This window comes from Hibiscus syriacus, unplaced genomic scaffold, assembly GCF_006381635.1.
Source record: "Hibiscus syriacus cultivar Baekdansim isolate YM2019G1 unplaced genomic scaffold, ASM638163v2 tig00111129_pilon, whole genome shotgun sequence".
Classification (NCBI taxonomy): domain Eukaryota; kingdom Viridiplantae; phylum Streptophyta; class Magnoliopsida; order Malvales; family Malvaceae; genus Hibiscus; species Hibiscus syriacus.
In genome coordinates, this window is record NW_024062990.1 from 354,114 (window position 1) to 424,883 (window position 70,770).

A 70,770-nucleotide genomic window follows, 5' to 3' on the forward strand; every position below is an offset into this window, starting at 1 on the left:
GAATGTGGTTGTGTATTCTGATAATGTAGATATGACGTAGTCAAGGAAATAAGGATTTATATGTTTGAAGGGAGCTTTAAGGAAACAGAACAAGTATTTTCATAGATTAAGTGATTATTTGGATTTGGTACTTGATGAATTAAGTAGAGGAAATACAAGTAAAAGAGATGACAAAGAATGAGGTTCTGTATAAGTAAAGTTGACTATTAGAGTTATGAAAATATGATAAAGATTGGTAATTAGGGATAAGTATACTTGATATGAAAAGAGTGTGAGAGCATGAAGAAAAAGATATGATCTATGATACAAGGAGATTTTGATTTGTGGAGGAATAAATAGATAAGGAATTAAATGAAAGAGGGAATTTAAAAGATCAAGTATGACAAGGGTTATATGGAAGTGTAGATTATAAATTTGATATAGAAGTAAGAAAAGTGTGTAAAGTGATGTGGAAAGATTGCTTGATTTCGTAAAGTATATGCCTTGATCATATTTAATAGTTGTGTTTCTTGGTCAAATAAACGTAGTCAGAGAGATAAGGATTTAGTTATATGTATTAAAAAAGTTCAAGATACAGTCGAATGATTTTATTCTTTTTGATCAAGTTGTCAAGGACAAGTATGTTATTTTTTAATGATAATATGAGAAAGGTTTGGTTTATGGAACAAAACAATTAGAGAATGATGAAAGAAATCAATTGACTCATGATCATGAATGGTAAGGATTATAATTACCGTCTATATGATAGGTGATATTATATGGACCTATAAGCACGAATGTAGATGAAGAAATGAGTGAGTAAAAAAGATAAGTCTACTAGCGGTAAACGGGAGAGATTAAGTAAAGGAAGCAATATGAGAACATTAAAAAATATGTGTAGGCAGTGTTCTTATCGATTTGTGCAGTGAAAATTCGAGGACAAATTTTCTTAAAGGATGGGAGATTTATAACATCCCAAAAGTCGGGTTAGTGACCAAAATGAAAGTTTTTGAAACTTAATGATCAATTCAAAAAAGAAAAAAAGTTCAGGGACTTAATTGGAGAATTTTAGTGTTGGAGTTAATAACAAAGTTTGAAAGTAGAAAGGGTATAATTGTTATTTGATAAGAAATATTTTTTTATCTCCCCTTTATAAGGATATAACCACGAGGAGAATGGGGGAAAAGGAAAAGAAAAGTCTGGAGAGCTTGGTTCAGCTAGCTTTCTCTTCTTCCCGTGAGCTCAGTTAAAAGGTGAGTTTCTTACAAGTTGATTGTTCCTTAATTTTATGACGGGTTTTGATTCTTGGAGGGTTAAGAAAGCTTAAGGAATGCTTAAAGTGGCTTAAAACTCAAAGATGGATGAGTTATGAGAAATTAAGTAAAATGAGTTTTTAAGTGAATTGTTGAAATAGAAGGAGTAAATGGATTCTGAAGTTGAATTTGACTTGTCAAATGTCTAATTAAGAAGTTAGAAGTAATAGAAGTGAATTAAAAACATGTTGGAAATTTTGTAAAATTCTTGGTTTTAAGAATTATGATGAAATATTTAAGATGAGGATGAGGATGTGTTATATGAATATAAGATAGGTTAAGTAAGTTGAGTTAAGTTTAGTAGCATGAAAGGAGTTAAAAATGGAAGGTATATATAAGTATAGGTGAATTTTCGAGGTAAAAGATAAATTATGGGCATGGAGTATCGGTATTGTTCATCCAGTATCGATACTTCAAAGAGAAAAAGGGGGTTAAAATTTGAGAGAGGGTATCGATACTATATGAATGAGTATCGATACCAAAAGCAAAAATTTTACAAGTCATTCAAGGGGTATCGATACCTAAGGGGTAATATCGATACTAAGGGTACCGATACCATTTTGCCAGTATCGGTATCATTTTGGAAACAAGGATCACACAATCGAAAATGGGTATTGATACCCAGGCTTGGTATCGATACCACAGCTAGGGAAGTATCAGTACCATACATAGGGTATCGATATTATTCAAAGCAAAAATTTTATTAAGCCTTTCTTTTAGCATTGAGTTATTAAGGATCGAACTATCGTACTTAGAATTCTGATATGCATATCAAATGTATGATTATGTAGATATCGATCGAGAGCAAAGTTCGGACAAGTTGACCAAGTAATAATCATCGAGAAAGAGATAAGAGATCGGTATTGACTAGTGAGGTCAGGTGAGTGCATCCTAGTTGGTTTATGACGTTTAATAAAAATAAGACTTGCGACGAGTCTATTTCCTATATTAGAATGCATGAATTCGTGAATATAATCATGTGTTTGATATGAGTGCATATGATATATGTTAATGTATATGTGATATGATTTGTATGAATATATGCTATGTGATGATGATATAAACCATATGATAATGAATTATGAGACTATGTGTGAAAGATTATGATCTATGTGATAATAAGTTATATGATTATATGAGCATAAGAGATTTATGAATATGAGATCATAAGAGAACAAAGTATATGTTATATGATACAAGCTATATGATATCTATAAGACAATGAGTTATGAGGCTACATGAGAATGTTACATGATCTATGTGAAAAGAAGATATAAGATTACAAGTACAAGGATAAGTATGTGATGATTTGTGTGATTATATGAATATGTGAAAATGTGATGAACATAAATGATAATGCCCATGTTATGTGATATGAGACCTATATGTATAGTTGGCATGCCAAGAGTGGAGGGTTACATAGGTCCTTCGGGACATATACATAGGTCTTTCGAGACATACATGAGGTCTTTTGGGACAAATTTCATATGCCACTAAGTGGGAATTATACGAGATGTGGTGACAGCATATGTGCACAACCTCAAAGTACTCACATACCTTAAGTTCTCAGAATTATACATGGGCTAATAAAGAGATAATATAAATAAACTTTGTATGATTGTTATATGTGGTTGAATACTTGAATATGAGTATGTAGGGTACATGTATTGCATATGTGATATTATTTATGTGAAAATATATTTGTATGATATATAAATATAAGAGAATAAAGTGTAAGTTACATGATATGGTATAAGTGATTACATGAGAAATGTTATGAACTTTATAAGTATATATATATGTAATGAGGTGGTTGATTGTATGATTGTATGAATAAAATGATTTAAATGATAACAGGAAAATGTGATATAAGCTATGTGGTGTAGATATAAATGATTATAGGAACATGAAATAGTATACGATTATATATGATATGATGATATGAAATGAGGCTAAGCATGTAAATGATGATCTATGTGTATGTATGTATTTGTTGCATGAAAGGGTATATGAGGTTGTATGACATGATTTTGTAGGATACGATAAAATTAAATGTTCATGCATTGTTAGGGATTTTAGTTACATTATATGTTTTATATTCCTCACTAAGTCATAGACTTAGCGTGTGAATGTTTCACACGTAGGTTTCGAGAAGATTAAGGAGAAAAGAGGAGCAAGATAGGTCAGCCTCTTATTTCTGAAGATCATATCAGAAAAGAGTTTTGAAACGTATGTATGTTGTTTTATTGAAAGTAGTTGGCATGTAATTAATGTTTTGAATTATATATGCTCTGATATGTTTTGTAAAACCAATTGATTTTAATTAATGTAAAATATTCATTTTCTTGAAATGTGAAGTTAAATTTTAGCTAATTTGTAAAGAAAAACGCTTGAAAAGTTAATGTGACACCTCAGACTCGGGTCTGGGTCTTATACAGGTTGGGGGTGTTACACAACACATATAGTTGTCGCTAACCTTCAAAACAATGAAAACCCATATAACAATACGAAAGGAAAAGGAATCCAAAGAAAACCCAGTCAATTTCCCTCAAAACCCAAAAGAAACTTACCATAAAGCATATTGTTCTCTCCACTTTGTCGTAGTCTCCATGTAAGAACTATTTTCACTTCAAACCGTGAGTTTTTCACTCAAGAGAAGTATTTTTTTTTATTTCTCTTAATCACTCAAATCGTAAAATAATTTCTTGGGTTCCCTATTTTTCCTCACGATTCTCCTTTTTCTCTTAAACCTTAAAAGCATTCTCTCAAACCCTCTTTGAGATTAATTTGTTTGATAGACGAATGGAAGAAGAAAAGGTTTAGAACTCTCACTTTTGGTGAGAAATAAGACTGAACGACAACACCCATCATTTTCTCTATTTAATTGATTTAATAATTAAATATTCATTAAATATTTATTATTTTCAAAATTTTATTATAATACTAGATAAAAGTCAGTCAAAGGTATTTCAATGGTTGTCCGCCATGTCAGTCAACGATCAAGTCAGCATAAAACGATCCATCTGTGATTTTCGTTACGGTTATTAACGGCTATTAACGTGGAGTGGCCGATTTGAAACACACGGAAACGTTAGTGATCGATTATGATTTTTAAAACATCAGTGGTAAAAACGATTACTAACCCAAACACTAGTGACCATTGGCGTAGTTTACCCTAATTTCAATTATAAAAGTTAACCACTTAGGAAACAGAGAATTTCTACATAAAAACTTACTTTATTGTCGAGCATACACAATTCTTTAGAAAGACCCTAATTTGATTTTCATCGTGAATTCAAGGCTTAAACAAGTTAATTCATTTAACTATTTTAAATATATATATAAAATATCAGCAAAAATTAATCTAAGATCTTATTTGAATGACATAAAATTTTTTACAACTCGAGTTAAGAGGAATTAAAGAGACATCTTTAATTCTATACTTAATTCTGGATAATTATAGAGTAAAATAATTAATTTAAGATAAAAATTACTCAAAAAGTTATAAAATTTCTTAATTTATTACAATTTTGATATGAATATTGTATAATTAAAAATTAATTAAAATGACACGAATCAAATTAACTCAATAGTTAAAAGAATAGTTATTATTCCTAAAAGTCTTAGATTCAAGCACAAAATGTTATAAGTTGTTTAAAACATTTTGAGTAATTTTTACCTTAAATTAAACACCTTTCCTAGTAATTTCCCCTTGATTTCTTCATAAATAATTATTCCTTTCTTAATCTCCCTCTCTTCCAATTTAATCGGGTATTGGGTTCCATTCCCACTTTTAGCATCGAAGTAACAACGTTAATGAGAGCAACAAAGTCTCCTCTTACAGTGGTGAAAGAAGGGTCCCTTAAATGGGGCACCCTAACCCCCCACTATTACCAAATTAAAGCTCAAGTTTATCAATAGCCAGGTTCAATCAGGCCATTTTAATGGAGATGGTTATAGAATTTTTTCCATTGTCAAGATACTCATCATCTTAGTAGCGTGGGTCTAACAAGATGAATCAGTTGGCAGTTGAAAAGGGTTTAAATTGTGTTTGAAACATGTTATATGTTTCCTTTTCCCGGATAGGTGATGGAACTTCATATGTAAGAAACACAGATGCAAATTCAGATAATATAAATGCCCCATTCTCCTTCCGAATTTTATTCTGATATATAGATTATAACATGCGGAGCGGCCAAGTTTCCTTTTTCCTGGTTCCTATAGCTGTTTTATCTGTTTATCGATTGTCGTCGTTACATGTTCCATTAACTGAAGCAAAAGCCGAGAGAAAATGGAAATGTAGGTTACAATAAAGCTATGTCAGACCTATTCATCTGCAGTGTCCTCTGCAGATTTTTTATACTCCGGCTTAAGCTCGTAGGTTCCTTGATTGGCACCTCTCTTATTGTACACGCAGAGCTCGTTCAATATCTCTTTCAGGAATTGCTGCAAAGAAAGTAAAGAAAATTTTTAAAACACATAAAATACATGATAACCGCTAAAAAGGCACAAAAACAACAAACTACAGAATACTTATTTTTTGTGCCTTCGGTGATGTTTTTATTTTCATTTAAGAAGCAAATTGCAATTTCTACGATATGGGCAGAGTTACATATTACAGCAAAGAAAACACAAATTATTGTTATAAACCATAAGACAAATCCAATGGTACAAAGACCAAGACATGTAAGGGCTTACAGCAGGCTGATCAGTCTCTTGGACAAGTTGCTTTAAAGTCCAATTTGATTGTCTTTCAAACAGCTTGAACATAATATCTTCCAGTTCCCCACGATCCCTCCGGGTTCTCTTCACCTCTGGCTGTTTAACTGGCATTGTTTTTTTCTTATCCTGCTCAGAGACAATGGACAATAGGAAATTTGAAAGTATAATTCCAACTTCAAACTTGTTTACGTTTAAGAGCAAATAAATTGTATATACTACTCTCTAGAGACCATGTATCCAAGTACCTTGGGGTTGGATGAAATCAGGCCAATCATTCCAGGCATTGGCCTCATGTGCACTCCACGATCGTTATCAATAACCTTGAAAATGCATCAAAAACACATAAGATGATAGGCACCATAGTAACATCAAAGGAAAAAAATGTATTTTCCCGAAGCCAATGCATACTCATTGACCTACCTGTATTTGCCTGTTCTTGATCATGGACTTATTTGTCCTTTCTCGACACAATCTCCCATATTCCTCAATGTTTTCTTCATGTGGCTTCATGTCAAATTTATGCTCAACATTTCCTTCCATAGCAACCGCTCCTATAACAAAATCAGGTCAAAAAAAAAAAAAAAACTTAAGCAAGAGAAACGACAAAAGGGTTCTTATAAGAAAATCATCATGCGATAAATTGTCCCTTCAAGTCACCGTAAGCATCAGATAATTTTGAACACAATATAACTACATGCTTAAGGATATTCGTGTTTTAAGTAAAAGAAAAAAAAAAGAGACTGGAACATGACACATACAAACCAGGTCTAACCAAGCCAGAACAGGAAAAAAGGAATAAACTTTATGTTAATAAATTTAAAAAAAAACAATTGATGAAAACACAAACTTGAATAACTGAGAAGCAATAGAAGCAAAGAACCAAAACTCTGACCTTGACTTGTTTCAGAGAAGACACACATAGGAACAAAGTCTTTGAACATGTTCAGAGTGTAGCTTTTCGGTATTCTTTCGGTCTCCGATCCAATCATCTCCATAGTAAACTGTAAATATCAATTCATAAACTCCTAATAAGCAATGTTTAACTCATAACAAGCATGTCATCAAATGTTTGCCTCGTTAGATTACACGGCGAATAAAAAAGGAACTTTCACTGCAATTTTCACTCGAAAAAAACACACGGCCAATTCATGAAAATTAAAGAAGCCGGCATACATCAAAACCCACAACCATCTGCTAAATTGAAGCAATTGTTGTCAAGTATTTAGTGTTACCTGACGCTCATCGGGTTTGAGAGGGTCGAGAGAGAAGACGACCTTGGCGACAGGCTGAGAATCAGAAGAAGAAGAAGATGCTTGGTTCTTCCATGACTTGGCCACCACGACGGGGCACTTCATTAACCATACCGATTTATCAGCTTTTCCCATGTCTAGAAACCCGTCGTTACCTTGATCTTCATCCATCTTCAAAATTGTTGTTTCCTTCAGCCTCAACTGTACGGATATTTCTTATTCACGTTTTGTCTGTGGCGAAGGAAGATTTGGGGAAAGCTTCTAATTTCTTCACTCGGTTGACTTGGTAGTTTCTCAGTGAATTGGACCCTGACGAATCGGAGGGAATGAATTTAGAAAAGGGTATTGAGTAAACCTAAATTTTATTTTGGAAAGTACCACATTCTCTAAATTGAATACTAAACTCGTCACTTCTTAAATATTAAAAAAATTAGCTAACCATTATTTTCATATGTAATAGAGTAAGGGGAGGTAGTATAGTAGGTTGTCCCCAACACCAGGTTGAGAGTAGCTTCCATAGAAACCTCCGAATTATGAATTGCCCACCGTGAGACTCGATCTCACGACCCCAAGATTAATAGCCTTGTGTTCTACCAACTAAGCTGGACAGACAATTCTCACTTCTTAAATATATTATTTTTAATTTGTTCAAGTGAAATGAACTTCACATGAATTATTATTTTATTATCATTAAAATGACTTGTCACTTTGATATAACGAGTCCGTTTAAAAAATATTTTTTTCAATTACAAAAATAAAATAAAATAAAAAGTATGAATTAGAAAATTAAGTAAAATTTATCACGTCGAGGTAACGAGTTTTTTCAAATTAAAAAAAAGTAGTTGTTGGGTCAACAATTATATAGGTAATAATCACTTGGAACACGTCATCTCTAGATGACGAGTTCGACCAAGTATTTTTCTCAATAGCCGTTTATAACTGTTGGATGTAAGATTATAAATAAGGTTTGGATTTTTGGTTTTTCACTAAACCCTAAATCCAAAAAAAATATAAAAAACATACATTCTGTCAAAATCTCAAAAAATAGCAACCCGATAATATATGTTGCGTATGGATAACATCCATGTTTCTTCGATCGTATGCCGGCCGGATGATGAATGGAATATTCAAAGCGCGATATGACATACGGAGAGCCACATCAGCATATCGTGATATATTGTAGCAATCTGGTCCATTTTCGTCCATATTTTTATGTGACTTCAAGTTGTACCTGACGTTGATTGAAGCTCTGGTCGAACGTTGGCGGCCCGAGACGCACACGTTCCACTTCTCGAGTGGTGAAGCGACGATTACTTTGGAAGATATCGCTTACCAACTCAACGCTCCTGTGAATGAAGCCTCCGATGTGAGTCATAACATGTACGACCCCACATCGTTGGTCTACCAAGTTTTGGGAAAATGGCCACCATCCGATGTCATCAACGGCTTTCAAGTACATATAACATAGTTGGAATTGGAATTGCAAGTGACAGGCGAGTCTACCGAGGAAGATATTATTTTCATGTCTTGAGCATATCTTCTTCAACTGATCGGAGGTGTATTATTACCAGATAAATCCGATAATTTGGTGCACACTCAGTATCTGCGATATTTGGAAGACTTTGTTGTGTGTCGTAATACCAGTTGAGGCTCGGAGATTTTTGTCTTTATGTATTAGGAGCTTTGTAAGGGCTGCAATTGTCCAGCCGGGTCAAAAATAGATGTCGTCGGCTATCTGATATTGTTACGGTCGTGGGCTTAGTATCGATTCCCGTTTATGACTCCAATTACAACAGCTCCTATCGAGTTTCCTATGGCTGCAAGGTGATTATTTTGTTATGATTTTTTTTTTAATTTTATAAATTTCAGCGACTTTTTTATTTGTTTATAATATATATATATATATATATTTAAAAAAAAATTAGATGACATCATAAAATATTCAAGACGAAGTTGGCGGGTGTCACTGCACAAAATATACGGATGATGATCGACATCGCCGGTCGATATGTTGTATGACATGAGATTTTTTATTTTTTATTTTTTTGAAAATTTTTAACTTTATATATACTAATTTTGATATTTAATATTTACAGTTCTTTTAGCTTCCCTATGTTGACAAGGAGATCAACCAGTTAATGCCAAGGGATTTTTTTAGGGGTCCCATTTATGGTGTACCCGTGACGCCGTTATTGCATTATGCAATTGTTGAGTGAGACGCTGCTGATAGAGTGATGCGACAGTTTGTGTCGTATCAGTCGATTCCTACATAGATGGTTGATATGGACGCAATACATAGAATTGGTACGCGTGGGAAACATACAAAAAATCGATCGGTGAAACACGCTATATACATCGACGCGAGGAATCAGCGTGAACAATCTCTCCCTTCGCGTCTCGACATTACACCGTTAGACCTAAATTTTGACTATTCTTCATATCTTCATAATTACGAAGCAAATGAGAAACTATATCTCACGACACCGGAAGAGAGGGGAGAATGTAAACATCATGAGGCCACATGCGCCAAGTCCAAGAAAAAAACATCGACACTGTTTTCTTCGCTTCAGCATCTACAACTGAAAAGTACTATTATGCATCTCATGTTAGTTTCGGTTTCTATCATCCATTTCATACTTCAGCCGAGACTCGATCGAATTGGGTTAGAGGTTCATGGGATGCATCGCGATACACTCAAGCATCTTCGACAGAATATGCGGTTGCGGGTGAGTGAGACCATATCATATATGATCAACAAAGTAGAAGCCAAGTCGAAGCAGTTATGACATGATGGCTTCAAATGTCATAAATCCATTACCGCATTTTGAATGTGGATCACAGAGTGTGTTAAGTACACCTTCTTGATAAGACAACGACGACGATAATGACGGCGGCTATCAAAGCCTACGACCCTTATGTACTCGACAAGCCCCGCGACATTATCATTGACCACTCCGCGACATCATCAAGAACTTAAGAAATATAAATAAATTTTTATTGTAAATATTTATTTTTTTCCAATTATTTAATTACTTTGTATTTTTTTAAATTTTATCCGACTGAACTAGTCACCCAAGTGACGGTTGCCCATATAGCCGTTGACCAACAACTATTTTTTAATTTGAAGGAACTCGTCAACTCGACGTGATGAGTTCACTTAATTTTTTTAATATATATATTTTATTTTTGTAATTTAAAAAATATTTTTAAACGGACTTGTCACGATGATGTGATAAGTCATTTTAATGATAATAAAATAATGGTTCACGTGATGCTCACATCACAAGGACAATTTAAAAATAACATCTTCAAAACTCGTCACGTCGAGGTGACGTGTTCAATGTAGGAGTACCGTAATTTTTAAAATAAAGTCCATGTTGACTTAATATCTTAAATAATTAACCCGATTGGGATATTGAAAAAAAAAACCTGCAAAGTGACCCACTTCCTGGGCCTGCTTAGGTATTCAATCCAATCCCATGTCTCTTTTCTAAAGAATAAAGGTTAAGGTAAATTAAGCAACAAGTAATTTTTTATTCTGAGATGCTCTTTGCTCTATATATTAATTAAAGATCCATGATCATGAAAAAAGTAAATATTTTTCACTTTATAAAGAAGACGAAAATGGCAGAAAGTGAGAACCTCATTAAGAGATAATACATCATGTACTATGCATGTTTGTAAGCTTGCTTCTTATTTGATTGTTGGTGTAAGGAGCATAGTAGTTAGTATTATATCAATATTTGTTTTAAATTGGTATCAAGTATTTTAAGTAAAAATTCGATTAAAATTTTAAGGAACATAAAACTATATTATTAATAAAAATAATATTTAAAATACATGATAATATAAATTTTTTAGGGCTCTTTCGACCTATCCCTAGATCATCAATGAGTTTATAACATTACTTGTTTGATATCAAACTTAATGTGGCAATGAAATGATGTATGGAGGTGAGCGCAGTTGGTTTGTAATGATAAACCCATTTGACCCATAAACAAATGATTACTACTACAGGTGGAGTTGACAAATCATTTCCTTACAACCTTTTTTCTCTTATCAACAAATGATGGCTAACATGAGTACCCATTTGCTCTAACCATCACCCTAATTCCATAATATTATCCATATCTTTAATGCTGGAATTTTGCTATTCCCATTGTGGAACTGACTTGGGTTGTGGTCCTGGAATTGATATCTATACAACCCACGAACAATAATGCATGTATCCATCCAATATTGCCTGGTTCTCGCCAGCTTCTATTATTTTTTCATATGAACAAAATCATTATTTCATATAAAAACACTGGTAATTTTGTACGGGGAACAGATGAACTTTGGGTAGTGATTTAAGCATCATATAGAACAAGTTAAAACGACGATGATGATGATGTTCTATTCATTATTTTGAAAATCGGATCGAATCGGTCGGTTTAACCGGTTCAATCGGGAATGTGTGTTAGTCCGGTTCAATCTAAACCGATTAAACCACTACTAGTGAACTGGTCAGAACTACTGAACCGTTCGAACCGGACCGGCTGAAAACCGGAAAAAACCGGAATTTTTAAAAAAAAATTAAACCAAACAACGTCGTTTGTTAAACGAGCCAAGTCGAACTCAAGTATTGATGAGCTCGACTCGAACTTGAAAACTTTAAAAGTAAGCTCAACTCGACTCAAACTCACAAGCTAAAAATTATCAAGTTCAACTCAAACTCGAAATATAATATTAAAACTTGAACTCAAAAAGGCTTGAACTAAAAAAAATTTAGAAGCTCGATTGAAGCCTAAAACTCGAGCTTGATTAAAATGAAAGAATAATTCACTCAATGCTCACCAAAAGGCTCCATGATTTTGAATGTCAAATTATCTCTATTATTTATAGAAGTTAGTTGTGATGCTCTTCTATGTTTCTTAGCAATTTGAGATTGTTTTGTTCTCATATTTTTACTCTTTAGACTTTTGGGATGCTCTTCTATGTTTCTTAGCCATGTGGGATTGTTTTTAAAAAAAAATTAAACCAAACAATATCATTTTGTTATGATTTTTTAACCCCAAATTTATTTTTTAATTATAGTTATATAATTATATTTATTATTTAATATGTTTTACCTTAAATATTATGTTGTAGTTAATTTGAATCATTTTGTTTCACTTGATTTTATGAACTTATATATTATGACTTACTTTGAATATGACTTGTAATATAAAAAATTATTTTTATTAAATATTTTTGGTATTTTTATTTAATTTTTTAAATAATATGACGTCGTCCGGTTCTTCCAACCGGTCGGACGTTCGACCGGTTGAACCAGTGAACCGGTAGCATGGCCATTGCTAAATTGCCTGTTGAAATACCTTTCTTTTTAGCAGAAAATACTAATGGTTAAATTTAAATTCAGTTTCATAGATTTCATACAAGTCCCCCCCCCTAAAAAGAACAAACGAAAAGAAAAACAGGACCCCAAATCCTTTCTGTTATTTTCCAGTGATCTTACACACAACTACAAATGTAATTTCAAATTTAATTATTAAATCAGATTTAAATATAAATCTAATCATTTTTTATGTAAAATTTAGTTTGTTGTTGTACAATAAGATGATGGTTTACGACAATTAATACAGTGAGAATTGGGGGGTAATAAGATCAACAATTTATCATTCACCCTTCTAATTTAAACATGAAGTCATTGATTATTCATGATCTAGATTGACGGGTCAAGTGGGTTTTGAGAGCCAAAGAAGGAAAAGTCCTTTTTTATCCTGAAGAAGCTATATTCTATACTTTAAATGTTCGATAATCACGTGAGCATTCATTCGTAGGACAAGATATAGTGTTTAAAAGATGAGGTCGATATGTGGGCTCATCGAACTACATGTATTTTTAGTTGTTGGATAATGAAAGAGTGATATGATATATATATATCATGGGTAGCCTTGTGGAAACCTTTTAGAATGACGGAAGGTATAACATGTTTTCCCTATTTAATTTAAGAAATGTTATGCAGTGATATAATTTAAAATGTAATGTTGTTTGTCTAACGATCTTTATTTTAGTAATAATAACTTTTGTTTAATAATTTATGTACAAAAATTTTTCACTCTCAAGAAACCAATTGAACACCTTGGACCTTTGATTTTTCTATTTTCCATTATTGATTATTCTATACAGGTAGAGTGTGTGATTTAGATTTTGTTTGTACATGAATCTTCCTAGTTTTACTTTTGGTTTTTATTTATCTCTCCTCTTTCGTTTGTGGTGTGAGACATATCTCATATATTCATGCATGTTTCTCTCAAAGACTTGATAAGGGATCTCTCGTATACTCGTGAAAGGGTTTATAATCATCTTTAGGTTGTCAATAACATAGTGATCAATCCATTATGATTCAGATAGAAAGTCACATAAAAAACCTACCTTGTAGGTTAAGAGCTTTGATCGGGGAGCTTCTCATGTTATAGGGACATCTCGAGATTCTCATATACTTTATTTCTTGCAAATGATTCAATATTTCATTTTATGCAATAATTACTTCATAAGTAAGTGATTTGTATATTCATAATAATTCGAATTTTTAATATGATTGTAATTATCATATTTTATATATGTTAGATTTAGAATTGGGTGGTTGATAATTATCTAACTGATGTTTTTAGTTATGGATGCATCATCTATTAAGTTAATTTTATGTGATCGGACGACTTTAATTATACGATCCGAATCTACCAATAATCTTAGAATAGAACTCGTTGATTATGATCTATGACAAATTCGAAATTGAATTTTTCATGCTATCTAAAATCATTTAAATAAAATATTGGAATTTCAATCCAATTGTTTATTGGCTTGAATAGTAATTGATGGTAATGAAACAATAAAGGCAACACGCCAATCAGATGGGCTGACTTTGTCTTCCCCCTCGTGAAAGACAGCAATCGAGTTAATTATGCTCCCTTGCCAATTAACATTTTCATATTTTTTTCTTTATCATTTCTTGGCGCGACATATACGGCGTCGTTTCTTTGTGTCAGTCCCTGCTTAAACGCGCTCCCTCTGTACCTCCGCCATCCCTCCTACGTTTCCAAAACCATTTCGTTTTTTCCCCATCTCTTCTATATGGAAATAACGGCTATTATGTTTCTTCTTTTACTTACCCTCTCCGTCTTCAACGGCGTCGTTCCATCTTCTTACGCCCAACAACACAATGCCGTTACTCTGACAGAGATCCGGGCGCTTACGTCCTTCAAACGCAGCGTTTTCCGCGACCCACTTGGCGCTCTTGACGGCTGGGATGAGTCCACGCCATCAGCTCCCTGCGACTGGCGTGGCATTGTCTGTTACAACAATCGAGTCCGCGAGCTCCGCTTGCCTCGCCTCCAACTCGGTGGCCAAGTCAGCAATCAGCTATCCAACTTACGCGAGCTCCGCAAATTAAGCCTCCATTCTAACAACTTTAACGGCTCCATCCCTGACGCGCTCTCCCAATGTGCTCTCTTACGCGCCGTTTACTTGCACAATAACTCATTCTCCGGCAACCTCCCGCCTTCCATTTTTAACCTCACCAATTTACAAGTCCTCAATGTAGCTCATAATTATCTCTCCGGCAAAATCGCCGCCGGTATTCAGTACTCCCTCCGGTACCTCGATTTATCCTCAAACGATTTATCCGGGAACTTCCGTCGAATTTCCCGGCACAGTCTCAGCTCCAGCTTATCAACTTCTCATACAACCGGTTTTCCGGTGAGATTCCGGCGAGTATAGGGAAGCTCCAACAACTACAGTACCTATGGCTCGACTCGAACCAGTTGTATGGAACATTACCGTCGGCAATAGCGAACTGTTTTTCGCTGGTACATTTAAGCGCAGAGGATAATTTACTTAAGGACTGCTTCCGGGAAGTATCGGAGCGGCTCCGAATCTTCAAGTGCTGGCTTTATCGCGTAATAGACTTTCCGGTGCTATACCGGAAAGCATTTTTTGTAAATCGTCAGGGAATGTTACGACGTCGTTGAGGATCCTCCAGTTAGGATTTAATGAGTTCACGGAAGTTGTTAAGCCGCAAAGTAATGGAAGTTGCGTGGCGGCTTTAGAGGTTTTGAACCTTCACGTGAACCAAATCCATGGCGTTTTCCCTTCTTGGTTGACCAGTTTGACCACGTTGAGAATATTGGATATTTCTGGAAACTTCTTTACAGGTTCATTACCGGTTGAAATAGGCAACCTGTTTAACTTGGAAGATCTTATAGTGGCGAACAATTCGTTAACAGGTTCAGTTCCGAGTCAGCTCCTACAATGTGGTTCGTTAAAGATCGTCGATTTTGAAGGAAACCGGTTATCCGGGGAAATACCGGTTTTTTTCAGCCAAATGAAGCGCTTGAATAGTATATCGCTGGGGAGAAATCTGTTTTCTGGGTCAATCCCGTACGGATTCGGGAACATTTCTGGGCTTGAAACGTTGAATTTGAGTGGAAACAATTTGACCGGAAAGTTACCGGAAGATATAGTGGGGTTGAGTAATTTAACCACTTTAAACCTCGGCAATAACAAATTTTCTGGAGAAATTCCTGATGGTTTAGGGGATTTATTTGAGTTTGGAGATTTTAAATTTAAGTTCATGCGGATTTACTGGGGGAATTCCAAGGAGTATTGGGAATTTGATGAAAATAACTTATCTTGATTTGAGTACGCAGCAGATTTCTGGAGAGTTGCCAATCGAGCTTTTTGGGTTACCAAATTTGCAGGTTGTTGCTCTACAAGAAAACAGGTTGTCTGGTAAGGTTCCTGAAGGTTTCAGCAACTTGGTTGATTTGCAGTACTTGAATCTCAGTTCCAATGGATTCACTGGTCGGATTCCGAGTAACTATGGTTTACTGCAGTCATTAATTGTGCTTTCAGTAAGCTTCAATCGAGTTTCAGGCATAATTCCAGCAGAGCTTGGTAGCTGTTCTAATCTTGAAGTGCTTCAGCTTCGTTCGAATCATCTGAGGGGCAATATCCCAGGTGATATCTCTCGGTTATCTCATTTGAAAGAGCTTGATTTGGGTTTGAATAATTTAGAGGGAGAAATCCCAGAGGAATTCTCCAGATTTTCATCTATGACTACTCTTTTTATTAGATGGAAATCAGCTATCGGGTAACATACCAGATTCATTGTCAAAACTATCCAATCTAGCAGCTTTGAATTTTTCGTCAAATAACTTGAGTGGATCCATTCCATCAAGTCTTTCAAACATGTTTAGGTTGAGGTACTTGAATTTATCAAGAAACAATCTCGAAGGTGAGATTCCGAATGCACTCGGTTCTCGGTTCAATAATCCTTCTGTGTTTTCGATGAATAAAGAACTCTGTGGAAAGCCATTGAACAGAGAATGTGCTAATGTAAGAAATAGGAAACGTAGGAAGCTGATCCTATTAATTGTTGTAGCTGCTGGTGGAGCATGCCTTGTTGCGTTGTTCTGTTGTGGATATATCTACGGCCTTTTACGTTGGCGTAAGAGGCTCGGAGAATGGGCTGCAGGGGAGAAGAAAAGAAGTCCATCCGGTGCGAGTTCGGGAGCAGACAAGGGTAACGGAAGTGGCGAAAATGGAGGTCCAAAATTAGTCATGTTTAATAACAAGATAACGCTGGCAGAGACACTAGAAGCGACGAGGCAATTTGATGAGGAAAATGTCATGAGCAGGGGAAGGTATGGACTTGTGTTCAAAGCAACCTATCAAGACGGAACAGTCCTGTCCATCCGTCGCCTTGTTGATGGATCTATCGATGAAGGTATCTTCCGAGAAGAAGCCGAATCGCTAGGCAAGGTAAAGCATCGAAACATAACAGTCCTACGAGGCTATTACGCTGGACCACCGGATTTAAGACTCCTTGTGTATGACTACATGCCTAATGGAAACTTAGGCACTCTCCTCCAAGAGGCAAGTCACCAAGATGGCCATATGCTCAACTGGCCTATGCGTCATCTCATTGCACTTGGTATTGCTCGTGGCCTAGCCTTTTTGCACTCGTTGTCAATGGTTCACGGTGATATCAAACCACAGAACGTACTCTTCGATGCCGATTTCGAAGCTCACTTGTCCGAATTCGGACTAGAGCGGTTGACCATCGCCACCCCAGCAGAAGCTTCCTCATCTTCAACCCCGGTTGGTTCACTAGGCTACATAGCACCAGAATCTTCATTAACAGGTCAACCGTCGAAAGAAGCCGATGTGTACAGTTTCGGAATCGTGGTATTAGAAATTCTGACGGGAAGAAAGCCGGTGATGTTTACACAGGATGAAGACATCGTGAAATGGGTGAAAAAGCAATTACAAAAGGGTCAAATTTCGGAGTTGTTGGAGCCGGGGCTTGTTGAGTTAGACCCTGAATCATCGGAGTGGGAGGAATTCTTGTTGGGGGTTAAAGTGGGACTCCTTTGCACGGCAACGGATCCGATTGATAGACCGTCAATGGCAGATATTGTTTTCATGTTGGAAGGTTGTAGGGTAGGACCCGAAATCCCATCCTCAGCTGATCCAACCTCTCTACCTTCCCCCATTTGATATTTTTCCACTTGTCTTTTCAGAAATTTATTTGCACCAAAAGTCCAAAGATGCCATTCTTGATCATTATATTGTTTTTTTTTTCAATTTCATAATGTGTCTCTTGCATTTTTCTTGATAATATTCTGGTGAAACTGTACTATCGTTCCTTTATTCGAAACTGGATGAATGTTGAATATACTAAATATATATTTGACATATGAATTTTTTTTATAGAAAATTGAGTGAGGAAGATAATCCAGGGACGGGGACAAATAGCCGTTAAGTGTGTCGTTGGTGTAGAATAAAATAAAAAGAAATTAAAGAAAACGAAGTCCTTGAAACTGTGGGAGTTTAGAGTTTTTTATTGGAAAAATAGACTTGCTAATATTTAGAAGCATTGTCGGCCACGTCGGATTTTCGTATGGAATGTTGAGAGGCACGTGGAGCCCCTCTTTATGTCACTTTCTCACTTGATGTGAATGTAATAAACAAAAACTGCCACAAATGCAGATAATAGATGTGGCACGGAGTTTGCATGGTTTCGAGTTTCAGGGTCCCACCTTCGGTATCAGCCAAGGAGCAGGATACGTATTAATAAAGATCCAATCCATATAAAAAAACAATGGAGTGCTGAGTGTAGTAACTGTAGACGACGACGTGTCTCGTGAGTTCAGCATTCGGGGACAAGGGGGTTATTATATCTCCAAAGCCCACATTCAATCCGATCATGACATTGAACCTGCTGCTAAGTGTCACTGTCTATTTGCCTTGAAACAATCACCATAATTCACATACAACCAAAGTATTCTAGTCGATTGTGAGAGCCTCAACCGCACTCTTGATGACACCATCTACTCAAGACTCCACTTTTATAATGCTATATCAATTACAATGGCAATTTAAACATTATTTGCTGATGTGTCAATTATATGTTGCAATCAGTTTTCAAACAAAATTTATTCATCTTTTTACATCCTTTTAGTCCCATCAATCAGTAAGGAAATTAAAGATACAACCCAAAACAATATATATGTCTGTGGGGACAAAACTATAATCAAAATTAAATACAAGAATTAGGGACAAGACTTGGTTTGATAAATATTCAAACTGTCCTAGACCTGAAATGTCTTTACAAGCCAAACCCTTCATCGTTCGTCACTGTGTGTGTATATTGACCAAAAGAATGTTACAAACAATGGAACCCTATGATCAGGTACTATACGACAAGCGTGTAAGGAAATTTCTATGCTAATTACAAGCCTTCGGGTAAGGGATGAGTAGCAGGGTGAGGTGAGACAAATCTCCTACAAGCATACGCCATGGCTGAATGGAATCCATCTCTATTTTCAAGGAACACGAAATGGCCAGCCTGTACATGATAGAGATGCAAACAAGATAAGGAGTCTGAGAGGACAAATAGCTATCAGGTCCTAAGATAATAGCTTTCATGGCAAAATAAAATGTCTTTAGCAGGTAATGATCCCGAGTTTATTTCTTGTATATGGCAGAAGTGAACAAACGTTAGGAACCCTGATAATTTCACATGGGACCACCATTCTTTTGCGAGCCTCTTGAGCTCCTTCGTAGTTCATCCAATCTTCAGTCCCGTATATAAATGTCGTCAGCACTTTCCATTCAGATGCACTATTCACAGGAGAGAAAAAAAACAATACCGTCTTCCCAGAATCTGAAACCATGTCTTCTTAGTAGATTGCATACCTGCTCTAAACTCTAGCTAGGGGTTCATATGGTATACTCTTAGATCAGCCAGCTTAAAAAATCTTGAATGTGTGCTATAGTTTTGATTAGATGTTATGCACTTTTGCATTAACCTATCATATCAATCAAGTCAAAATCTTTTAGGCTCCCCTAATCCTCTTCTTGTTGGCACTTGAGACCGGAGTGAAGCTTTATGATCATTACTAGGGCATTACTCTTTCTTCCCTTGTACGGAATCAATGTTTTCAAATCAGAACATACTTGCATTCTAAGAAATGTTTTCAATTCAAATGCGAGATATTGTACAAATAAGATTCCCAAAAGTCTAAACAGAATCTTGATGAATATAAATTTGCAGGTATTAGCCACTGCAATGAACCCAATCAATAAGTAAATAAACACTTCTACAGCACCAATAGCAATTCGGCAGGGTAACAGAACCTGTTTAAAAGGGGCTTCCGAGTCATTGCTCCAAAAGAAAATATATATTTTAAGCACAGCTCTCCACTTGCTTTGGCAGCTGACGTATGATATGCATAATCTTCAACCGCGAAGAAGGAAAAAAATAGCTATTAGATTAGAAATCTATTATTTACATATACATAAGCTACATACTGAACCTAAAAATCACATCATACCTGTTAGAAGTCTATTCTGCTCCTCTGTCAGTACAATCTCAGGTGAATATCTAGGACAAAACCTACCAGTCGTATACTTGCGTACAAGATTCGGACCCCAAGGACCTAAACCTCTACACACACAATCATCCAGAAAATGCAAAGCCATTAATTAAACTACTTGATTCCAGATTCAATCCATGACAAGCAAACGAATGAAATAAATCAAATCAAAGTAACAGGAATTTAACATCAATACAGAAAAAGGAAACGTAAAAATTATTCCAACAACAGTTTAAGGTATAAGTAACCAACATAAGAGGTGTATCGGAGAAATAACCTAAATAAGAGCCGATGAAGAGCAAACATATTAGTTCACTACAACAATGGATTACCAAGGATCAAGTTGGAACCCCTTTTGTCCCTAATAATGAATAAGCTTACTAAATGCATTTAGAGCGTAGCTCTGTAATGATATAGTTTTAGCAGATCACCCCAGAGTAATGGTTAATGTTAGAATCAGCCGTGTAGAAGTCTTGTTTGTTTAGGAGTCTTTTATTTAAACTACCGTATTCTCCTAAATTCAATGATCATATTTATCTTCCATTACCTCTTTTATTCTTTCTCTCTCCTTCGGTTTATTTCCTTAGATTATAACAGTTAATACATGAGCTTGATATCTGTTTGTGGGCGTAGAAAACAGAATAGCATAATTACAAACCTTACAAGTTTCTGAGGAGTAAAATTTGACTCCCACAAATGATACATGATTGATCCTTTCCATGTTTCTCTGATGCGGGCGAACCACTTAAATCTGATATCTGTCTGATTCTGACGAAAATCCAGCAGGTCCCAATAAAATTAAGTGTTGAACATGTTCAGGATGCTACAAAACACCTTGAGAGCATACTTAGAAGCAATATATCCTCCTAAAGAATGTCCAAGTAATATAAGGATACTGATATTTTTTGCTTTACGCCATTCCTCAAAAGAATCAACAAACCAATCCTCAGTCTTTGCATCATCCGTACAAGAAAAGGTGAGAAACACATGTGATTGCTCTAGGAACTTCTAGAAAACGAAAAGGTTCAAAAGGATTCTTTGCATTCCACTTACAAACCTTCAGTGCTTTTGCATTTGAAGTCAGGCCTGCTTAATCCACCCCAACTGGAGAGAAAGTTGAAGAAAAAGTAAGGAACTATAATGACATATTGATAACAAGCTCAAAATGCAGAATGCATGCCTTTGGCAGTTGAAATTAGAAACATCTGCCGCTTAAATAACATAAGCCTTTAAGAAACAGCTGATTCTTTAATAACACTTTATAAGTATTCCGTTTCCTAAAGCATAGATGAAACTGAAAACTGATGAGTTGAAGTTCATAAGGGAGCTCACTGCTTACCCAAGCAGGTCAATGGCAATGACCTGGAAATGATTGGCAAGATAATCGAAATTCTTAAAAAAGAAACCCTGAGAAGCAGCATATCCATGTATCATAACAAGTGTAGGAGAACCTTCTTTGCTATCAAAGGTAACTGTATTTTCTTTTGGTTACGGTGATTGATGCCGAGATCGAAACGGGGGTTTGTTAATTTCTTGGTCAACGGTGGAGAAAGTGGTATAGCTCTTCTAACGATGGGGAAATCCACGCATATTGCTTGCGTTTTATATCGGATAGCTTTGATGTTGAGTCGATGAGAATTGAGATGTAGATGGCCCTGGGGAATCTAATTAATTGATTATTCGCGCTGAATTTCCATAGTCGGTAGTTTTAAAATGAAAACCACTTGGTCAACCACCGCCTTTAACCACCAACAAAGCCAATTGTCGCATAAATTCAACAATACTAAAATTCTATAATTTAAGTGAAAAACATTAAGATAGAAAATGAAAGTTATAGAGACAAAGAATGTTTTATTGACCACAAAGAATCGTACAAAACAATGGAACCCTGTAGTTATGTATTATACAAGTGTGTAAAGAAATTACAACATATTTTGCTTCTAAGCTGATTCCAAGCCTTGAGGTAAGGGTTGAGTATCAGGGTGAGGCGAAAGAAATCGCCTACAAGCATACGACATGGCTGAATGGAATCCATCTGGATTTTCAAGGAACACGAAATGTCCAGCCTGCATATGACAAAAATGCAAACAAAATGAGTCCGAGACGACGATATAGCATTCGGGTTCTAAAATAATAAAGCTTTCATAGAAGAATAAAATCTCTTTGGCTGGTAATCAAGCCCAAGTTAACTTCTTAGATATGGTACAAGTGAACAAACCTGAGGAACCCTGATAATTTCACATGGGACCTTCATCTTTTTGCGAGCTTCTTGAGCTCCTTTATAGTCCATCCAATCTTCACTCCCATATATAAACGTCGTCGGAACTTTCCACTCGGATGCACTATTCAAAGAAAAAGAAGAAGAAACTCAATCCTGTCTTCTGAAAACCTGAAATCATCTCTTGTCATACTGCTCTATACTCTACCTAATGCTTTATATGGCTGGTCAGGTTAAAATCTTGAATTTGTGTTCTAGTTTTTATTAGATGTTATTCACTCATGTATAAACCCCTTATATCAGACAAAATATTTAAGTTTCCATAATCCTCTGCTTGAAGTGAAGACATGCACTAGCATTATCATCTCCTCGTATGACACTTCAGATCAGAGTGAAACTTCATGATCATTACAAGGGCATTACTCTTTCTTTTTTTTATCATCCTATGAACAGAATGTTTTCATGGAGGATACATAATTGCATTCTAGAGAATGTTTTCAAGTCAAATGTGGGAAATTGTGCAAATAAGATTCCCAAATATCAAAACGGAATCTTGATTTATATAAAAAAATATAGGTGTTAGCCAATGCAACGAACCCAATAAATAAGTAAATAAATGTTTTTACAGGGAAACCAAACCTGTTTAAAAGGGGCATTCGAGCAAATGCTCCAAAAGCAAATATATATTTTAAGCACAGCTCTCCACTTGCTTTGGCAGCTGAAGTAGGTACATATATCTTCATCCATGAAGAAGAGGGGAAAAATAGCTGTCAGTTTTTATTATTGCATACACGAGCAATACACACTGTTTTTACAGGGAAACCAAACCTGTTTAAAAGGGGCATTCGAGCAAATGCTCCAAAAGCAAATATATATTTTAAGCACAGCTCTCCACTTGCTTTGGCAGCTGAAGTATGGTACATATAATCTTCATCCATGAAGAAGAGGGGAAAATAGCTGTCAGTTTTCTATTATTGCATACACGAGCAATACACACAAAAGTTATAAATCTTATCATACCTGATAGAAGTCTATCCTGCTCCTCTGTCAGTACACCCTCAGCTGCATATTTAGGACTAAACCTAGCGGCCGTATACTTGCGTACAAGATTTGGACCCCAAGGACCTAAACCCCTGAATACAGAATCATCAAGAAAACGCAAAGCAATTACTTACACAATTTGATTCCAGATGCAATCCATGACAAGAAAACAAATGAAAAAAAAATCAAATCGGAACAAGAGGTCTTTGACAGCAATATAAACAAAGGAGACCTATAATTTTTTTCCAACAACAGTTTAAGGCATAAGTAACCAGCAGAAGAAGTAAATTGGAGAAATAACCTAAATAAGAGCCCATGAAGAGCTGACAGATTAGTTTTCTAAAGCAATGGATTACAAAGGATCAAGTTGGAACCCCTTTTTCCCTAATAATGAATAAGCTTACTCGATGCATTTCCTGGATAGCTCAGTAATGATATGGTTTTTGCAGATCAACCCAGAGGCCAGAGCAATGATTAATGCATGAGCTTGATTTCTGGTTGGGGGATTACAAACCTTATGAGCTTCTGAGGAGTAAAGTTAGACTCCCACAAATGATTCAAAATTGCCCCTTTCCACGTTGCTCTGAACCGGGTTACCAACTCGGCTTTGCTATCTGATTCTGCTGTTGAAAATCCAGCAGGGCCAACTAAAATTAAGTGTTGAACATGTTCGGGATGCTACAGAAGAAATGTAAGGGGCATTAGAAGAAAAATGTACTATCAAAATACTTGTTTCATTGAAACATTTAAAATGTAAAAGCAAAAACCTTGAGAGCATATTTAGAAGCAACATATCCTCCAAAAGAATGTCCAAGTAATATAAGGTTACTGAGATTTTTTGCTTTACGCCATTCCTCAAAGGAATCAACAAACCATGCCTCAGTCTCTGCATCATCAATACAAGAAAATGTGAAATGCATGCAAATGCTTTAGGAACTTCTAGAAAATGAACAGGTTTGAAAGGATTCTTAGCATTCCTCTCACTAACCTTCAGTGCTTTTGCATGTAAAGTCAGGCCTGCTAGATCCGCCCCAACTGGAGAGAAAGGTGAAGAAAGAGTAAGAAACTATAATGGAACAGAAATATCAAACTCAAAATACAGAATGTGTGCCTTTAGAAATTGAAATAAGCACCATCTGCTTCTTAATAACACATCATAAGAATTTCGTTTCATGAACTACAAATGAACCCAGATAACGATTGGATTGAAGTTATCACAATTGCAATTTAGCTTGGTCATGCCAAGAGCATAATCTTTAAAGAAGGAAGGAGCTCACTACTTACCCAAGCTGATCGATGGCAACGACCTGGAAATTATTGGCGAGATAATCGAAATTCTTAAAAAAGAAACCCTGAGAAGCAGCATATCCGTGTATCAAAACAAGTGTGGGGGAACTTTCCTTGCTATCAAAGGTAACAGTATTGATGAACCTCGGCTCATTGCTCGAAGAACGAAACCATCTAACTTTAGAATCAGGGGGACCTGAACCTATATTCACTTGTTCTTGGACATATGGAGTCCTGAAAATTTCAACAATCCACCCATAATTATCGAATTCCTATACAAGTTTTCGCCAAAAGTAATGAAATTAAAATGATATACCCAATTACCCACTGATAATCCAAATTAAAAAGAACAAAGGAATTATATGAAATATGAGAATTCAAGTAACGTGCAATCGAAATTTCCAACTTTTTAAAGCGTAAGCTTAGGGAATCCAAAAGTAATTTGATAAGCAAACGGGATTGAAGGTTTACATACTTGACGAGGGAGAGAAGGCGTTTCTCGGCGGCGATGATGTGATCGGTAGATGTCGGAATCCAACGGAGAACGGACGGCCATGAGGATTTTCGTTTGACTACGGTGGTTGATGAGGAGGATTGAAATTCGGGTTTGTTAGTTTCTTCCACCATTTTTATCGAAATCAAGCTGGAGGAACAATGGAGAGAGCGGTTCGTACAATGTATGGGTTGTTTCTTTGCTTAGAGGATGGGAAAACACGAGCATTTTTCTTCGTTTTTATATTCAAAAGATTTGATTTTGAGTACGTCTAGAAGGGGAATATTATAATTCAAAAGAAGGTGGCGTTGAATCAGAACGCGTTTGCTGAAGCACTCCATGATCACTGCTCGGTATTGGAATTTTTATTTTTGACTTTTTTTACTGTATTTTTTTTATTGATTTGTCTTATTTTCATTTTACTATCACATTATTTTTTTAGTATTATTGTTTAGATTAACCAGCATAATTTAATCACTTCCGTTTAATATTTATATATTTTTTTATCAAATTTAAAAAATATAATTTTTAGTCAATTGTATTATTATTTTATTAAGTTTTGATCACCCAGACGTTGTGGTTAGTTTGATGATATGGCTAAAAGGGTTTAATTTTTAATTTAACCCCTGAATTTTAAATAAGATAAAAATTAGGAACCTTTTTATAAATTCAAAATAGTTTAGGGGTAAACTTCTAATTTACCATTTTTCAATATAATTTTCTTCTCAAGCCCTCCTAGCTTGCGCTGCACGCCCCTCCTTGGTTTCATCTTCTCCGTCGAACGGAGCAAGGTGTATGAAACCTCTATTGTTCATTAATCCCTAGATTTGTAGGTTATTGTTAAAAATCTGGAACAAGTGGTTTTTATGTTCTTGAATTCCATTTATGATTCCCCCCTTGTATGAGAGTAATTCATCTTGCTGCATACGCATGACGTCTCTCTGGATCTTATAATCAACATAAAAACAAAAATATAATGGGCATATCAAACTGGGAAAAACAAAAGCATGCATTAGATTGCTAAAAGATTTGGTGTTGCAGTGGAGTTGGATCTTATTTGTCGCTAACATTCCTTGATATGGTCTTCTTATGCATCAATTCTCCGCTCTTTCCACCTTGTTTACATTGTCTGTATTCCTTTTTTTTCTTCCTTTAAGCCTCTTCGCTGATGGCTTTTCTCAATTCCCTGCTAAAAGAAGAAACCCCTAAATGCATATTGATGCTTGTATCCGGAGAAATGTTGAATGTGACTTAAACGATGAAATCGATGAAATGTAGAATGTAGTTGAATTGTGTGTTCTATTACAGTAGAGATTTCATACACCTTGCTCCGATCGACGGAGAAGATGAACAGCAAGGAGGGGTGTGCGGCGCAAGCTAGGGTTTGAGTATAAAAGTATATTGAAAAAGGGTAAATTAGCATTTTATCAAAATTTTAAAGGTTAAAGTGAAAATTAAACACTTTTACAACATGTCATGTGATCAAACTAACAGCAGTCAATGTCTCAGTGACTAAAACTTAATAAAATGATAACATAAATGACCAAAAATTAAATTTTTTGAATTTGATGGGAAAAAGTGAACAAATATTAAACGAATATGGCCTATCATGTAATTTACCATGTTGTTTATGTGTAATAAATAATCAAAAATTATAAGAAGCTAAATAAAAATAAAGGCAATTTTATCTAAAATTCACCCAAAATTTAAAAAAAAACACCAATTTAACATCATTTATCGAATATGTATCAAACTAGCGCCCTTTTTAACAAATAGGTGGAGGCGTGTTGTGTGAAACATATCTTATTGAGTTGGCAATAAGGCGCGTTGCAGGGGGACGCTTTCCAAATGAGTTGGTTCCACGTGGGAAAGTGTGTTTCAAGGGCCATGCCTTCCGTCTCGTTACTCTCGCCCATAATTTTCGCCTAAACCCCTCCCCTCCTCTATATAAACCTTTTCCTATATTCAAACATAAATGGGGTTGATGTAAATAGTATCCCGACTGGGAACATGATGTATGCATATAAGTAACTGAAGTATGCAGATAAAATATGACATAAATGAAAGGCTTGTTCCAGAAGAAGTATTTTTGCCTTTTTTAGAGAATCTATATCATGTCATAGTGTCTCATCCCCTCAAACATAAATGGGATTGACATGAGTAATTTCATACTAGGAGCATGATATATCATGTAGTTCACTAAAGTATGCAGATAAAATTTGACATAAAGGAAATGTTCATTCCACAAGTAGCGCTTTCGCCTTTTTAAGATAATCTCTGTCATGTTATAGTGTCTCATCCCAACTGAAACATGATATATTCATTTTAATACTCAACAACTCATACTCTCAAACTCTAATTCTCTAAAACTCTAAAACTCTGAAGAGGGAGTTATTTTCAAATCAGATCATTATATCCCCTTAACCTTCAAGAGAAGCACCACTCCTAAGGAGTTAATCAAAAAAAATTCCTTAAAAGTTCATGTTGGAAGTAATAGAAGTCTTCATTTCAATACATATTTCCTACTAATTTTGTTCCATTGACATATACAACATTTGATCTTTCCAACGACGATGATGTTGCTATGATGGTTGATACTCAGATGGTAAATTCACAATCTATTACAGAAATGTATGCCATATTTGTTGAGGTTCGTCAGTTCATGGTATGTTATATTGGCTCATCAAGTTGACATTCTTACTCAAATAATATATAATGATTTCAAATCATTAATGGTAAATCCATATCTTAATGGCATGCCATCAAGTTTAACGGGAAGACTTTCATCAACAACTACTTACGATATCTATCGAGGTGGCTTCACGAACAATCCATATGACAACATCCCTTCAAGTTCAATGGGAAGGCATTCATTTTCCAACTTATTATACCTTAACATGGAAATGCTTTCGAAACAACAGTTTGTTCAAAACCCATATAACATAATGCCTTCAAGTTTCAATGAGAGGCATTCATCTGCCAACTTTTTGGACCTCAATATGGAGATGCATTCGACACAGTAGTATGTTCAAAACCCATACGACACAATGCCTTCAAGTTCAAGGGGAAGACATTCATCTGCCAACTTGTTCGACCTGAACATTGAATTGGCAGAGGAACTCTCATCTCTACCAGAAGAACCTCTTCGTAAGCCAGGTGTGGATGGTGTTGAGATATGATTATTCGTTGAACCCAAATCACCACAATTTAACATGGACTCCGATGATGATGTGTATGAAATTCCCATAATATGACACCAATTGAACCTCCAACATATATGTATGAAGCTAACTATGATGTAATATACGAGCCATAATTCTTGGAAATGCCTAATTTTAGAGACTATGGAGTGTATTCATCATTCAATGATGGTGAGTAATATATTGGAATAGAGTTCAGATCCAAAGATAAAACAATGATTGCAATTATGAATTACAATTTTCATAATTCAAATCGCTCTAAAGTCAATCGATCCATCACCGAAAAGTATGTATGTCACTGTGTCCAACATGATTACGGATGCAACTAGATAGTTAGTATATCAAAGAGGAATAACAACATATGAGAACTAGCAAGATACAACAATCCTCATACATGTTGTGCAATAGGGATCAACCAAGACCATCCAAACTTGGACTCTAATATTATTTACCAAGCCATCATGCCTATGGTAAAAGTAAGCTCTCACATAGTTATTGCAGTGTTGATTTCGAATATACACTCTCAATATGGGTACACCGTCTCCTACAGAAAAGCATGGAAGGAAAAACAGACTGTCATTATAAAGCTATACAACGAGTGTGATTCATCTTACAACGAGCTATCCAATTGGTCTAAAGTAAAGCAAAGATTGAATCATGGGACAATAATTGAGTCCAAAACTCGCCATGCATATGAGAATGATAGAGTGATTCGAGATCAATGTTGTAATATCCCAAATTTTGGACTATTGACTAAAATGTCAAATTCAAAAATTTAAGGACCAAAGTGTAAAGTTGTAAAAGTTTAAGGACTAAAATTTTCAAAAGTTATGTTTTGGGTCTGTAAATGAGAATTTAAGCCCAATAATATAATTTTAGTGGTTTCATATTTTTAATATGGAGTTTGTATAAAAGTCTTTTAAATGATAAAGATCGGTAAAATATTGGGATAATCAGATCGAATCGGAAGGTTACAAAAATTTAAAATAAGGTATTTTTGAGTTATTAAAATTATAATGATAATTTTAATAAGTGGAATTTGATGTGGATTAGTGGAATTTGGTGGAATTTGCACTATAAAGTGGAATAGTGAAATTTAGTGAATAAATTAAATTTTTGAAAAATTGGAAGGATAATGAGATAAATTGATAAATGAGATCTTTATATTTAAATAAGAATATTAAAATGGAGATAAAAGGATGACATGGGAGTATATATTAAGATTCATTAATGGAAATTTTGAATTTTGGGCCAAAATGAAATTTTAATTCATTTTTAATTGGTTTGTAAGACACAAATTCGGAGATATTTTACAATAAATTTTAAGACAAATCCTCTCATCTTCTCCAGCTGCCTGAAACCTCCATAGCCAAGGTGGTATAAGTATGTTGAAATGTAAAAATGGGTATTTTTGGTGGATGATGGGGAATTTGAATTTTATTGAAATTAGGTTTGATTTTGATCTTAAAAGTGTTATGGAATCATATACAAGCTTAAAAGTTATTTAAAAACCACAAAGGGACCAAGTTGTAAGTATTCGATCATGTATGTGTTTTATGAGAAATGTTAATTTTTGTTTTTTTTGTTTTTGTTATGAAAATTGTTAGAAATGATTGGGAACGGATGAAACTAAGCTTGAAACAAAGTTGCAGACCATTAGGCTTGAAAGATTAGGCCTAGGTGGAAATAATTAGGAAAAATTTTGTAAAAATTTCTTTAAGGCTTAGAATGGATATATGAATGATTTCATGTGATTAGAATTAAGTTTTGGATCAATTTGGAGTAATGTTAAGCTTAAGGGACCTTTTTGTATGTTTTGTAAAGTTGAAAGATTATTGGGTAATTGTTGGGAAATTGAAGTATTATACTGGAAATTAGTTTTAAAATAGTGAATTGAACTATTTTGGAAGATGGTGAATGATGAATAGTTAAGTTGGAAGTTTATGAAAAGTTGGTGATGAAATAGCAAAAATGCAAGATTGAAGTATTTCATTTGAAACTATTATTTGAAGTTGAAAATGGTGACTAACATGGAATAACAGTGATGGATAGGGACTAATGGGTGAGATGTTCAAATTATAGGGATTAAATTTAAAGAAATGTGTAGTTGTAGGTTAGTTGTGAAATTATGGGAAGTTAAGTGGATTTTGGTTATGGAATATTAATTTCAAGAACTAAGAAGGGTATTTTGCATAAGTTAGGTTAGAAATTAATTAAGTTGGAGAAAATAGTGTCGAATATACATTTATTGTGTTTTTAATATTTTATTTGAATATGTGCTTAATATGTTAGTTAGACACTAACATATGTTTGAAATTTATTTTGTCGAAAATTGAATTTCGGAAGATCGTGATTGTAATCGAAGTTTAAGTAAACAAAATAGAAGAACGAATTGGATAACAATTCGAACTTGACAATTCGAGCTATAAGTGAGGCAACAAGTGAATGCATCTAAACTTTTTATAGTAGATAACTTGAGGAAGACTTGCGATGAGCCAACCTTGATCATTTTTATAGAAAATGGTTTTAAAATAGTATTTGAACATAGATTTTATTAATTTATTTTATTTCATAGCGTATGATAGCTTTGGGTATGAACTGCCCAATATAGCATTTATTATAATTTTATTATATTTGAATGTATGTATGGATATTTTATATGCAAATAGTATACGATTTTCGAACAAAGCCCATTGTATGAAACTTGAGAGTTAATGGTACAATTGGCATGCCAAGAGGTAGAGTGTTATTGATCGATCACACAGAGTTACATTTATGTATATCATAGTTACCAGATACATTTATGTATTCGGGATTCATAGGTACAATGTTGATGTGTTCTACAGTACATGTACATTCGCAGGTCACCTATGGTGCAATCACAGACACTAAATGTGAAACATAGTCACAAGCAATTATACTGCACATACCATAAAACACTCAATCATAGACTCACATACCATATATTCTCATGATAGTACAATAGAAACGATACGAATCGAAATAAAACAGTATATATTTGATACATGTTTTAAAGTAAAGAATTTTGATAATTGTTTTTATTTTATGCATGATTCATTTTAATAATGTTTTTTATAATTACTTATTTTTATATGTTATTTATTTAATTATGTTGCCCCACTAAATGGAAAACTTAGCGTGTAATCGTTTCACATGTAGGTAAAGAAAAACAGGTAAAGAAGTAAGGAGTCAAGCACAACATCCTATATTTTGGCAGACAAGTTTAGACATCCAGAATCAGTATGACATTTTTTATTATTCTAGTTGGCATGTATATATTTATGTCTTTTGATGCTCTGATTCAAATACGTCTGAACTATTTTTGATTAAATTATATATGATTAGTATATTATTTTCATATAGCTAAATTTTATATTATAGGTTTTAAATGCAATTAATTATTCTAATATCGATTTTAAGCAAAATAAAATTTTACTGGATTTTTAATATTATAAATTTTATGTGATTAATGTGACATCTTTAGCTCATATACGGGGACTTATACGAAATATGGGTGTTACATATGCTAATTTTATTATTTTTTTGGATTTACCCATAGTGCATTAACGCGGTGAAATATTATAAATCCATGGTCCAAATTAATGGTACATTATTGTATGAAAAATCACAATATTTTTCATGTTGCTTTTGCCCTTGTTGAATGAGAAAATACAGAGTCTTGGGTTTTTCTCCTGAAAAATATACGGTTACTTGTTGTCACGAGAGAACACATTTGCATAATTTCAGACAGAGGAACTGGAATCAAAGCAGCAATGAACTCTTTGGGTCCAATATGGAAACCCCACATGTCCAACATTGTCTTTGTATACGACATATTTATGCAAACTATCATGAAAAATATAAGAAGAATGTTGAACACCAATTAATTATACGTATAGGTATGTTACTTTTTTTTTCAATTTCATTTCTCAATCATTTTCATTTATCTATTTCTAGATCACACTAACTAGTATGTATGGCTTAGGTTACGAACTCTTATATGAAAGGTTTGAGTTTATACTTTAAGAGTTGCAAGGAAAAATGAGGAAATATACAATTATATCATAGCCATCAACAAAGAAATGTAGAAAAATGCATACGATGGTGGATATCAATAAGGACATATGACAACTAACTTGACTGAGGCTACCAATTCAACTTTAAAGGGGGCGCGTCATTTACTTGTAACTACTTTGGTTAAAAAGATGTATTTTCATTTGGGTAAACTTTTTGTCAAGCTCAAGGAACAAGCTATTACTTGGATGCAAAACAATCATTTTTATCACCTAAATTAGTAGCAAATTTATAGAAAAAGGTTGCAACATCAAATGGAATGTTTTGGTAACAATTTTTTCTCGCACCCATGCATTATTTCATGTAATAGAAATGTTAAAACCTCTTTAAGGGATTGAACCTAACTTTTTCAGAGTTAATCTACAAGAAAGGTGGTGTGATTGTGGGTTTTTTCAAGCTCTAAAGTATACATATTGCCATGTCATAGCAGCTTGCTCACAAGTATCTAAGGTATATAAATTTGAGTTTCCCAATAGGTAATGAAAAGACCCAACGACATTCAAACTTAGCTACAATTATACCAGATTCATTGTTATTAAGGGATTCAGGTCGTCAAAAATCCACTCGAATTTATTTTGATATGGATATTCGAAAGACGTCAAAAGAAAACAAAAGATGTGGACATTGTAGATACCTAGGCCACAATAGGAAAAAATATACATTTCTTTTATCATCACTTAACTGTTAACCATTACTTATGTAATTTTATTTTATAATATTTCAATTTATGTGATTTTATTTTCTTTTCTTTTACAAGATGTGGTTTTCTTTTAATTTTTGTAATTTAATGTTTATGATTCATTATTTTCGATTTAGGATTTATTTCTTACGGTCAAGATTTTGATTTTAATCTAACTCTAAATCATTTAAACGAAAAAACCTAAACTAATTTACTCTAAAGAAACCCTAAACCATTTTAATATTAAAAACTCTACTCTAAACCACCTTAACCCAAAAAATCTTAAACCCTAAACTAATATTAAAAGGCATGTCCTCTTCAACAAACCTTCCACCGTAGTATCAAATCAACATAAACTAATATTAAAAGGTGCATTCCCTACAACGAGTCTTCCACCGTCGCGTCATATATATATATATATATATATATATATATAATTTTTTTAAAAGGGTTATCTTTTAAAGGAAAATAATTAAATGCATAATAACATATTATGAAAATCAAATTAATTGAAAAAAATAATAAAATAGCTCAAATAGACATTAAGCTTATAAAATATTATGATATGATAAAATTATCACCGTTAAATAGTAAATATTTGATTGAAAAGTAAGGATATTGTAGTTGAATTTAACACTAAAAATAAATTATAAAGGAGGAGAAAAGGTATGCTTACGTTAGGGATTACGTAGGAGACATAGGATTCGTGTATCTGATTGACTGTAATTAATATTATTAAACTTCTTCTTGCCTGTCTTTCCTCCTTCTAGAATTATCAACTCCACAAAATTCTTTTTCCTAATTGAGGATGGGTTAATCATATTTTTATTAAATTATTATTTTTGAAAAATTAAAATTTAGATTGATTTGATTTTAAGTTTAATGTAAGATATTTCATTCAACTTAAAAATGGTACATTTAAAAGATAATCGAATTAATATTCATCTATATTTTTATTTTGTTAGATTTATAATTTATCTAATAGAAATAAAATTATATATTTTTACATAGTGAGTTTCATATTAAATAATTTTTTTAGATTCATATTGAACGGAATGATAGATAAATGAATGTAATATTCGAGTGGATCAAATATTTGACTCGAATCAACTCATAATTATCTCAATTTAATGGAAATATATGGTGTAATTTAATGTAACCAAATTATTTATTTTAATAGCTTTTAATGCTATCTATGAATCCGATTCATGGACATATGAGAATGAATTTTAATTGATATTTCTACGTATTACTACTACAGACTATACGTATCTTAAATTTATCGTAGTTTACCTCGTCTCACTGTGACGAGCCCTTGATACATGAATAGGATCAACATTCAGCCTTGAGCGATGAAGCCAATAGCAAAAAATAACAGGTGTTCCCAATCAGAAAACAATGTCAGCCCCAATATTTGTCTTCTCACTCCTAATCTTTGCATCACAACCATGTCAGCGTATCCTCGCTGCTGCCTCCGCCGCCGGAGGTCAATGGCAACTTCTACAGAAAAGCATTGGCATCTCAGCCATGCACATGCAGCTCCTCAGGAACGACCGTGTAGTTTTGTTTGATAGAACTGATTTTGGACTATCAAAACTAGATGTTGCCGCGATTCCCAATTGTGATAAAATAGCCTGTAACTGCCGAGTCACTTCCTGAAGAGTGGATTGTGTGGTTGCATTCCACTTTTCCTGACTAGTCACATGATTTTGCAACGAAGTGAGGATCTGCTCATGGCGATTTGCTGTATCCTGAAGTGCTTTAATGGATTCTGTATCGGTTACCATCCTGGTAAAATCAACGAAAGCACCAAAATGTTATGATCGAAGAAAAGAACAGAGAAAGGAAAGAGTTGAAGAGAATATATTAGGGAAAGAAGAACAATTTCAGTGAGTTTTTTTCATGCCCTCGCTGTACAATCTCTCCTTATTTATCAAAAGGAAATCTAATAACAGAATGCTAAGAAAGGACAAAGTCCGTTAGTGCACGTAGGGTCTTCCTCTCTCGGGTACTCGTGCGAAATCCTGAACCTTCTCTACGTTTGGGCTGGAGCTACTGGCTTGAATATCCCCTGCTGCTAGGCTATAGCTGGTTTCCAGTTTGATATCTTCCAGATTGTTCTCGACATTACCTCCCCCTTCAGAACGAACCTGGTCCTCAAGGTTCGACATAGTCGTAAACTCATCGATGGGATCAGATTTTCGGAACAATTGGTTATGCCCACGAACGCCCTGCTGATAAGTTTTATAATAAGATCTTGTTATAATTAATCACGAAATATTAGTGGATAATAAAATGATGTAATTTTATAATCTAGTTAACTCAAAAGGTGGCGGAGTTAGAGGGGGAAAGATAGAGAAAACTCGTAGATTTTGCCTCATTTTCTTTGACGGACGACAAAATCCAGGTTTTATCTTCCATTAAAGTCTAAACAGATAGCTTTGTTCTTGAGTATTAAGATTAAGAAAAACTGCCTGCAATTTCCTTCCACTTCACAAGTCTTTTGTTTACACTTTTTGAACACTGTAATCAGTAATGCAATGTAATCGCAACCACATTTGGTTAAAAACAATGGGTAATCATTTTGATCCACTTTGCGTATTTGGGTCTCGTCTCTCATTTTGGTTCATTGTATTTGTAATGTTTCTTTCCTATTTCCATATTTAGATTCTGGGTTATCTTTGGGGTCTTTTTGTGTGTAGCAGTCGAAAGAATTATGAAATGAGATGGAGGGAATCGGTGACACTAGAGCTGATATGCAGAAGCTTCAATCACCACCGTCAAATCCATTGTTTAAGCCTCGAAACAACTCAGATATACCCATCTGATCAGTGCATCTCAAATGGCTCCTCCTTCTTCTTCTTCTTCTTCTTCATATATGCTTTGTAGTTATGACAATAGTAACAAAAGATATGGGATACCTCCATCACACCCCAACAACCCTACTGCATCATTGTCTTGTCCAACACAGATCATTGGTTATAGTCCCAGTTCTCAACAAGGCTCACCGTTTCATTCTAGGTCTTTATCTTAACCCACCTTCTTTTCCCTTACTACCTCTCCCCCTTATCTTTGTCCCTCAATTTCTTCCCTCTCTGATCCTGTTTATAACGGTGTTTCTATGGAGAAAAGGGTCGTTAATTCTAATATTAGGCCTTCACTTCCTTCACCTGTTGATAGAGGAAGTAAAGAGTTTTGTGTCGGCGTCTGTTCAAGTTTGCCGCCCCGTAGAGGCCATAGGCGGTCCAGCAGTGATTTTCCATTAGGATTCTCTGCTATGATTCAGTCTTCGCCTCAATCTAATTCAATAATGAGCCCTGGTGTAGATGAACCAGTTCAGTTGGTGAAACGAGAATTGGCGGATGACATGTTTAATGCTTACATGAATTCTGAAAATCTTGACACATTGAACTCTTCAGGCACTGAGTACAAGGATTTGGATAGCAGAAGTAGTGGCACAGAGACATATGGAGGTGAAAGTAGTGACAATGAAGTAATACTTGATTATACTCGCAACATAAAAGATTTTGTTCTTTTAAAAGGAAATCTAAAGGGAAAAAAAACTTATTTATTTGAACATATTTTGTTAATTATTAAATAACGGCGAATGGTATTTTGTTCAATTTATAATTAAAATAAAAAACAACTATGTCTTCAAAGTTTTATATACTCGATTTTTAACATATTTTAATTTTTTTTCATAAGCATAATGAATTATATATGTAACAATTAACATATTCATAATTGTATTATTTGAAAAAAAATGTTCATATTTATATTATTTTTTTATTTTAATTTTCTCTTAATATTTTTATGTCGTCTTCTTCTTTTTTTTCGATTTTTTGTTTAGTTAACGATGATATCAATCTTAATATTAATTATCGACCATCGGGGATTATTAGTTTTCTTGTTTTCTATATTATATTTTTTATTTTCTTTTTTTCTTGAGTCTTTTTAATTTTGAATTAGGATTTTTGTCACTGTAACACGTTTTTCTTTACTATTGTGGCATGATACTTATAGTTTTTGGTACGTTATTCGCATACCTTTGCGATGGTTACTATTTTTTAGCAAAGGAACATATATAATCTTAACTATATATTTATTTATCAAATTATTACTATAATTTTAATTAATATTAAATCTTTGATTCGCGATAATTTGTCAATAAATACAAATTAGAGAAATCTAACAAATAGAATCGCAAATAAAAAGAAATGTTGAATTTAAAAAGGGAATTATTTGGAATTTGGAAAGACCAAATAGATTCCTCTTGCTCTCTCTCCACAGTTAATAATAAAAAAGAGTAAAGGTAATCAATCCTCTTCTCACTTCTTTTGAAAATATTTGCCCCATTTTTTGAATTAGGGTTTCGGTTCTTCTTCCCTGCTTTAAACCCTACTATCGCCGATCCCCTTCTTACTAGCCGTTGTTCTGTCTTTCCCGCCATATTTATCCTTCATCTGGGCCCCTCACCTTCTCCATTTCAAATACGAGCCGTTTGATCGGCTTTCCTTCGCTCTTTTCCTTTTCGCGTGTGTATGTGTGTCTAAGTTTTGAACTTTGTTTAGCCTGGAAATGTCGTCGAACGAAGCAGAGAATAAGGTGGAGGATGAAGGGGGAGAGAAGAGAGGAGGAGAGCTCTTGTTTTGTGGCTCCACGAGTTGGGACATCGTTGGCCGCCGTAAAGGTCCAGTGGAAGGTAACTTGGTCTCTCCCACTCGACTCCGCCCTCTCATTGGCATCAATATCCGGTTCGTTGCCTCTGGTTGCGGTGAGTTTTTGTTTCACACCTACCGATATACATTTCAAATATATATATTTACTTCAAAAAATATTTTATTTTCGTTGCAGTGTCATGTCATTGCGTTGCATTGGATGTTGAGGGGCGATGCTACACATGGGGTCGTAATGAGGCATGAAAAAGCTCAGCGTTTTTTAATGTTGTTAAATGCATATTGTTAATGTTATTCTGATGTTGTTAATAGTGGCTGATAGACGTTTACTTTTGTGTATAGAAAGGGCAACTGGGTCATGGAGATAGAATCCAGCGTGATAGGCCAACTGTTGTTTCGGAACTCTTAAAGTATGTTCTTTTGGTCTGTTATTAAACTTACTCATGTCTGTTATTAAACCTCGGTTGCATCTATGTTGAAGGTATAAAATAATCAAAGCGGGAGGGGGGAGGAGTCACACGGTGGTAGTTACTGAAGATGGTAATTCCCTGGCATTTGGCTGGAATAAGCATGGGCAGCTCGGTTCAGGTTCCATAAAAAATGGTAGGTTCTGTTGATTTGGATTAGTACTAGTACCATGTTACTCTAGGTGTTTTGTTTTCTTAGTTGTTAAATTCTTCTACGGATGATGACATTTTTTTTAACTTTTTGGTTCAAATGTTTATCAATGTATCATTTTTGTAGAAGTTGAGTCATCTCCCGTACGTTGTCTTGTGTCTCAAGTTACAAATGTTGCCTGCGGAGCTGAATTCAGTGCGTGGTTATCATCCGCTGAAGGAGCTTCTATACTGTATGGTTTGCGGTTCTTTTAGTTTTGTGTCTTGACTTACTTTCATAGTCTATAATTCCTTTTTTATTTTTCACTTTTTCACTGTTTCTAAACTTGTTTTTTGGTTTGTAGAACTGCAGGTCTTCCCCAATATGGCCAGCTTGGTCATGGGACAGACAATGAGGTATGTGGAGAAGATGAGTTTGCTTTGACGAGACTTGTTCCTATTTTTTGCGGCAGACTATTACTTACAAAGTTATGCTTCATGTATATAATATATATAAGACTAGTTTCTAGCTGTGGTAAATATATCATTAGATTGACTTGCAGCCCTTGCTTTTTATTGGATGTTTGCATTATATACGTATATGCTTGCAGTATAATGCTAAGGATAGCTCAGTGAGGCTTGTTTATGAAGCCCAACCACGCCCTAGAGCTATAGCCACTCTTTCTGGAGAAACTATTGTCAAAGCTGCGTGTGGGGCAAACCATACAGGTTCATGTTATGCCTGTTCTCTTTCATGTTTTGGTCATCATCCCTCTCCTGCCCCAAAAACTGCTACAACATTCACCTCATTGTTTATATTTCTACTTTTTTTTCTTCCACCACTACTACAACATTCATATCATTGTTTGTATTTATACTTTTTGTGCATTCAGTTGCTGTGGATACAAATGGCTATGTTTACACGTAAGTTCACCGCTGATTATTGTGGAAATGTTTTAGATTTCTCTTTTATTTTCCTTGTTCTTAAACAATTGACTTCCGTTACATGAATGTCTAGGTGGGGCTTTGGTGGTTATGGAAGGTTAGTGCATACACACCACTGTTTACTTCTGCATCATCGCAGTATTTAATGTGTTTTCACAGTGCTTAAATCCTTTATTTACTGCATGTAATTCCTTAATCGCATGTGCAGGCTTGGGCACAGAGAGCAGAAGGATGAGTGGGTTCCTCGTCGTGTTGAAGTATTCCAGAGGCACAATGTTCTTCCTCCCAATGCAATTGTTTCAGCTGGTTCTGTAAATTCAGCGTGTACTGCAGGTATTGTTTGTTCCGTACGTTGTTAGGGAGGGAGGTAGTCTGGTTGCTAAAACTCTCTTAATAAAAATTGAGGGTTATAGGGAGAAGTGATGCCATGATAGGCCTTCTGTTTATAGATTTCAAGGTGATTATGTCAGTTTGATTATTTCTTTTTCTTGTTTTCTAGGTGGTGGGCAATTGTATATGTGGGGCAAAATAAAGAATACTGGTGATGACTGGATGTATCCCAAACCTCTCATGGATTTAAGGTTTTTCTTTGCACCATGGCTATTTTATTCTTAATGTTAGTTTCTCTTCTTGCATGACCATGATTGTCTTAATTTTTTGGTCTTGGTGTATCACCACAGTTCTTGGTTACTGTTTTCTTCCCTCCCTCCCTTACAATCATTTGTTCCACCTTATTTTGTGTATATATATGATTATCAAGTTTTGCGAGGAACTTTCTTGTTATCTACTATTTATCGTAGCTTTACTTAGATTCTGTTATTTTATTGCATTCTATTTTATGCTATTCAAGTGTGCTAAAGTGACTTATATGTTTCCTCCTAAAGAATGAAAGAAATCATTGATTTCATAGTATTGACATCTTTTCAACTGTTCTATTATTATTTTTCCCGTTCATTTTGATTCTTTGCTTTATGTGAAGTCCTTGGAGGGTTGAAGTCAATTAAACTTTACCCTGCTAGTTTTAGTCTGTAAATATATATCTAAGGTGCATTTGTTTATCCCTTTTCTTCCCAGTGGCTGGAATTTGCGTTGCATGGATTCTGGCAATATGCACCATTTTGTTGGTGCAGACTCTTCCTGCATAAGTTGGGGCCATGCTCAGTATGGAGAGTTGGGATATGGTCCTGCCGGACAAAAGTATGCATTATTACCTTTGCTTGCAGCTTTTTGTCTGTAGTCTCTATCCTTATATTCTATTTACTTGATATTGTGTCTTCTTTCTAGGTCTTCAGCTGTTCCGAAAAAGGTAGACATTCTGGAGGGCATGCATGTTATCAGGTGAATAAATTAACAATAACTTCATGTAAATATAATACTATATGATCTGGTTTTCTCTCGACGGGATGGTACTGATGAATTCTTTTTTATATCTGTGTAGTGTTGCCTGTGGTATGGGCCATTCAATGGCCGTTGTTGATAGAACAAATGTTGGTGACAGGCTTGACCAGGTACATTTGTAATTCCCCCACCCCCTTTTAATATTTAGAGAGTTTAGTGCCTAGATAACATTGTGGTTGTACCTTCCAAAACGTTTTGGTTTTTTTTCCTAGTCCCAAGACACACACGCTAAAAATTCTTATTGACTTTATTAATACTTCCAAAGTTTTAAGGGTTTAGTTTAAATATTTATGCCTAAGGACTTTTTGACATACATTGCTACATGCAACTAGTGTCATTAATCCCATCAGAATGTTAGTGCAACTTCTTATTTTTCTGTATCTGCTGGACATAAACTTTTGAGGATACCCAGTTATTGGTCATTGGCGATTAGCTCATTTTGGGGATGTCGTTTTGGTGTCTTGTACTGGCCGATGACTTTTTGTTAATGTTGAAATATTGAAATACAAAGCTTTGTGTAAATGTTCTCTGTTTTCTACAGCTGGACATTCATGATGGCAAAGATTCCGGCGAAGGTATGTGTCTGTTTCGGTGTCCTCAGTTTCCAGTTAGTTGAGACTTTATGAAGGATTTTCCGTAATAACATTGCAAACTAGATTGTTGCCATAGATTGTCAAGTTGACAACTATTAAATATTGAAGTTACGAGAGTTTGAGATGCACACTAATTTATAAATCTATCCTGACTGCAGCAATGGAGGTACCAGATACCGAAACTTCAGCTCCTAAGCAAAACAAAAAGGGTGCTAATAAAACTCCAACTTCCTCAAAGAAGAGGAAGAAGGCGAAGGATGCATCTGACACAGAGGAAGAAGAGGATAGTGATATCGAGAGTGACGGCAGTGAAGGACACATCAATGGTGAGGTTTCTGGCAAAGGCCGAGGTAAGGGTACGAAGAAGTCCACATCAGGTGGAAAAGGTAAAGGGCGTGGACGCCCTGCTTCAAACAAAAGTTCGCAATCCTCTCAAGGAAAAAATGGTAAGAGGGGACGGTCGCAGAAGGCCTAAAAGTGTTGTTATATTCCAGTCCCACTGGAAATTTTGTTCTCTCATTGTGGAGAAGTGTACTTTTTCTGAACTAGAATTGTTTTTCTTTATATTCTGATCACCTGGTGAACGATGCGCCGGAGTTGACATTTATGAGTTGTTTTGTTTGAGATGATTGGTCAATGAGCAGTGAGAATTTAGCTTTTTAATTGCCTGATTTCTTTTATATAATTGATATAAACGCGCAATCCTTGCATAAAAGTTGTCAATGGCAAAATCCACACGGGTGTATGGTGTTTGATTACACTATGTGGATAGTTTTTGATTATCGATAATATTGGATTGGTACCCATTTTAGGAAACCTGCTTGAAACACGTGACAGTGGTCTCTCTGCAACTCAGATCAGTGGAGAATGGTGGTGGATTCAGATTTTGTTGGTTGAACCAAGCACCATTATGATTGACGGCATACGGATAAGAAATATACACAAATCCTGGTTTTGGTTATGCAGTTGAAAATAGAAAATATTATGTTCATTCCAGCTCCAATCTTAATCGTTTACCCCCATTATCATCATTGTCAAGTATGGTGTTTCTTTCACCAAACAACCTATACATTATATATACATACACGTATCTATGTTAAATGCTCAATTTTTCCTACTTGTATCAGCGTGGCGCGTGAGAGTGAGAGAGTGAGAGTGAGAGTGAGAGATTTGTTTTGTAAGATGGAAATCATTCTTTAGTTTGATGCAAACCTGACAGCTTTTACTGTGTCTCCACGATGGGAATGGATTTGGAAGATCATTTTATAGATGCGAGGTTGATATGATATAGATTCATGTTCAACCGATAACTGCCTCCACTTTCTGCATCAATTCAGCCCCAATAATTTTAAGGGTAAATTACGTATTTAGTATATAAATTATTAATTTTAATTCGTTTTAATATTTAAACTCAATAGACTCGTGTCTATAGTCGCTGGTTGTCCTATCTCTCGACCGACGAAACTCAAACTTTTCAACTCGTCATTTAAAGGAAAATACTACCATAAATGTCGCACAACGAAAACACATCGATAAAATGATACAATGAAACATAACATTAATTAAATTAAAATAGGATAACATTAGAAATATTCATCAAACTATGACAAAATAATTTTTGTCTTTCAACTTTTTAAAAGTTAATCATAAAATAAACATTTAACTTTAAATTTTATAAAAATGCATCCACCGATCATTAGCTATCATCAAGAGATGATATGACATTTTAAATTGATAAAAAAATATCTTCTTTGGTCCCTCAATTATAACTATTTTTTAATATTTTTTTATTTTTTAAAAATCTATTTTAAAAAAATATATTTAATTTCAAATTTTATTTTTGAAACTATAAATACAAGTTTAAATTATATTTAAATTTATAGAAAAAATTAAATAATTGAATCACGTTGCTTAAAAAATTGATTTCGTTTTCAGATAATTGAAATTGTTGGATCTTAAAAATTATAAATTGTAACTTTTATAAATTTAATTATAACTAAATAAAAAGTTATTTATAAAATAATTTGATGAATTAAAAATTTCATAAAGTTATAATTTATAATTTTAAAAATAAATTGTGAATTTTTATACATTATAAAAATATTTTTTAGAATTATTACTTAAAAATATTAAAAATTTATCAAAAATTAAACTTTATTTATAATTGAGGGGTAAATGAGATTATTTTATTAATTTTATATATTACTTTACCCCTTTAATGACACCTAAGATTGTTGTATCTACTTTATAAAAATAAAATTTAATATCAATTATATAACTTTAAAAGTTTTAATATCTAAAATATTATTTTAATATATTTTAGTGACTATTTAAAATTTTTATCAAATAAAATTAGTGAATTAATCATGCAGCGATCCTTGAATAATTTAATGTTTAATTAATAAGCGCAATTTAGTTAGTGATACATTTTGGTCGGTTGTATTAGTGGAGTATATAGATTGATAAATTAAAAATTAAGTGTGAAAAAATCCATTTTTTTGAATTTAAATTACTAATATTTTTATTTATAACTAAATAATAGTTAAAATGTAAATGTTAAATAATTATATAATTAAAATAAATAAAAATAAAATAAATTGTTAAAAACGTTAATCATTGAGTGATAAGTAGATCAATATATATAATTAACATTTTGGTATAGCCATATATTTCAATTATTAATTTATTTGTTTATACGCTGTATTCTATATTGATTGAACATAATCCTAATCATACGAATATATCAATTGATTATATTTATATTTTTAAAAAAGAAAAAAGAAATTATGTATATACATTCAGGGTTGTAAATAGACAGTTCATGTTATTGGGTTGACTAAAAAAATACATGTACGAGTTGAGAGAAGTATCTGAATTTTATTGAATATAGATGGGCAGTGTAATAAGCAATTTTTGTCCATGCTGCACTACCCCACGCTAGCTTCACCCACGCTGTATACACTCATCTCGTGACCATACTTGTCGGCCACCAACACAACACACTAACGCTTCACCTATGTTCAGCTCCACCATGATGTGTCGCTGTCCATACCGCTTTACCCATATTGCTCCATTATTGTTTGTTTTTTTCTTCCTCTGTAAGGGTATAAAACCCAGGCACTAAAACAATGAGAAACATAAACGAAGGGAAACAATTGTAAGAGGGCTCTCGTTTTTTTTTTATCAGAAACTAATTTATGAGAATGTAACAAAAAAATATTCTAGCTTTTAATTTCGTTCTTTATTTTCATGTAATATTTATTGTTTCTAAAACAAAAAATAAAAAAAAGAGAGAGATCGAAACTTAACTTATTGTTGGTGAGTTCGTCGGGGAATAGAGGTCGGTCGAGGTATGCGTTGGCTACCAAACCGATGGTCGACGTTCACAGCCTTAGAGCTTTGGGAGCATGCCGCCGCTTGTAGGAAAGGAAAATGTGTTTTGCTTCAGGTACATGGGTTTTGGAACTCAAAAAAATATCAATGACGACTCCCAAAACATTTTTTAAATCAAAATTATATACCTATTCATTTTATTTTTTCTGGTAAGTAAAAATTTCGTGCCCGAAAACCGATTACCACAAGCCTTGCTGGGAGTTAAGAGAGTATTAGTAATCCAAGTATATTTTTTTACTGGACAACACTTTTATGCTGTTTCTTTCTTTCCATTTCCATCAGGCATATGAGAACAAAGAAGAACTGAAAGCAAAACTTGAAGAGTTGATCCGTGACAAATCTGATGTTTTTAACTCCCAAAATCACGAAGAATGTAAGGTTTGAATATATTCTTAAGCAATTTATGATTTTGTTTTTCTACTAATATTTTGGGTGTAGGCAGTCGTCAGATCAGGAACTCTGGTTTGATATATATATTTAATTTTCAAAATGCTCACTGTCCCACTCCTCTTATCTCAACCAACTGAAAGAACTCTTCTGTTTCTCTCTTTTCTCATAATTTCATTGCCATTTTAGTCCACGACTTAGGTATTTTAACTGTCATATGGCAGTTTGCTCTTGTCAGATTAAACTGGGAGAGGGTGGAAAGAAAGGTATTATAAAGAAATTTTCAGCAGAAACTCCAGAAGAAATACGGAAAGTGTTGTGAGTTAATGAATCTCTATGAAGATGTTGGCAATTATAAATTTTAAATTATCCATTTAAAACGGACCTTCATTTACGTAGATTTTGAAATTCACAGAAGGTTTAGGTTGGGTCGTGTATTATTACTATGAAGGTGTTTGTTCATGGCCGTGGTGAGTTTCTCTTACTTTTTCTATAATTTGTTCATGGAGGTTATGTATATTCTTATTTGTGCTTAGAATCAGTCATCACATTCCCTTTTGGATCTATGTGAGTTGTCTTTTAAGCCTTATTTTGGTGAGAATGGTCTGTTGATCAGGAGCTCATCTTTCTGCTTTAATAGACATTCTTTGCGTCGTCATTGTGCTGCCACTGAATTTTGTGTTTCAGGTTTTATCCTTATCATTATGCTCCCTTTGCATCTGATTTTAAGGATCTTGTCCAGCTAGATATTCATTTTGAGCTAGGTTCCCCTTTCAAGCCATTCAATCAGTTATCGGGTGTTTTTCCTGCTGCTAGGTACTGTCACTTGTTTCCACTATGTTCTCCTTGTAAGTTTTTGAGTCAGAATGATAATATGACTTATTTCTTTTGCAGTTCACTTCCCATATAATATAGGAAGTTGATGACTGATCCGAATTCACCCATTATTGATTTTTATCCGACTGGTATGCAATTTACTAAACAAGCATGCTTCATATTTTTTTCTTCATTTCTTCCTTGAGATCTGAAATTTGAACTTGCTCTTTCTTATCAGATTTTGAAGTTGACATGAATGGAAAGCGGTATTCATGGCAGGTAGGTTCCTCTTTCACTCTCGGTTTAGTTTCATATGCCAAGTGGTTTATAGATGGTCTTCTTTATTCAACTGGAAAGTCAATAATCTATCTGTTGCCGCTTTCTGAAGGGTATTGCAAAACTACCTATCATTGATGAAGAGCGCCTTCTTGCTGAGGTTGCAAAAGTAGAACATACTTTGATGGTATGGCTCTTTATTGACGTCATAATTTCATGTGCTCCTTACACTTTTGCCTTTCATTATGAATCATCATGATCTTGCTGGATTTTGTTTAGCTGTCTTTTAAATGCTACAATATCATGCAGGGGGAAGAAGCACAGAGAAACAGTACAATGTGTGACATGCTTTTTGTGGCAGCTTCACACCATCTCTCAGAGCAAATCTTTTCTCTTGACAATCGTTGTAAACAATTGCCAGAAAGGCAACGGATTGAAGTCAAGGAGGAAGGATTTGAGGTCGGATATAATCTAGAATTCAAGCTGTCTTGACTGCTTTCCATGCTAGTTGCCTTTAAGACATGTCCCACTTTTTCCCTGATTTATTTAGGTCTGCATGCAGTGACGGGATGAATGGTTACATATCCCCTTGTGCTGGAGAAACACAGCCTCCTATTTTCAGGTCTCCAATCAAGGACATGGAAGATATTTTGGCCAATGAAGTCATGTAAGTTTTAATTATTGATGCTCCTTATTTATCGATGATATGCATGGAGCAGGTTATTAAATGAAGATACATCAATTTTCTTTTGGACGCCGTTTTTACTGATGTTGTATATAGATACTTCCAAAAGCTCATAAGCCATCCTCCACCAGGAGTTGCTTTCCCTCCTAAGGTATGTAGAAGCTGTAGTTCTCTGCTTAATGATAGCCACACTTTGTTTGTTTTTTTCTTTTAAAGTAGTGCTGTATAACCTATAAGATTTTGCCTGTTAAATTAATAGTAAGTTTTAATTTTTTGAAAATTTCCTATTCCACGAGGGGAAAATTTATTTAAGATTTAATTTTTTGAAGAAAAAAATAATTTTAACATTTTCGACATCAAGTGATAAATAACTATCTACTTATCATTTTCAATACTTCAATCTTAATATACTTTTTTTTTTGGAAAATTCCTTAATCCACAAGGGAATAATTTATTTCAGATTTAAGTTTTTGAAGAATAAAATAAGTTTAATATTTTCAACATTAAGTGATAAGTAACTATATACTTATCATTTTCAAACAAGTAAAAAATTAAAACTCGTTATCAAACACATTAAAAGTTAAGTGTTGAAAAAATTATTTTTCAATGAAATGAAAATTTAAAATTGTCTAACCAAATATTGTAGCTGTATTAATTTTCTGAATTTGTAAATATGAGATATGACCAATAGAAACAGCCGCACCAGCTTAAACATATTCCTCAAAGTTTCTTGCTTACCAAACTCAAGGACTCCTAGATAGCATCACTGGGGCCATTCTGGAAAAATTCTCACTTGTTTAGCACTAGACAAACTTACCTAATCAATGAATGATCATAGCTTTTTTAACAAGGCCGCCAAAGAACATAATACTAGCATTTTGGCATGTCCTTAGGTGGAGAGATTTCGAGATCAACACAGTAAAAGTGAATAATTTCAGTGACCCTACTAATGTTCAAGTCTTGGTTAAAAACCGTTTTAAGGGCTATTCTCTTTTAATGGGACATGAGGTTATTGCTCATCGTTCACCTGCTCAATCCTTGGTGCGTCTTAATCTTTCCAAGTACATTCATGCATGGATTAATTGCTTATGCTTCAGTTCATTCATGGTAAACGCAGCAACACACACGCATATATATATACATACATAAACGACAAGTGATGTGAGGCACAATACAAAAATGATTTGGGCACATGGTGTTTGCCGATGCACCTTGAGACTTCCAAAAACCTCCAACATTTTGAAATCTTCACATGATCTGAAAAGTGGCAAATCAAAACCCTGAGAGTGAGACTAAATTTACAATGTTGGTTCAGGGTGAAACCCTTCAAGCCACAGTACTTTCCTTCTGATCTGCAAATGAAGCTCCTATTCGTTTCCGCAAGTTTATTATGCGGCTCTTGTTTTCTTCCCTTCCTTCCGGTGGATCTTCTGGCAAGTCATTAAGTGTGGCTTCCAAGCAAAACAGCAGCGACAGGTTTGATCCACCCAAGATTTCATGCAGCTCTTATTACTCTTCCCACTCCCATTACACCGAGGCCATTGCTGACTGCATCGAGTTCTTCAACAAGTCATCACAAGAGGGGATTTTGGAGGGTCGAAAATATGATATTTGGGTTTAATAATATTTCATCATCATATTTATATGATATGTCGTTGTGTGCTGCTGTTGGTTTTTTGTTTGAGTCGAAAATCTGATGTTCGGGTCATATTGTTGGTTTTTTGGCAAAATCCCATATTGGTTGTGTATAAGGAGGAGAGAAAATTCTTTTGTTATAAATAGAACCCTCATCCTCCTTAGTTTAGCATCCCACAAATACAAGCCTTCTTCACTAGTAAAGGTTATTTGTACTCTCTCTCTTTGTAATATTTTCTCTATTAGTGAAATATTATTTTAGTAGTGTTCGATGAGGTAGGCATAATTTTGGTCTAACCTCGTTAAATTTTGGTGTTCTCTTTATGTCTATTTAATAGCTATTATCGGGTATAATTGTTGTTAATTATTGTCCTATTAAAATTATTTGTCTTGGTAGTTCTGTCTAAGGAAAGTGGATTTTAAGAGGGACCATTGTGACCCCTCCTCTTTCCTGGGAATCTACCTTGGGGTGATTTTTAGTACAATCGCTTTCACACTAGTCACCTAGATAATGGTTTTCAAGGTGAATTTGTTATTATTGGTGGAAATTAACCTGAATTCAACAACAATTGGTATCAGAGCTCTTGGTTTATTTTAGTATGCTCTGTGGTTGCAGCTTAGGTTGATCTTCCACATCAGAAAAAATTTTCTTGGGGTAATTGACATTCCGCATTGACAGTTATTAAATAAAATTTGTAGCAGAAATAACAAACGACACAAAAACATCCGCAAGAAATGTTGTGACAAATGTTAGATTTGATGACATTGGTCATTTCGGCATGTGGTAAAGTGGGGTTCTAGATGCCCTATTTCAGTAGGGTCTAGACATTGCTATTGAAGGAGAGAAACCAGATGATGTTGAGGAGAAAGAATGGAAGAGGATCAATTGATTGACATGTGGTACTATTCGATCGTGTCTTTCTAGAGAGTATAAATATGCATTTTCTAAAGAAACTTCTGCAAGTAAATTGTGAAAAGCAATGGAGGAGAAATTTTTGAAGAAAAGCGGTCAGAACAAGCTCTGCATGAAAAAGATATTGTTCCGCTTCAACTATGTACCAGATACCACTATGAATGATCACATTACTAGCTTTAATCAGTTGGTGACTGATCTGATGAATATGGACATGACTTTTGAAGACGCATATCTGGCTTTGATGATGATAGGATCACTTCCTGATGAGTTTGAGTATCTTGAAACAACTTTACTTTATGGGAAGGTTGATGTGTCTCTCAGTGAAGTAACTGATGCCTTGTATAGTTATGAATAGAGAAAGAAAGACAAACAAGAAAAATACAAGTGTCGAAGCAGAGTCTCTTGTTGTTAGAGGCCGTTCGAAGAGTCAGAATAAAGGAAAGAGAGGGAGATCGAAGTCAAAGTCCAGATTGAGCAAAGATGAATGTGCATTTTGTCGAGAAAAAGGGCATTAGAAGAAAGAATGTCCCAGGTTAAAGAATAAAGGCAAACCTGAAAGGGGAAAGGCTATCTCAGAATCAAATGTGATCGAGTATGATGATACAGATTCAGATTTTGCATTCGCTGCTACGCCATCAACCAGTTGTTTCAGTTCATGGCTGTTAAATTCAGCTTGTAGCCACCATATGACCCCCAATAGAGAATGGTTCTTTGATTTTAAAGAACTAAAACGTGGAATTATCTACACAACAAATAATTCTCCTCTTGACACACTTGAGATTGGTTCAATTCGCTTGAGGAATCAGGATGAATCAATCAGAACCTTAACAGGTGTCCATTATGTACTAGATTTAATGAGAAATATCATCTCTGTGGGAACCTAAGAGTCAAAAGGTTTAGAAGTGAGGGCAACAGATGGGATTATGAGGATTATCTCTGGTGCACTGGTGATAATAAAGGGAATCCAGAAAAGAAATAATTTGTATTACTTTCTGGGTAGTACAATTGTTGGGACAGCAGCAGTGGCAGCTTCTACTGATGAACAAGAGTCAGAAGCAACCAGGTTATGGCATATGCGCTTGGGGCATGTTGGTGAAAAATCCTTGAAATTGCTGATAGATCAAGGATTATTGAAGAGTGTTCGGACTTGCAAATTTACTTTTTGTGAGCATTGCATCAAAGGGAAGAAGACGATGGTGAAATTTGGAACAACAATCCATGATACTAAAGGTATTTTGGATTATGTTCATTCAGATGTATGGGGGCCTTCCAAGATAACTTCATTGGGAGGAACACACTTTTATGTCACATTAGTTGATGATTTTTCCCGGAGAGTTTGGGTGTATACAATGAAGACAAAAGATGAGGTGCTATGATTTTTCCTTAAATGGAAAAAGATGGTGGAGACTCAAACATGGAGAAAAATCAAATGTCTCTATACAGACAATGGTGGAGAGTACAAAAATGATCTATTTTTGAAAGTCTATGAAGAAGAAGGTATTGTCAGGCATTTCACTGTCAGATCTACACCACAACAGAATGGGGTGGCAGAGCGTATGAACCGAACATTAGTGAAGAAGGTTCGGTGTATGTTGTCTAATGTTGGGTTAGGCAAAGAATTTTGGGCTGAGGCTTTGGTCTATGCTTGTCATCTTATCAACCGCTTACCATCAACTGCTATTGGTGGTAAAACACCATTAGAGAAATGGTTTGGAGAACCTGCTACAGATTATGATTCCTTACATGTGTTTGGTTCCACTGCATACTACCATGTTAAGGAGTCAAAGCTGGATCCAAGAGCCAAGAAGGCGATCTTTATGGGGATCACCTCTAGTGTGAAAGACTATCGTCTTTGGTGTCCAAAAACAAAGAAAATAATCTTCAGCAGGGATGTTACCTTTGATGAATCTACCATGTTGAGAAAGGTGACTTTAGAAAAATTGGAGTAGATAGATGGAACTCCCAAATAGGTGGAGTTTGAAGGAAGCAGAATTGACCCAGCCAATAAAAAAACTGATGTTGACTCTCCTATGGTAGAAGAAGAGTCAGATGAAGAAGAGGTTCAGACCCAAGAACCTCTACAGCAACAGGAATCAATTGCACTCAGAAAGGGAAAGAGGATCATTAGACAACCTGCTCGTTATACTGATATGGTCTCTTTTGCATTACCAATTGCAATTGATGACGTTCTTGCCACTTTTAATGAAGCAGTCCAAAGTTCAGAACATAAAAAGTGGAGGATCGCCATGAATGAAGAAATGCAATTCCTTCAAAAGAATCAGACGTGGAAACTAGCTAGTCTTCCGAAGGGAAAGAAGGCAACTGGGTCTATGTGGGTATATGCAAAGAAAGATGGATTTCCTTACAAGAATAACATTCGCTACAAAGCAAGATTGGTGGCTAAAGGCTACGCTCAAATGGAGGGAGTTGATTATAATGAAGTATTTTCTCTAGTTGTAAAACATTCATCCATTAGAATTTTGTTGGCTTTGGTAGTACAGTTGGATTTGGAACTAGTTCAGATGGATGTAAAAACTGCATTTTTACATGGAGACTTGGATGAGGAAATCTACATGACTCAGCCAGATGAATTCAAAGTTGTTGAAAAAGAATATATGGTGTGCAAATCAGAAAAATCGTTGTACGAATTGAAGCAATCTCCAAGGCAGTGGTACAAGCGATTTGACAAGTTTATAATTGGGCAGAAGTACACAAGAAGCAAATATGATCATTGTGTGTATTTACGCAAGCTACAAGACGGATCCTATATATATCTTCTTCTTTATGTTGATGATATGTTGATATCATCTAGGAGTCAGACAGAAATTGCGAAACTAAAGACTCAATTGAATAGGGAGTTTGAGATGAAGGATCTTGGTAAAGCGAAGAAGATTTTAGGCATGGAGATATCAAGGGATAAGAAATTGGGGAGACTTTGTTTGTCTCAGAAAGAATATCTGAGGAAGGTACTAAAACGTTTTGGCATGAATGAGAAGTCAAAACCAGTTAGTACACCTCTTGCTTCTCATCAAGCTCGGTGCATCCATGTCACCTAAGGATGATGCAGAACGAGAATACATGTCAAAGGTTCCGTATACAAGTACTGTTGGTAGCTTGATGTATGCAATGGTGTGTACAAGACCCAATATTTCACAGGCAGTTGGGATTGTGAGCAGGTATATGCATGATCCTGGAAAGGAGCATTGACAAGCTGTGAAATGGATTCTGTGGTATATTCTGAACACCGTAGATGTTGGTTTGGTCTTTCAGTAGGACAAACAAGATGGTCAGTGTGTAGTTGGGTATTGTGATTCAGACTATGCAGGTGATTTGGACAAGCGTCGATCAACTACTGGTTATGTGTTTACATTTGCAAATGCACCAGTCAGTTGGAAGTCCACCTTACAGTCAATAGTGGCTTTGTCTACTACAGAGGTAGAGTATATGGCAGTTACAGAGGCTGTGAAGGAGGCAATTTGGCTACATGGGTTTCTTGGTGAATTGGAAATGGAACATAAGCACATCAAAGTGCATTGTGACAGTCAGAGTGCTATTCATTTAGCAAAGAACCAGGTTTACCATGCAAAGACGAAGCACATCGATGTTCGATATCACTTTGTATGAGAGATTCTAGAAGAAGGTGGAGTCATAATCCAGAAGATTCGGACCACTGAGAATCCTGCTGATATGTTGACAAAAGTGGTAATTGCGGTCAAGTTTAAACATTGTTTAAACTTGGTCAATATTGTTACAAATTGAAAGATGAATTTGCAGACACTACTGAAGATTGGATTTTTGAGAGATGTGTGTGAAATTTGCCAAAGTGGAGATTTGTTGTTTTTTGGCAAAATCCCACATTCGTTGTGTATAAGGAGGAGGGGAAATTCTTTTGTTATAAATAGAGCATTCATTCTCCTTAGTTTAGCATCCAACAAGTATAAGACTTCTGCTTTATTAAAGGCTATTTGTACTCTTTTTCTCTTTGTAATATTTCCTTTATTAGAGAAATATTATTTTAGTAGTGTTCGAGGAGGCAATCATAATTTTGGTCTAACCTCGTTAAATTTTGGTGTTCTCTTTATGTCTATTTAATAGCTATTGTCGTGTATAGTTGCTCTTAATTATTGTCCTATTAAAATTACTTATCTTTGTAGTTCTATCTAAGGAAAGTGGATTTTAAGAGGGATCATTGTGACCGCTTCTCTTTCCTGTGAATCTATCTTGGGGTGATTTTTAGTACAATCGTTTTCACACTAGTCACCTAGATAATAGTTTTTAAGGTGAATTTGTTATTATTAGTAGAAATTAATCCGAATTCCATAATAATTGGTATCAGAGCTCTTGGTTTATTTTAGAATGCTCTGTGGTTGCAACTTAGGCTGATATTTCACATCAGAAAAAATTTCCTTGGGGTAATTGACATTCCGTATTGACAGCTATTAAATAGAATTTGTAGCAGAAATGGTAGATGACACAAAAACATCCGCAAGAAAAGCTTTGATAAATGTTAGATTTGATGGCACCTGTCATTTTGGCATGTGGCAAAGTGAAGTTCTAGATGCCCTATTTCAGCAGGGTCTAGACATTGCTATTGAATGAGAGAAACCAGATGATGTTGAGGAGAAAGAATGGAAGAGGATCAATAGATTGACATGTGGTACTATTCGATCGTGTCTTTCTAGAGAGCAGAAGTATGCATTTTCTAAGAAAATTTCTGCAAGTAAATTGTGGAAGGCACTGGAGGAGAAATTTTTGAAGAAAAACAGTCAGAACAAGCTCTACATGAAAAAAAGATTGTTCCTCTTCAACTATGTACCAGGTACCACTATGAATGATCACATTACTAGCTTTAATCAGCTGGTGACTGATCTGATGAATATTGACATGACTTTTGAAGACGAAGATCTGGCTCTGATGTTGATGGATCACTTCCTGATGAGTTTGAGTATCTTGAACTACTCTACTTCATGGGAAGGTTATGTGTCTCTCAGTGAAGTAACTGCTGCCTTGTATAGTTTATGAATGAGAAAGAAAGACAAACAAGAAAATACAGTGTCGAAGCAGAAGCTCTTGTTGTTTGAGGTCGTTCGAAGAGTTAGAATAAAGGAAGGAGAGGGAGATCGAAGTCAAAGTCCAGATTGAGCAAAGATGAATATGCCTTTTGTCGAGAAAAAGGGCACTAGAAGAAATAATGTTCCAGCTAAAGAATAAAGGCAAACCTGAAGGGGAAAGGCTTCTCATAATCAAATGTGGTCGAGTATATGATACAGATTCAATTTCGCATTCGCTGCTACGCTATCAACCAGTTGTTCCAGTTCATGCTGTTAGATTCAGCTTGTAGCCACCATATGACCCCCAATAGAGAAGGTTCTTTGATTTTAAAGAACTAAAAGGTGGAATTGTCTACACAGCAATAATTCCCCTCTTAACACTTGGGATTGGTTCAATTCGCTTGAGAATCAGATGAATCAATCAGAACCTTAACAAGTGTCCATTATGTACCAGATTTAATGAGAAATCTCATCTCTTTGGGAACCTTGGAGTCAAAAGGTTTAGAAATAAGGGCAAAAGATGGGATTATGAGGATTATCTCTGGTGCACTGGTGATAATGAAGGGAATCCGGAAAAGGAAAAATGTGTATTACTTTCTGGGTAGTACAATTGTTAGGACAACAGTAGTGGCAGCTTCTACTGATGAACAAGAGTCAGAAGCAACCAGGTTATGACATGCGCTTGGGCATGTTGGTGAAAAATCCTTGAAATTGTGATAGATCATGATTATTGAAGGTGCTCGGACTTGCAAATTAGCTTTTTGTGAGCATTGAATCAAAGGGAAGAAGACGATGGTGAAATTTGGAACAACAATCCATGATACTAAAGGTATTTTGGATTATGTTCATTCAGATGTGTGGGAATCCTTGAAATTGTTGATAGATCAATGATTATTGAAGGGTGCTCGGACTTGCAAATTAGCTTTTTGTGAGCATTGAATCAAAGGGAAGAAGACGATGGTGAAATTTGGAACAACAATCCATGATACTAAAGGTATTTTGGATTATGTTCATTCAGATGTGTGGGGGCCTTCCAAGATAACTTCATTGGGAGGAACACACTATTATGTCACATTAGTTGATGATTTTTCCCGGAGAGTTTGAGTGTATATAATGAAGACAAAGGATGAGGTGTTAGTATTTTTCCTTAAATGGAAAAAGATGGTGGAGACTCAAACATGCAGAAAAATCAAACGGTGGCAGAGCGTTTGAACCGAACATTAGTGGAGAAGGTTCGGTGTATGTTGTCTAATGCTGGGTTAAGCAAAAAATTTTGGGCTGAGGCTTTGGACTATACTTGTCACCTTGCCAACCGCTTACCATCGACTGCTATTGGTGGTAAAACACCATTAGAGAAATGGTTTGGAGAACTTGCTACAGATTATGATTCCTTACATGTGTTTGGTTCCACTGCATACTACCATGTTAAGGAGTCAAAGCTGGATCCAAGAGCAAAGAAGACGATCTTTATGGGGATCACCTCCAGTGTGAAAGACTATCGTCTTTGGTGTCTAGAAACAAAGAAAATAATCTTCAGCAGGGATGTTACCTTTGATGAATCTACCATGTTGAGAAAGGTGACTTCAGAAAAATTGGAGCAGATAGATGGAACTCCCAAACAGGTGGAGTTTGAAGGAAGCAGAATTGACCCAACTAGTAAAGAAACTGATGTTGACTCTCCTATGGTAAAAGAAGAGTCAGATGAAGAAGAGGTTCAGACCTAAGAACCTCCACATCAACATGAATCAATTGCACTTAGAAAGGGAAAGGGGACCATTAGACAACCTGCTCGTTATGCTGATATGGTCTCTTTTACATTACCAATTGCAATTGATGGCGTTCATGCCACTTTTAATGAAGCAGTCCAAAATTCAGAACATAAAAAGTGGAGGATCGCCATGAATGATGAAATGCAATCCTTCAAAAGAATCAGACGTGGAAACTAGCTAGTCTTCCGAAGGGAAAGAAGGCAATTGGGTGCAAGTGGGTATATGCAAAGAAAGATGGATTTCCTGACAAAAATAACATTCGCTACAAAGCAAGATTGGTGGCTAAAGGCTACGCTCAAATGGAGGGAGTTGATTATAACGAATTATTTTATCCATTTGTAAAACATTCCTCTATCAGAATTTTGTTGGCTTTGGTAGCACAGTTGGATTTGGAATTAGTTCAGATGGATATAAAAACTGTATTTTTACATTGAGACTTGGATGAGGAAATCTACATGACTCAGCCAGATGGATTCAAAGTTGCTGAAAAAGAAGAGATGGTGTGCAAATTAGAAAAATCGTTGTGCGGATTAAAGCAATCTCCAAGGCAGTGGTACAAGCGATTTGACAAGTTTATGATAGGGCAGAAGTACACAAGAAGCAAATATGATCATTGTGTGTATTTACGCAAGCTACAAGATGGATCATATATATATCTTATTCTTTATGTTGATGATATGCTGATAGCTTCCAGGAGTCAGACAAAAATTATGAAACTAAAGACTCAATTGAACAGGGAGTTTGAGATGAAGGATCTTAGTGAAGCGAAGAGGATTTTAGGCATGGAGATATCAAGGGATAAGATATTGGGGAGACTTTGTCTCAGAAAGAATATCTGAGGAAGGTACTAAAATGTTTTGGCATGAATGAGAAGTCAAAACCAGTTAGTACACCTCTTGCTCCTCATTTCAAGCTCGGTGCATCCATGTCACCTAAGGATGATGCAGAACGGAAATACATGTCAAAAGTTCCGTATGCAAGTGTTGTTGGTAGCTTGATGTATGCAATGGTGTGTACAATACCCGATATTTCACAGGCAGTTGGGGTTGTGAGCATGTATATGCATGATCCTGGAAATGAGCATTGGCAAGTTATGAAATAGATTATGATGTATATTCTGAACACCGTAGATGTTGGTTTGGTCTTTCAGTAGGACAAACAAGATGGTCAATGTGTAGTTGGGTATTGTGATTCAGACTATGCAGGTGATTTGGACAAGCGTCGATCAACTACTGGTTATGTGTTTATATTTGCAAAGGCACCAGTCAGTTGGAAGTCCACCTTACAGTCAACAGTGGATTTGTTTACTACAGAGGCAAAGTATATGGCAGTTACAGAGGCTGTGAAGGAGGCAATTTGGCTACATGGGTTGCTTGGTGAATTGGGAATGGAACAGAAGCACATCAAAGTGCATTGTGACAGTCAGAGTGCTATTCATTTAGCAAAGAACCAGGTTTACCATGCAAGGACGATGCACATCGATGTTCGATATCACTTTGTACGATATATTCTAGAAGAAGGTGGAGTCATAATCCAGAAGATTCAGACCATTAAGAATCCTGCTGATATGTTGACAAAAGTGGTAACTGCGGTCAAGTTTAAACATTGTTTAGACTTGGTTAATATTGTTACAAATTGAAAGATGAATTTGCAGACACTACTGAAGATTGGATTTTTGAGAGATGTGTGTGGAATTTGCCAAGGTGTAGATTTATTGTTTTTTGGCAAAATCCCACATTGGTTGTGTATAAGGAGGAGGGAAAATTCTTTTGTTATAAATAAATCCCTCATCCTCCATAGTTTAGCATCCCACAAATATAAGCCTTCTTCACTATTAAAGGCTATTTTTACTCTTTCTCTCTTTGTAATATTTCCTCTATTAGTGAAATATTATTTTTAGTAGTGTTCGAGGAGGTAGGCATAATTTTGGTCTAACCTCATTAAATTTTGGTGTTTTCTTTATGTCTATTTAATAGCTATTGTCGGGTATAGTTGCTATTAATTATTGTCCTATTAAAATTACTTGCCTTGGTAGTTCTGTCTAAGGAAAGTGGATTTTAAGAGGGACCATTGTGACCCCTCCTCTTTCTTGGAAATCTACCTTGGGGTGATTTTTAGTACAATCGTTTTCACACTAGTCACATAGATAATAGTTTTCAAGGTGAATATGTTATTATTGGTGGAAATTAACCCGAATTCCACAACAATTGGTATCGGAACTCTTGGTTTATTTTAGTATGCTCTGTGGTTGCAGCTTAGGCTGATATTCCACATCAGAAAAAATTTTCTTAGGGTAATTGACATTCCGCATTGACAGCTATAAATAGAATTTGTAGCAGAAATGGCAGACGACACAAAAACATCCGCAAGAAATGTTGTGACAAATGTTAGCTTTGATAGTACCGGTCATTTCAGTATGTGGCAAAGTGAGGTTCTAGATGTCCTATTTCAGCAGGGTCTAGACATTGCTATTGAAGGAGAGAAACTAGATGATGTTGAGGAGAAAAAAATGGAAGATGATCAATAGATTGGCATGTGGTACTATTCGATCGTGTCTTTCTAGAGAGCAGAAGTATGCATTTTCTAAGGAAACTTCTGCAAGTAAATTGTGGAAGGCACTGGAGGAGAAAATTTTGAAGAAAACGGTTAGAACAAGCTCTACATGAAAAATAGATTGTTCTGTTTCAACTATGTACCAGGTACCACTATGAATGATAACAATACAAGCTTTAATCAGCTAGTGACTGGTCTGATGAATATGGACAAGACTTTTGAAGACGAAAATCTGGCTTTGATGTTGATGGGATCATTTCCTGATGAGTTTGAGTATCTTGAAACTACTCTACTTCATGGGAAGGTTGATGTGTCTCTCAGTGAAGTAACTGCTGCCTTGTATAGTTATGAATTGAGAAAGAAATACAAACAAGAAAATACAAGTGTCGAAGCAGAAGCTCTTGTTGTTAGAGGCCGTTCGAAGAGTCAAAATAAAGGAAGGAGAGGGTGATCGAAGTCAAAGTCCAAATTGAGCAAAGTTGAATGTGCCTTTTGTCGAGAAAAAGGGCACTAGAAGAAATAATGTCTCAGACTAAAGAATAAAGGCAAACCTGAAAGGGGAAAGGCTGTCTCAGAATCAAATGCGGTCGAGTATGATGATACAGATTCAGATTTCGCATTCGCTGCTACGCCATCAACCAGTTGTTCCAGTTCATGGCTGTCAGATTCAACTTGTAGCCACCATATGACCCCCAATAGAGAATGATTCTTTGATTTTAAAGAACTAAAAGGTGGAATTGTCTACACAACAAATAATTCCCCTCTTGAAACACTTGGGATTGGTTCAATTCGCTTGAGGAATCAGGATTAATCAATCAGAACCTTAACAGGTGTCCATTATGTACCAGATTTAATGAGAAATCTCATCTCTGTGGGAACCTTAGAGTCAAAAGGTTTAGAAGTGAGGGCACTGGTGCATATATGAAGGGAATCCGGAAAGAACAACTTTCTGGGTAGTCATGTTGGGACAAAGTCCTTGACCATGAGTGTTGGCATATGCGCTTGGGGCATGTTGGTGAAAAATCCTTGAAATTGCTGATAGATCAAGGATTATTGAAGGGTGCTCGGACTTGTAAATTAGCTTTTTGTGAGCATTGCCTCAAAGGGAAGAAGACGAGGTTGAAATTTAGAACAACAATCCATGATACTAAAGGTATTTTGGATTATGTTCATTCAGATGTATGGAGGCCTTCCAAGACAACTTCATTGGGAGGAACACATTATTATGTAACCTTTGTTGATGATTTTTCCCAGAGAGTTTGGGTGTATACAATGAAGACAAAGGATGAGGTGCTAGGATTTTTTCCTTAAATGGAAAAAGATGGTGGAGACTCAAACAGGCAGAAAAATCAAACGTCTCCGTACAGACAATGGTGAAGAGTACAAAAATGATCAATTTCTGAAAGCCTGTGAAGAAGAAGGTATTGTCAGGCATTTCACTGTCAGATCTACACCACAACAGAATGGGGTAGCAGAGCGTATGAACCAGACATTTATGGAGAAGGTTCAGTGTATGTTGTCTAATTCTGGGTTAGGCAAAGAATTTTGTGCTGAGGCTTTGGTCTATGCTTGTCACCTTGTCAACCGCTTACCATCGACTGCTATTGGTGGTTAAACACCATTAGAGAAATGGTTTAGAGAACCTGCTACAGATTATGATTCTTTACATGTGTTTGGTTCCACTGCATACTACCATGTTAAGGAGTCAAAGCTGGATCCAAGAGCAAAGAAGGCGATCTTTATGGGGATCACCTCTAGTGTGAAAGGCTATCGTCTTTGGTATCCAGAATCAAAGAAAATAATCTTCAGCAGGGATGTTACATTTGATGAATCTACCATGTTGAGAAAGGTGACTTCAGAAAAATTGGAGCAGATATATGGAACTCCAAAACAGGTGGAGTTTGAAGGAAGCATAATTGACCCAGTTAGTAAAGAAACTGATGTTGACTCTCCTATGGTAGAAGAAGAGTCAGATGAAGAAGAGGTTTAGACCCAAGAACCTCCACAGCAACATGAATCAATTGCACTTAGAAAGGGAAAGAGGACCATTAGACAACCTGCTTGTTATACTGATATGGTCTCTTTTGCATTACCAATTGCAATTAATGACGTTCCTGCCACTTTTAATGAAACAGTCCAAAGTTCAGAACATAAAAAGTGGAGGATCGCCATGAATGAAGAAATGCAATCCCTTCAAAAGAATCAGACGTGGAAACTAGCTAGTCTTTCGAAGGGAAAGAAGGCAATTGGGTCCAAGTGGGTATATGCAAAGAAAGATGGATTTCCTGACAAGAATAACATCCGCTATAAAGTAAGATTGGTGGCTAAAGGCTACGCTCAAATGGAGGGAGTTGATTATAATGAAGTATTTTATCCAGTTGTAAAACATTCCTCCATCAGAATTTTGTTGGCTTTGGTAGCACATTTGGATTTGGAACTAGTTCAGATAGATGTAAAAACTACATTTTTACATGGAGACTTGGATAAGGAAATCTACATGACTCAGCCAGTTGGATTCAAAGTTGCTGAAAAAGAAGAGATGGTGTGCAAATTAGAAAAATCGTTGTACGGATTAAAGCAATCTCCAAGGCAGTGGTACAAGCGATTTGACAAGTTTATGATAGGGCAGAAGTACACAAAAAGCAAATATAATCATTGTGTGTATTTACGCAAGCTACAAGACGGATCCTATATATATCTTCTTCTTTATGTTGATGATATGTTGATAGCTTCCAGGAGTCAAACAGAAATTGCGAAACTAAAGACTTAATTGAACAAGGATTTGGAGATGAAGGATCTTGGTGAAGCGAAGAAGATTTTAGGCATGGAGATATCAAGGGATAAGAAATTGGGGAGACTTTGTTTGTCTCAAAAAGAATATCTGAGGAAGGTACTAAAACGTTTTGGCATGAATGAGAAGTCAAAACCAGTTAGTATACCTCTTGCTCCTCATTTCAAGCTCAGTGCATCCATGTCACCTAAGGATGATGCAGAACGGGAATACATGCCAAAGGTTTCGTATGCAAGTGCTGTTGGTAGCTTGATGTATGCAATGGTATGTACAAGATCCGATATTTCACAGGCAGTTGGGGTTGTGAGCAGGTATATGCATGATCCTGGAAAGGAGCATTGGCAAGCTGTGAAGTGGATTCTGCGGTATATTCTGAACACCGTAGATGTTGGTTTGGTCTTTCAGCAGGACAAACATGATGGTCAGTGTGTAGTTGGGTATTGTGATTCAGACTATGCAGGTGATTTGGACAAGCGTCGATCAACTACTGGTTGTGTGTTTACATTTGCAAAGGCACCAGTCAGTTGGAAGTCCACCTTACAGTCAACAGTGGCTTTGTCTACTATAGAGGCAGAGTATATGTCAGTTACAGAGGCTGTGAAGGAGGCAATTTGGCTACATGGGTTGCTTGGTGAATTGAGAATGGAACAGAAGCACATCAAAGTGCATTGTGACAGTCAGAGTGCTATTCATTTAGCAAAGAATCAAGTTTACCATGCAAGGACGAAGTACATCGATGTTCGATATCACTTTGTACGAGAGATTCTAGAAGAAGGTGGAGTCATAATCTAGAAGATTCGAACCACTGAGAATCATGCTGATATGTTGACAAAAGTGGTAATTGCGGTCAAGTTTAAACATTGTTTAGACTTGGTCAATATTGTTACAAATTGAAAGATGAATTTGCAGACACTACTGAAGATTGTATTTTTTAGAGATGTGTGTGGAATTTGCCAAGGTGGAGATTTGTTGTTTTTTTGGCAAAATCCCACATTGGTTGTGTATAAGGAGGAGGGAAAATTCTTTTGTTATAAATAGAGCCCTCATCCTCCTTATTTTAGCATCCCACAAATATAAGCCTTGTTCACTATTAAAAGCTATTTGTACTCTTTCTCTCTTTGTAATATTTCCTCTATTAGTGAAATATTATTTTAGTAGTGTTCGAGGAGGCAGGCATAATTTTGGGCTAACCTCGTTAAATTTTGGTGTTCTCTTTATGTCTATTTAATAGGTATTGTCGGGTATAGTTGTTGTTAATTATTGTCCTATTAAAATTACTTGTCTTGGTAGTTCTGTCTAAGGAAAGTAGATTTTAAGAGAGACCATTGTGACCCCTCCTCTTTCTTGGGAATCTACCTTGGGGTGATTTTTAGTGCAATCGTTTTCACACTAGTCACCTAGATAATAGTTTTCAAGGTGAATTTGTTATTATTGGTGAAAATTAACCCGAATTCCACAACACATATTTCCTCGTCTTTTTTTATTGGAAGTTTATTTTTATTAATGCATGGCAGCTTTTTTTTGTTGAAAGAATTCGATCAGTCATTTCCTTCGTGGGTTACGAATCTATACCATGGAAAGAGACATTGGAAAGCTTGGATTTGGTGTTTGTTCTTTGTTTGTACATTGTGAATATCTTCACATGAAAAAAGGTTTTTTTGTTCATTTAATTTGATTCCCATCAGGTTTCTTGAGGCTTCCAATCCAAGCTCAATGAGATGAATCAAAGAGGTATAATTTGTCCAAAATTTTCAAGAAAATGAAGTGATCTATCTCAACTTTATTACTTGACCTTAAACTGGACGAAGAACGAGTAAATTCTCGGATACGAAATTATTGGTTTCATTTTTTCTTGGAAAATAGCCCTCCGATCAATGGAATCAATGGCTTCCTCTTCCTTTTTACTAGTGAAGGGTGTCTCTCGAGTTTTTGCACAACTCGAGTGAAACAAGGTTGCTTTGCGAATGTCACGTATGTCTTCTTTTGAAACTCGGTTCCTTGTTCTTCATATCTAGCTGAGCCTGGGGCAATCTTGACATCTTCCATCTCGAATTCCATCATTAGTTTATCGATTTCTCGTTCTTTGATTTCCTCCGGTTCCCTCTTTTTTCTTTCAAGCTCATCTTTAGGAGCACACAGGCAATTCGCCATTAGCATACTCTCTTCCCTAGCCTTTTCAAGCTTATATTTTGTCTCTTCCAACTCAGCTGTAACAGTTACAAGCCTGGAAGGACCCTTTTCACCATGTATCTGTCACAAAATAAACACAGTAAACTAACAATTCCAGATCCATCCAGTTGATGAATATCTTCATGAAACTGAAGACAAAATAGATGCTTGCTTGCTTGATGAATAATCCCCCATTTCTAAAGCTTTAATGGAGGTATCTTCATCGAGAGTAAGAGATTTATTCCTTAAAAAAAGATGCTAAAGTAACCAACTTATTATTATATTATATTACTATTTTACTTTAAAAAAAAGCTGAAGAGAAATGAAGAGGTAATTACCTGGTCCTTGAGGTTGGTGGAATGAAGTTGAGCAGCTAAAATTGAGTGACCGAACAAGGCGACGGCTTCTTTAACTGAGTTGAATGGTGCAGTGGTATCGATTTCAGCCCTATCCATCATCACAAGTCCCCCTTCACAGTGCATGCTGTTGATGATATTGGTAGAGAAATGAAGATGGAAATAAGTAAAGATATTTGGGAAGGGAAGGGAGGTAGGTTGTTTGGCGTCCACTTCAGTGGAATGTGTTAATATTATATGGGCTTCGCCTGTTTTGTCTGGAGTAATAGAGGGACTCTTTAACTATTCCCAACAGATCAAAGTACTCCCATTATATTTCGCTACTTCAGTTCCAGGCCCCTCCTTACATTGCTTCATCGTACGTCAATGCCTAATTTTATAAGTTTATATTCACAACCATCGACCAAAGAATAATAAAATGTTTTTCTATAATATTCAACATAAGGACCAGAGAAAATGTTAAAAAAACATAATTAAATAAACTCGAATAAAAGATAGATACGAACAGATCTGACAGCATCGACAATCATAAAAGTGATCAAGTTACAGACCACCGATATACATCAAATTAAATCGAGCGACATGAGAAAACTATCCACTAACGCAATCCTTATCGATATTCAATCCAAGGGTCCAAAGTAAGGAAAATCAACATGATAACAAATAAGTGTCATCTTGATTACTCGTGGCAATATAAAATCTAACTATGAGAATAGATAAACAAAAATAACAACCAAACGACCGAAATATACCAAAAAGCAGGGAAAATGTGTCGTAAAGATATAATTATTAAAAAATAAAAAATAAGAAAAACAAAGATACAATATAATAAAATAAAAATAATAATAAATATCAATCGTCAATGATTAATACTAAAATCGGTGCCATTATCGATCTCAAAGATAAAAAAAACTAACGGCGACATAATGAAAAAGGAAAATAAGGGTTGAAAACCTTAAACTTTCATTTGGTATAAGTTTAATTAAAGGATAAACTACACATTTAGTATATAAACTATTAGTTTTGAACTATTTTAGTACCCAAACTTTAATTTTTTTTAAAAATATACCTAACGTTTAGTTTTCATTTTATTTTAGTATCCCGCCGTTAAAATCTTAATGTGTTTAGTACCTAAACTATCAATTTTAGTTTGTTTTAGTACCTAATGTTTTGATCTTTTCAAAACTTAACGTTAAATTTTGAATGACGTACTAAAATGAAACAAAAACTAAAGCTTTTAACGGTAGTGTACTAAGATGAAACAAAAATAAAAACTAAAAGCTCTGTGACATAATTTAAAACCAAAATAATAAAACTCTGATTTATAAATCTGAATGCAATAATAAGGGTCCTATGAATACATATTCCCTCTAAAGTTACAGTACAATATTCTAAAGGAGATACTGGAAGTCATACTATGACGGTGCTTCATGAATGGCATAAAGTACTAACCTACAAATGGAAAACATCAAAACACTGATGTAACATCCCAAAATTCGGGTAAGTGACTAAAAGGAGAATTTTTGGAATTTGAGGATCAATTTAAGGAATTTGATAACTTCAAGAATTTAAATAGGACTATTTCAATATTGGATTAAATCATAATTATGGAATAAGTAAAGGGCATTATGGTAATTAGTTTAAAAAGATATTTTCTTTTCCTTATTAAGAATGAAACACGTGGAATATGAAGAGTGATATAGAACTCTTCTTTTCTTTCTTCATTTCTTCTTCTCGTGGGTTCAAGCTCAAACCTCAAAGGTGAGTTTTAATTTTATGATTAATTCTTGAATGTTTAAGTTGGGTTTTATTTCATGAGTGTTATATAAGCTTAAGGAAAGCTTATATAAGTTTGAAACACCAAAAGGAGAGAATTAGAAAGGAAATTTGATTAAGGGTTGAGAAATGAATTCTTGATATAAAGAGGGTTTTGAAGTTTTAAAGATGGATTTGACTTGTTAATGGGTTAATTAAGAAGTTAAAGGTGATAGAATTGAATTTAGAACACATGGAAACTTTAATGAAATTCTTTGATTCAAGAATTATGGTGGATTATGGGAGATGGTAAAGTTTTATAGTGTTATAAGAAGGTTGATACATGTATAGATAAGTTTTAAGGCATAAGGAGGGGTAATAAGTAGAATTTGAGGTCAAAGTAAGAATTTTCGGGCTCAAAATGTAATTTCTGGGTTGTACTGGATTGATGCAACTATATATGCATATCTAAGGGACCAAAGGTAATACAACACTAACATCGCTAACCCACTCCTTATGAGTGTTCGGGCCATGTGCCCTAGTTAGCCCCTGAAGTGCCTCGCGCAATAACAATGCCCCACTAGGGCAACTAAGGTAACCTAATTACACACCAGTGTAATTGGACAAACTAAAGTAAGGTCAACCCCTCACTAGCTGTCATCTTGCTCGTTTTCTCATTTAACACATTATGTGAAAGTTTATTAGTCTATTACTTCTGTTGGTTTATCAAGTTGCTATATTTTGATCATTTGTTACTTAAGGCATTTTAGTCATTTATGTCTCTAGAGAAGTCTCAATGCGTTTCGTGATTTTATAATGATTTCTATGCTTTTTGTTCATTGTTTGTAACACTAGCTAGCCCGATATCTGACTTGGGTTCATTACTGGGTAGTGACACTCTAATCGATCTTACTATGACTTCCCTCAATTCACCCTCGAATTGAAGGGACAATTGTATGTTCACCATTCCCTAACATTCATGTCGTATACAATCTCATTATTTTATAATCTGATTAATTCGTCATACCTCTTGTTGGTACATCCTCTACAACGATCATTCTTTCTTAAATACTTGATACGTGCTCGACTGAATATACTTGGACGTATTCCACATACTATGGTTACTTCGGTTGTAACCCACTCCTACGAGTATTTTTAGATCCCCTTGGACATTTGCGTCCCTCAAGGACTAAGTTCTACCATCAAGGATCATCTTTAGCTCTTACGAACCTTAAGGAGGTCAAATCTAATAATCCAAAATGAGTATTATCAATACTTCACTTGCAGTATCGATACCCTATGGTCAAGTATCGATACCCCTATAAGTATCAGTATAAAAAATGGCTTCAATTGCTGAAAATGTGACCCAATATCGATACTCTATACCATGAGCATCAATATTGTAGGGTCAATATCGATACTCTCCCTTGCAGTATCGATCCTATCTACTTGAAATCCTTAATTTTTGTCTCAATTCATCCAGTATCAATAATGTTCATCCAATATTGATACTCGAACCCAGAAATATCTTATTTAAGCTCAGGAAACACCCAAAAATAATCTCAAATGTCTTAGTTTGGTTCCTAATCATGTGCTAAAGCTTTAAGAAGTTACTTAAGGTCTTAAAGTGTCATAAAAACACATGTTTTACAACAAATTCGTCATCTATGACATGAATCAAGTATGAACCCTAAATGCTCAAATACAAAAATCTTAACAATCATCATGCTTATGAAAACCTTAATGCTCCAAAGGATTAGAAATACACTACATTGATGTTTAAATCCCGAAATAAAACTCCTTGCTTAACCTCACTCATTTCCTTTGTGATTTGGATGAAAACCCCCACTTTTTATTTAGCTTTGTGCTACGGAACTTGGAGAGGAAAACAGAAGAAGGTAAATGAGAAGGAATAAAGAAATGAAGAGAGAAATCAAATGAAAGCGATAAAAATCTTTCATCTTTTTAAAAAGGTGAAATTGCACATTTAATCCTTCCTCATCTTCTTACTATTCAAAAATATCCTTTATGGATAATTAGGCCTAATTCCAACCTAATTAAGCCCAACAACTTAAATTATGAAATCTACGAGGTCCACTAGCCTCTCGAGTAAACCTGAAATTACTAGCCTGGAATTTGAGGTGTTACAACATATATACTAGTTTTTTTCTCATGCGGAAGGATATCATACTATATATTTTGAATAAATAAAGTGATAATAAAATTATTAAATATTAATTATATTTGTTGCGTATTGACAATATTTAAAAGAGTTTTTTTATATGAAATTTGTTTTATGCAGACATTGTATATTCATATAAGCCCAAGCTTTGGGTTAAAGAACCCAAATGACAGCCCAAAAAGCGAAACGGTATTTGTACGTCATATCATCAACCCTATCAATTCCCTTTATAATACGCCAAAATCAGACCGTTGAACTCCCTTTTTCAAATTGCAACGATTTGAATTTTCTCTCAATTTCAGATCAAAAGGAAAAAAAAAAGATCTCTTCTTCCTGTCATCGTAATTCAACTATCAAGAAGGCCACAAATGGGAGCGAAAACGCGGTCTCAACACTCATCAGAGCGTCAAAAGTGGAATGAAGTCTTTGAGGGTTTAGTTAAGATGCTTAAAACCCAGCAACAACAGCTTGAAACATTGGCTAAAGAAAGAATTATTCTCGAAGATCGGATTAAGATGCAATATGAACGGTGGGTCTCTGATGTTCGCCTTTATGAAGATCACATTTCTCAGGTATGACTTCTCAATTTAGGGTTCTGACTTTTTTTGGGCGAGTATTTTTTTTCTTCACTTAATTTGAGGTGTAATATATGGGGTTTTGGTTATATTTTTTATGTTTAGATGAAAAGTGAGTTGCAATCGGAAGAGATGGCTCGTGTGCTTGAGGCTACAAAAGCCGATATGTTGATAGGACTGAAGCACAGAGAAGCTTTTCTTTGCAAAATGAAATTAGGTATGTGTTTTTCCTTTATATATATATATATATATAGTGATTACCGTGATGAATGGTGGCCGTGCAATTTGTATGTGAAATTTTGTGTTGGGTTGAATTCATGTTTTGAAGAGTGAACTGATCAGATTTTTTTTGTAATATTGATTTGGTCTGATGTTTAGATTTTCTCAATTGGCTTATTACAGAGGAAACAGAAGATGAATTGATTGATTTCAGAGTCGGGTTTAACATCCTCAGTAAAACTTCAAAAGTATGTTACCTTGATTTCTCTCTTTTTCATAATTTCATACATTGTACAAATTTCTAAACTTTTAGTCATCTCATTATATTCAGGATATTCAAACCAGAAAAGGAACGGCGGGAGGCAAGCATAGTGGTTCGAAGTCTGTTACTTTCAAGACATTGGAAGATGCTGGAAGAAGCCTAAAGCTTATTGACAAAACTCGTGTTTCAGAAAAGAGTTCTCAAGCCATTGCACTCATGGCCAAGAACAACTTTGCGTGGAATCAGCTTAATGTTCTGGAAAGTCAGTACAAGAATAAATTAAATAACAAGCAGTTTGAACTTGAAAAGTCTAACAAGAGAATTGAGACACTGATTTCCTATATGGAGGAGCTGAGTTCATCTAATGCTGAAAAGGATGAAATAATTGAGCGGTTAAAAGCTGAATTGTCTCGGAAGGAGGCTGGTGCAACTAGATTCCAAGAAGTTGCTAAAATTTCTAGGGAGGCCGAAACGTCTAGGAAGTCCACAAGTGCTTCTTGTACACCTGTAATAAAACGTTGCGCAGCAGGTGGAAGAACTTCCGTTCTCGGGGGTAAGAATGGCAGCAGGGATAGATGCAACATTGTTCTGCAGAAAGAAAACACCGCCCCTAATGTCCCTGATCATAAGGACAATGAAAAGGTACATTTGCTTATCAATCTATTTTGCCAAAAAGAACGTGAAGGCTACTATGATGTCAAATAGCATCTACGAATACTTTGGTTTGTGTGAAAGTTCCTTTGTCTGACCATATGTTGAATTCTTATGGTTGTTTTTAGGGAAGCAGAAGCTCGAAGAGAAAAAAAGATGATGATGCTATACCCCTTTCTGAAACTCCAAAATTGTTCACTTCTACATTCAAAGTTCCCAGATTGAAAGCCTCCTGTCCCAACACAAGATGATGACCTGCGCCATTTTCTTGGCTTCGGAGCTTGTACTTCTATGTATTTTTAGTTTATTAAGCTGTAATCTTGGCAGTTTAACCGATGTGTATTAGTTACATTCCCTGGATCAAGTGGTTTGTGTATTTTTATGAACAGAAAGAATCGTGTTTGTATGTCTAAATATAATGATGATTCGTTCATCTAATAATATTATGATGATTTTGCAACTGAAAAGTGAATATTTTGTTAGAAAGAATAAAACTTGACCTCATCCATGCCATCAACATGGCTTTTGTATATGACAAGGAGTTTGAACTACTAATAAGCCATAACCAAAGTACCAAACTTTATAAATTAACCAGGAACTCTCACACACACCTTCAACTTCAATTCTTCATCTAGAGAAAAACATAACTCATGTTCCTTTTGAACTCATTCCCTGTAAGGCTGCAAACATATATGGAGAAAACAAATTTTATTCTTACTATATAATTTGTTGTTTAAATGCGAAAGAGAGAAATAAAAGAAAGGGTAAATTATACTGGAGGTTGTTATGACCCTGCGAGAGAAGAAGAGTAATCGAAGAAAATAGAGGAAATGGAGATCAAACAAGAGAAGAAAGGGATTTCAAGAAAACTGAGATTCATTCATTTCAAGCGTAAGGAAAATGCCTCAGCAGTACTGAATC

General features: G+C 35.1%; 6 protein-coding genes and 1 pseudogene across 12 annotated transcripts; 4 read left to right on the forward strand and 3 right to left on the reverse strand.

The window, feature by feature from the left end:
- Positions 1-5,443: 5,443 nt before the first annotated feature.
- Positions 5,444-7,597, reverse strand: LOC120154421 (transcription initiation factor IIF subunit beta-like). Of its 2 annotated transcripts, none has more exons than XM_039166179.1 (6): positions 7,247-7,597; positions 6,907-7,015; positions 6,435-6,562; positions 6,260-6,334; positions 5,991-6,140; positions 5,444-5,738 (listed from the first exon to the last, which is right to left on the reverse strand). In XM_039166179.1, exons 1-6 carry the CDS (start codon positions 7,433-7,435, stop codon positions 5,619-5,621), a joined length of 771 nt encoding a protein of 256 aa, XP_039022110.1. In that variant the 5' UTR covers positions 7,436-7,597; the 3' UTR covers positions 5,444-5,618. The 2 variants fall into 2 exon arrangements, with proteins under 2 accessions (XP_039022110.1, XP_039022109.1); XM_039166178.1 differs by having other exon boundaries at positions 6,435-6,565; positions 7,247-7,596.
- Positions 7,598-14,380: 6,783 nt separating this feature from the next.
- On the forward strand, positions 14,381-17,838 carry LOC120154426 (annotated as a pseudogene).
- A 1,268-nt stretch (positions 17,839-19,106) lies between these two features.
- On the reverse strand, positions 19,107-25,492 carry LOC120154439 (1-acylglycerol-3-phosphate O-acyltransferase-like). 5 transcript variants are annotated; one of them, XM_039166195.1, is made up of 9 exons: positions 25,209-25,487; positions 24,731-24,967; positions 24,435-24,481; positions 24,214-24,332; positions 23,961-24,124; positions 20,146-20,258; positions 19,949-20,048; positions 19,281-19,432; positions 19,107-19,232 (listed from the first exon to the last, which is right to left on the reverse strand). In XM_039166195.1, the coding sequence occupies exons 1-9, from the start codon at positions 25,358-25,360 to the stop codon at positions 19,219-19,221; spliced, it is 1,098 nt and encodes a 365-aa protein (XP_039022126.1). In that variant the 5' UTR covers positions 25,361-25,487; the 3' UTR covers positions 19,107-19,218. The 5 variants fall into 5 exon arrangements, with proteins under 5 accessions (XP_039022126.1, XP_039022123.1, XP_039022128.1 ...); XM_039166194.1 differs by lacking the exons at positions 19,107-19,232; positions 19,281-19,432; positions 19,949-20,048; positions 20,146-20,258 and adding exons at positions 22,022-22,253; positions 22,406-22,529; positions 23,234-23,333; positions 23,426-23,538 and having other exon boundaries at positions 25,209-25,484; XM_039166192.1 differs by lacking the exons at positions 19,107-19,232; positions 19,281-19,432; positions 19,949-20,048; positions 20,146-20,258 and adding exons at positions 19,553-19,911; positions 23,217-23,333; positions 23,426-23,538 and having other exon boundaries at positions 25,209-25,488.
- Positions 25,493-37,529: 12,037 nt separating this feature from the next.
- LOC120154387 (protein RCC2 homolog) lies at positions 37,530-41,946 on the forward strand. 2 transcript variants are annotated; one of them, XM_039166159.1, is made up of 16 exons: positions 37,530-37,974; positions 38,055-38,116; positions 38,219-38,286; positions 38,358-38,479; positions 38,621-38,726; positions 38,838-38,889; positions 39,084-39,201; positions 39,366-39,396; positions 39,491-39,514; positions 39,626-39,750; positions 39,917-39,998; positions 40,492-40,614; positions 40,702-40,755; positions 40,856-40,925; positions 41,357-41,390; positions 41,564-41,946. In XM_039166159.1, the coding sequence occupies exons 1-16, from the start codon at positions 37,779-37,781 to the stop codon at positions 41,881-41,883; spliced, it is 1,587 nt and encodes a 528-aa protein (XP_039022090.1). In that variant the 5' UTR covers positions 37,530-37,778; the 3' UTR covers positions 41,884-41,946. The 2 variants fall into 2 exon arrangements, with proteins under 2 accessions (XP_039022090.1, XP_039022091.1); XM_039166160.1 differs by having other exon boundaries at positions 37,779-37,974; positions 41,567-41,883.
- A 4,136-nt stretch (positions 41,947-46,082) lies between these two features.
- Positions 46,083-46,965, forward strand: LOC120154390 (5'-3' exoribonuclease 3-like). The gene is made up of 5 exons (XM_039166162.1): positions 46,083-46,153; positions 46,243-46,283; positions 46,393-46,467; positions 46,590-46,739; positions 46,843-46,965. Exons 1-5 carry the CDS (start codon positions 46,111-46,113, stop codon positions 46,843-46,845), a joined length of 312 nt encoding a protein of 103 aa, XP_039022093.1. The 5' UTR covers positions 46,083-46,110; the 3' UTR covers positions 46,846-46,965.
- A 16,541-nt stretch (positions 46,966-63,506) lies between these two features.
- Positions 63,507-64,388, reverse strand: LOC120154423 (WEB family protein At1g75720-like). The gene is made up of 2 exons (XM_039166181.1): positions 64,188-64,388; positions 63,507-63,930 (listed from the first exon to the last, which is right to left on the reverse strand). Exons 1-2 carry the CDS (start codon positions 64,329-64,331, stop codon positions 63,523-63,525), a joined length of 552 nt encoding a protein of 183 aa, XP_039022112.1. The 5' UTR covers positions 64,332-64,388; the 3' UTR covers positions 63,507-63,522.
- Positions 64,389-68,411: 4,023 nt separating this feature from the next.
- LOC120154422 lies at positions 68,412-70,206 on the forward strand. Its single transcript, XM_039166180.1, has 5 exons — positions 68,412-68,714; positions 68,823-68,934; positions 69,120-69,184; positions 69,268-69,840; positions 69,978-70,206. Exons 1-5 carry the CDS (start codon positions 68,511-68,513, stop codon positions 70,098-70,100), a joined length of 1,077 nt encoding a protein of 358 aa, XP_039022111.1. The 5' UTR covers positions 68,412-68,510; the 3' UTR covers positions 70,101-70,206.
- The last annotated feature ends 564 nt before the right edge of the window (positions 70,207-70,770 follow it).

Bases quoted from the DNA above. Each gene is read 5' to 3' on its own strand.
- LOC120154421 (XM_039166178.1), bottom strand. From the start codon at position 7,435: ATGGATGAAGATCAAGGTAACGACGGGTTTCTAGACATGGGAAAAGCT. The intron at 7,016-7,246 runs GTAACACTAAAT...TGATATTTACAG, and splicing joins TCAAACCCGATGAGCGTCAG to TTTACTATGGAGATGATTGG. The intron at 5,739-5,990 runs GTAAGCCCTTAC...CTTTCTTTGCAG, and splicing joins AAGAGACTGATCAGCCTGCT to CAATTCCTGAAAGAGATATT.
- LOC120154439 (XM_039166192.1), bottom strand. From the start codon at position 25,360: ATGGTGGAAGAAACTAACAAACCCGAATTTCAATCCTCCTCATCAACC. The intron at 24,333-24,434 runs GTTAGTGAGAGG...TTGATGATGCAG, and splicing joins TACATGCAAAAGCACTGAAG to AGACTGAGGCATGGTTTGTT. The intron at 23,539-23,960 runs GTTTGTAATCCC...TTCTGTATTCAG, and splicing joins ACTCCTCAGAAGCTCATAAG to GGGTTTAGGTCCTTGGGGTC.
- LOC120154387 (XM_039166159.1), top strand. From the start codon at position 37,779: ATGTCGTCGAACGAAGCAGAGAATAAGGTGGAGGATGAAGGGGGAGAG. The intron at 39,751-39,916 runs GTATTGTTTGTT...CTTGTTTTCTAG, and splicing joins AAATTCAGCGTGTACTGCAG to GTGGTGGGCAATTGTATATG. The intron at 41,391-41,563 runs GTATGTGTCTGT...CTATCCTGACTG, and splicing joins TGGCAAAGATTCCGGCGAAG to CAGCAATGGAGGTACCAGAT.
- LOC120154390 (XM_039166162.1), top strand. From the start codon at position 46,111: ATGACTGATCCGAATTCACCCATTATTGATTTTTATCCGACTG. The intron at 46,154-46,242 runs GTATGCAATTTA...CTTTCTTATCAG, and splicing joins TATTGATTTTTATCCGACTG to ATTTTGAAGTTGACATGAAT. The intron at 46,468-46,589 runs GTATGGCTCTTT...AATATCATGCAG, and splicing joins AAGTAGAACATACTTTGATG to GGGGAAGAAGCACAGAGAAA.
- LOC120154423 (XM_039166181.1), bottom strand. From the start codon at position 64,331: ATGCACTGTGAAGGGGGACTTGTGATGATGGATAGGGCTGAAATCGAT. The intron at 63,931-64,187 runs GTAATTACCTCT...ATTTTGTGACAG, and splicing joins CCACCAACCTCAAGGACCAG to ATACATGGTGAAAAGGGTCC.
- LOC120154422 (XM_039166180.1), top strand. From the start codon at position 68,511: ATGGGAGCGAAAACGCGGTCTCAACACTCATCAGAGCGTCAAAAGTGG. The intron at 69,185-69,267 runs GTATGTTACCTT...CATTATATTCAG, and splicing joins TCCTCAGTAAAACTTCAAAA to GATATTCAAACCAGAAAAGG. The intron at 69,841-69,977 runs GTACATTTGCTT...GGTTGTTTTTAG, and splicing joins ATCATAAGGACAATGAAAAG to GGAAGCAGAAGCTCGAAGAG.